Source organism: Mangifera indica, chromosome 1 (genome assembly GCF_011075055.1).
Source record: "Mangifera indica cultivar Alphonso chromosome 1, CATAS_Mindica_2.1, whole genome shotgun sequence".
NCBI classification, from domain to species: Eukaryota; Viridiplantae; Streptophyta; class Magnoliopsida; order Sapindales; family Anacardiaceae; genus Mangifera; species Mangifera indica.
The window spans coordinates 8172946-8231371 of NC_058137.1; the positions used below are offsets into that span (position 1 = coordinate 8172946).

At 33.2% G+C, this 58426-nt stretch overlaps 6 protein-coding genes across 8 annotated transcripts; 2 read left to right on the top strand and 4 right to left on the bottom strand.

Moving 5' to 3' along the window:
- The first annotated feature begins 13910 nt into the window (after positions 1-13910).
- Positions 13911-17747, top strand: LOC123194342 (protein PIN-LIKES 1-like). The gene is made up of 11 exons (XM_044607524.1): positions 13911-14082; positions 14427-14599; positions 14725-14804; positions 14921-15045; positions 15942-16063; positions 16153-16341; positions 16537-16629; positions 16722-16822; positions 16954-17006; positions 17084-17269; positions 17368-17747. Exons 2-11 carry the CDS (start codon positions 14465-14467, stop codon positions 17460-17462), a joined length of 1179 nt encoding a protein of 392 aa, XP_044463459.1. The 5' UTR covers positions 13911-14082; positions 14427-14464; the 3' UTR covers positions 17463-17747.
- Positions 17748-22543: 4796 nt separating this feature from the next.
- Positions 22544-25687, top strand: LOC123229361 (protein PIN-LIKES 1-like). The gene is made up of 10 exons (XM_044655132.1): positions 22544-22873; positions 23091-23281; positions 23407-23486; positions 23576-23700; positions 23775-23896; positions 23988-24230; positions 24424-24516; positions 24858-24958; positions 25050-25102; positions 25176-25687. Exons 2-10 carry the CDS (start codon positions 23147-23149, stop codon positions 25385-25387), a joined length of 1164 nt encoding a protein of 387 aa, XP_044511067.1. The 5' UTR covers positions 22544-22873; positions 23091-23146; the 3' UTR covers positions 25388-25687.
- Positions 25688-25821: 134 nt separating this feature from the next.
- LOC123229370 (diacylglycerol O-acyltransferase 2D) lies at positions 25822-29673 on the bottom strand. Of its 2 annotated transcripts, XR_006504865.1 has the most exons (10): positions 29299-29673; positions 29146-29220; positions 28978-29063; positions 28467-28573; positions 28212-28367; positions 27683-27769; positions 27261-27358; positions 26583-26618; positions 26363-26450; positions 25822-26069 (listed from the first exon to the last, which is right to left on the bottom strand). XR_006504865.1 is itself a non-coding variant. In XM_044655144.1 (9 exons), exons 1-9 carry the CDS (start codon positions 29487-29489, stop codon positions 25968-25970), a joined length of 990 nt encoding a protein of 329 aa, XP_044511079.1. In that variant the 5' UTR covers positions 29490-29673; the 3' UTR covers positions 25822-25967. The 2 variants fall into 2 exon arrangements, 1 of the variants encoding a protein (XP_044511079.1); XM_044655144.1 differs by lacking the exon at positions 26583-26618.
- Positions 29674-30855: 1182 nt separating this feature from the next.
- LOC123215708 lies at positions 30856-32302 on the bottom strand. The gene is made up of 3 exons (XM_044636302.1): positions 31793-32302; positions 31527-31685; positions 30856-31252 (listed from the first exon to the last, which is right to left on the bottom strand). The coding sequence occupies exons 1-3, from the start codon at positions 31844-31846 to the stop codon at positions 31109-31111; spliced, it is 357 nt and encodes a 118-aa protein (XP_044492237.1). The 5' UTR covers positions 31847-32302; the 3' UTR covers positions 30856-31108.
- A 223-nt stretch (positions 32303-32525) lies between these two features.
- On the bottom strand, positions 32526-35637 carry LOC123211422 (2-oxoglutarate-dependent dioxygenase DAO-like). Its single transcript, XM_044630147.1, has 4 exons — positions 35348-35637; positions 34834-35233; positions 33157-33472; positions 32526-33059 (listed from the first exon to the last, which is right to left on the bottom strand). The coding sequence occupies exons 2-4, from the start codon at positions 35172-35174 to the stop codon at positions 32811-32813; spliced, it is 906 nt and encodes a 301-aa protein (XP_044486082.1). The 5' UTR covers positions 35175-35233; positions 35348-35637; the 3' UTR covers positions 32526-32810.
- Positions 35638-44754: 9117 nt separating this feature from the next.
- LOC123228113 (kinesin-like protein KIN-14E) lies at positions 44755-55503 on the bottom strand. Of its 2 annotated transcripts, none has more exons than XM_044653346.1 (24): positions 55254-55503; positions 54906-55099; positions 54576-54648; positions 54341-54472; positions 54019-54257; positions 53563-53890; positions 53012-53111; positions 52746-52927; positions 52499-52614; positions 52200-52302; positions 50045-50197; positions 49689-49835; positions 49387-49587; positions 48825-48989; positions 48636-48740; positions 48334-48483; positions 48057-48251; positions 47835-47961; positions 47098-47300; positions 46818-47000; positions 46454-46549; positions 46182-46379; positions 45708-45979; positions 44755-45207 (listed from the first exon to the last, which is right to left on the bottom strand). In XM_044653346.1, the coding sequence occupies exons 2-24, from the start codon at positions 55061-55063 to the stop codon at positions 45015-45017; spliced, it is 3819 nt and encodes a 1272-aa protein (XP_044509281.1). In that variant the 5' UTR covers positions 55064-55099; positions 55254-55503; the 3' UTR covers positions 44755-45014. The 2 variants fall into 2 exon arrangements, with proteins under 2 accessions (XP_044509281.1, XP_044509290.1); XM_044653355.1 differs by having other exon boundaries at positions 48334-48474; positions 55254-55502.
- Positions 55504-58426: the final 2923 nt, after the last annotated feature.

Here is a 58426-nt window from a genome sequence, read left to right on the forward strand (position 1 = left end):
GTGGCTCAACGACAGCAAAGAAGTGTCCAAAAGTGCATTGTCATCCAGATCAATGCTTTTGGATGACGAAGCATCATCCAAAACATTGATCTAGACAACGCAACGCTTCTGGGTGATGCATCGTCGTCCGAAGCATCAACTCTTCATTGTCTAGAGGCATTGATCTGGACAACGATACGTCATCTAGAGGCATCGATCTGGACGAAGATGCGTCATCCAGAGGCATTGATTTGGATGACACATTGTCATCCAGATGCATAAATCTAGATGACGATGCATCGTCTAGAAGCATCGTCAACTCTTCTGGATGCTTCTTTGCAATTGTTGAGCCATTGAAATCCGATGGATCGGTGGCTCACTTGAAAAATTGAAACCCTAGGGGAAAATTACAGTTTTTCAAAGTTTTATCATAAGGGGGAATTGTTAGTTTTTTAAACTAAGAGGGAAAATGATATAAATTTTTAGATTTTTAGAATTTAATTATAAAATAATAATTTTACCCTTATCTCTAACAGAAGTTAGTTCATAGGTAGGTATTTGAGTTTTTGAACTATCGTGAGGGTGTTTTTAAGATTCAACTAAAACTTGGGTGGGAAATAGTCCTTTTGTCCTTAAAAATAAGTGGTTTTATAATCAATACGATAATATACTTCAAAAGTTAAATTATAAGGTTTCGGAGTTAAATATAAGAAAAGGAGGAAATATTGTTATTTGGTATTTTAACCGTCTTTGGCCGATTGGAAGGAAAGTCACCTCTATTTACTTAGAGAGGAGTATGTATCTTCTGTTGTCAATATTTTATTTTAATGTTAATAAAATTTACATTAAGAGTCTAACACAAACACATAGATCTATCACACAACATACTATGTGCATTAGACCAATGAAGTTCTAAGTCATTTATTATTCCTTTCTACCCATTCACGAAAGTGACAAATTCTATCTCCAACAAAATCATGTAATTTACTTACATAAACCTCAGACTATCCTTACATTCAACCTCATAAATGTTTAAAGTTAGCAGAAATCTTCCACAATTAGCATATAGTGAAATTACTTATAGTAGAACACTCTCATACTCACCTCTTAAATGACAATTATCAATGCTTATAAATCTGTAACACCCCAGTAAAAATCTCTGTTTCATGCAGCAAAACTTACGAAGAACTTATGAAAATTTTGGCTCTTTGGAACATATTCTGTAATCACCCTCAAAATAGTCATTGAATCATTATTTGTAATTTGAATAAAGTTTACTTGCCCTGTTCAACTTTGTTTTACCTAATTTTAAGAAATGCAATCTGTCCAGTTTAGTTTGTAAGGGCTTCACAGAAGAATCCTTTTGTGGCCTAATAAAATCTCCCATTTTTTCAGCTACCCATATGTGTGTGTTCATATTTCCTCAATTGATATGCCAATTTATCTACCATCACTTTTTCCTAAATGTGGAATGGACAACCCTCTCTTTTGCATATCACCTTAATTCTCATTATCTCATTATACAATTTTCTAATTGTAAATCCCCTTTGGATTATGTAATCCTTCAGTACTTTCAAAAAATAATTTATACTGCCAAACACTTGACTAATCTCAATATAAATTTTTTTATCTATCTAATACCTAAATTGTTTGCCCTTCATAAACCCACTCATTCTACTGACTACATTATCCTCCCCACTAGAGCCTGACTCTAAAATATCTTGACTATCAGACTTATAGTTAGACAAATAGCCATCACCTTCAACCTTGTTCTCAACCTCTACATTACTTTGATTCCCAATATTACTCTCGTCTTTGATATCACCCACATTAGCAACATTGTTGTCATTCCCTCTATTTTCACCAATACCCAAATCTGCATCAACCCCTAAATCACCCTTATTCCTTCTAGGCTCCCTCTCACTATTGATTAGAGTAGGTGCTCTAAAATCAATCATCAAGTCAATGTATTTGTAATTGCATCATGTTTATATAAATACAAAAGACAATTCCTTCATATTGACTCATGCTAACAGTAGCATACTGAATAATCTATGAGTAAACAGTAAAACATCAAATAATCTATAAGTTAACAATTACACATTGAATAATCTATGAGTACACAATGACATATTTCATAATGTAAACAACAACAACAAAGATAAAATACAATACATTAGGCATAGTACATGTAAACAGTTACACATTCTCATTAAACATATGAAACAGTAACACTTTGAGAGAACATATGAGACAAGAGGACTGAAAGAAAATCATAAACACAAAACGCTGATTAAATCAAACACCAAACTTATAAGTCATTTATGGTAACAAGAAGTGTTATACATTGAATAGTCTTTGAATAATTTGAGAAATATGCGATGCATTACTTAAGAATGCATTGTACTATGAAAACAATAACAACGCCACAATTAAGAATTTCAACATTTGTTAACAAAAACTACAAAACATACCATATTATTAAACATTTATCAATATATCATGAGAAATAATCCAACATAATAGGAAAAATTGCAAATTAATAAATTAAGAATTGTTCAATGCATTACATGAGGCAATTTTTAATCTTAAAGAATAATAACACTGAACATATAATACAATTAGGGCTGGACTCGAGCCGAGCCAGCTCGAGCTTGAGCCCGAAACGAGCCGGGCTCTGCTCGGCTCGATCGAGCTCGAGCTGGCTCGGGTTGGCTCGGTAGATTTTTTTTAAAAATTTTTTATACAAAACGACGTCGTTTTGATCAATATATATTAAAAACGATGTCGTTTTGATAATGAAAAACGAGTCAAACTCAAGCCGAGCTGAATCGAGCTCGAGCCAAACTCAAGCTGTCCATATATAAACCGAGCCGAGCCCAAGCTGGCTGCGAGCCGAGCTCGGCTCGGCTCAAATCCAGCCCTAAATACAATCATGAAAATGTAGGGATTTTGTGATTTTTGGCAGCAAAATAACAAATTAAAAATTTAATTTAATTTAATAACACAAACATTTCACAGAACCCCCTTCTGGATCATCTCCGTAGTATGAGTAATTCACAAATATGAAAAACACACATAGGGTGTTTATTCAATATGCATGCATTGATGGCTCCTTCGTCTTTTTTTAATTACGGGAGATTACAAAGTCTTGCTTGTAAAACTAAGTATAGGTCTGCTCCTTTATATTCACACGAAATTGCAACTTGAGGGAGGCTAATATTGTGCTTAAGGTTTGTTAGAACCTAAGGATAGTATGCATCTCAAAAAGAATGATGAAAATTCTCTCTGGCAGCTAGGTTTGATTTTGTGTATTTTTGTTGTGTAAAAATAATGCGAGAAACATGTGTATTTATACACATGAAGCACGGTTGTGCTTCATGCAAACCAAATGCACACCCAGGTGATGATAATTACTCACACTCGTGCTTTGCACAATGCCAAGTGTACAATAAATATTCCAATCCATGATTTTAGTGCACATATCTGGGTGGAATATAATCCATAAATATTTCAATCTCATGATTTTAGCAATCAACTAAAATCATGGATGCATATATCGATGGGATAAAATCATAACTTGAACACCTTAGTTCAAATTTTGAATTATCTGACTAGGACATTAATTATCCAATTGGTTGAAATTAATCTCACTAATTCTCGCAAACACCTTTAGTCTTTAAAGTCCATAATATTAAGGTCCTGAAAATACAATAAAATATATTTCAGGTTCATAGACCTTTCTAAGACTCTAAATTCTCTATTTGAAATTCGAATTGAATCCAACTTAGACAATCCTTATGCCTCCAAAGTTGATCAACTCTTTTTGTGTGTGACTCATAAGCTCTCCACTAAGTCAATAGTGATTGGATTTATATAAGGCTCTTAATTTAGCATCCGTCCAAACACAGATTAAGATTGCCCTTTAGCAAGACATCATGGTCACCCAATTAATAGAAATTAACATATGACTTATTTTAACATGTCAGTGATACAGTTACTCATACAATTATATCATTTTATCATATAATATCTCTTGAGGTTGAGGTATAGATTAAGTGTCTCTCTCAAGACACCCTGAATTACATAAATTGACTTCTATTAATGACTAGATAATATTGAATCGAGCAACAACTCAATCTCGCTATGACCACATATTTAATTAGTCATTGACATCTATTATAAGGTCCTAACTAAGATATTAGCTCCTGTGTTTGGGAGTGACATCATTTTTTTGATCTACTATAACCTTCGTACAAATCTTAATATAGTCGATCACCATTTTTTTGGCAATCTTTCGACTAGACTACTTTGAATTGGTGTTAAACCATATCAATCTTTATACAAAACGGTCTGGCAATTTTAAGTTTAAGGATCGCAAATACCTTTGTTCACTAAGAGAATATTTTTTATAAACACTAGGACAACCACCTATATAAAATCCTCTTGACATGTTAGTCTAGTGAACATGTCAATAACGTGCACTCATATGTTATACCAAGTCATCAACTAATAACTTTGACAAGTAAAAATTGTCATCATCTTTCAATGAGGTCGTTTTACACTAATAATTTTATCATCATTACCCATGCCCTTGGTCATGGTAATATAAGAGATGGATATTTTAATAACAGCCACCTAATGTGCACATAGGTTTCTCACGATCAAGTGTCATATACTAATCCTCTCATCACGGTTTAACTATTCTTAAGACATTTGTTTGAGTATATAATAGACAAAGAAAGACATAAAAAATTATAAATATAACATTTATTAATGAACTTGTATCACGAGATTAGTTTTAGGGCACCAACACCAATAGAAAATACAATCAATAATAACAAAAGTTTAACCAAATAATAAAGGATAGCAAAAAGAAAAATTAATGACAATAACATTATAAGACCTTCAACCTATGAAAAAGGCCTTCTTAATACTCTCAATAGAGTTGAAACTACACTATGGAATTGAAAAAACCGATCATTAACACATTATCATCACTACAACTTTTAAACCCTAATTTAGACAAACCAAAACCCAATGACAGGACAACTTAATATTCAATAAAATACTACCATGCAACTACATTAAACATTATCAACAAATCCCCTTATCAATAATGCAAAACATCACACTTCACAAAACTCTAACATAAAACTCGACAAACCCTAATCAAGAAACCCAACAAGTTTTTTCCACCTATCTTAAATAACTTAAAAAACAAACACTTATCGTCATTTTTTCTTTGTGTGTATTTTTAGCCACTAAAGTTTGAATTTTTTAAAACCCTACACGAGAAAAAAACGAATATACATATACTTCCCGTATCTTAACCTTGTTAAGCAAAGGTTTTGATGTTTATTGACAATTAGCCATTAACTTTTACTAAGGTTTTATTTAGTTCATAACACTAGTAACCGTCCTTCAATGAAAAATGTTGTCCTTCTATGGAAGATAACTCCCTTAAAATAGAAATAAACAATTGTTCAACACAAAAACTACTACTTTTTGTCACTCTCTAATTCTTTTCTCTCCACTAAATCACAATCAAAGCAACAAGGCTTGTTGAGAGAAAAAATGTTTCAAACCTTTCAACTTCTTACTTGAATGGATGAACTTTTTTTCTTAATTTTTACTTTCAAAGTCAACCAATGTGACCACATGTTTGGCTCTCATTGGTTGATGCTTGATATATTTTTTATTTTATAAAATAGTATAATGACTATGATGCCCTAACTTGGCTAAACCTAACAGAAATTGTTTGCCGGAAGGTGTGATTTTTTTCATTCAATGACTTTGAGTGTGGGAAATTGTTGTTTGAGAAAACTTCGGGTGGGAAATAGTCATTCTCCCTCTTTTAAGACTATATATTGTCACAAGGTAAGGAAACCTCTCAAATTCTTTACTTCATCCTCAAACTTGCAATTAGACATCACTTTATTCACATATCAAACTTACACAAAAGTCAGATGGTAAAATTTCCAAGTATGTTTCGAGAGCGTAGGTAATAGAAAAAAATGAGAAAGAAAAAGTGTTAGTTGAATGGTCCATTGGGTTGAAAGATACGTCCATTAGGGAATCAGAAAAGTGGGTGTGGAATATGGATGATGAAGGTAAAGATAGTCCAACCGCAGATAACATAAATATGATGACTAAAGTTAAGGATCATTTTCTTTTTAATTTGATTGTCAATTAATGACAACTGTGTTAGGTGGTAAAATTATTCATTCAAAGTTTAGACGTTTTCAATTCTACCAACTATGAACCTTCCGAAGAATAAGATATTAAGATTGCCTCCCGGAGGATTTGATTAATATTAATTTAATTTATTACCCCCGCCTCCCCCACCGCCCCCTTGCTACGATTCATCAACATTATCAATACATATTACTTATATTCATAGATTCAATTAAAAAAAAAAAAATCTAATCTAACATTGAACTTTCATTTCTGTCATTCTTATCTCACAGACAGCACAAGCTAAGAACAAGAAGAAGCAGCCTCACCACAGGCATCCCTGAATGAGCTAAACAACACAAAAAGGCCTAAATATTCTAAATATATTACATGTGTGTGTGTTGGGGGTATTATTCTGGCGTTTCATCCAAGGAAATAGAAGTTCTCTTTATAAACTCCAAACAATCTGCAATGGCTTCTGAGTAGAAAGAATTGGTGCCTCCAAAAGATTTGAACCTGGAAGACTCGGGTATCTCCGCCTCTAATTTTCTCCGGCTGCTGCAATTTCCCTTGATGTTACTTCTGTTCATGCTTTTCTTCAACGATTTTAGAGCTTGCCCATATGAAAATTTCCACCTGCTTAAGAGCTTGAACAAGTAGACAAACCTTGCGCGTAGGCCGTGAACTGAAAATCTTCTGGCGTTGAGTTTAAAACCTCTCCTTGATCCATGAACCCTGAAGTAGTTCAACTGTCTCATCGTTTCTCTTTGTTATATGTATACGTGTGAATATAGATACTGGGGTGATGGAGGACTTTTTGATTCTGAATTCTGAAGTTTATAGTAATGGAAAGGTTAACCATTAATGGTGTGGAAAAAGAAGAAAGAAACAAGTTGGAAAAATGAATGGAGCATTTGGTCTTTATTTGAACTTCAGTTTGATGATCAAACGTGGCATTTGTTAATATATTAATTGAGATGTGATTGTGATTAAGGTAATAGAGGACAAAGTTAAGCAATAATTGTAATGGTAGGACCGTAAAGCAATTAGTGTTTTCAAATTAGGTGACTAAAGTGGCCTTGTAACAAAGACTGGATTGGTACCTAAGAATAATTTTGTGGTGATAAACGAGTAATTATAGTTAAACACTACACTTCATAATGCAAGTCAAACTACATTTGACTTTAAAATCTTTTCATATGTGTTTTGGTCTGGTGGGTGCTCCCTGTAATCCACTTTCATAAATAAGACAGAGATTTATGTCAATTTTAGTTGGTGTTGAGATTAAAATTGATACAAGATTTTGTTGTTTTATGAAAGAAAGTAGAGCAGGTAGGCAGGAACAGGCACTGCAGACAGGAGAACCTGAAAGAAATTTCAGAGGCACAAGGCGATGGAGACTGCGCGCAGACGTTTCTTTTTTACCACACTCTCTCCTCACAACCAAAACCTTTTTATTAACTTTGCTCGATACAATCGTTATTTATAAGTTTAATCTTGAAAAGGTAATCCAATTTAAATAGAATTCTTTATTAAAAAAATATGTTTTTCACCTTCAATCAATCTCATATTATAATAATCTTGTTTTTACTGGTTGCTTTGTTGGTGTTGGTGGCTACAGACGAGACTGGTTTCATATTTTTACAGGTATATATTTGATTTCTGTCAGGTTGATTAGCTACATTTTCATAAAATTGTTGGGTGACTATTCTCTTCCCACGTTGCAAAGTGAAATAAACTTAAAGTGGCGTTTTATGAGATATATTATAATATTAAGGGATTAGGGTTAGGTGCACAGGCAGTCCAACTTCTAATTTCAAGTCTTGCCTTGATTGTGGGTGACATTGAAAGTCTAGGAATACCTTTTAAATTAGACAAAGCTCATAACCTTAACTTCAAAAATTAATCAATATACAGTCAAAGGAAGTAGGTTGAAGATGCATGTATTGGTATACTAACTTCATAAAAATTGAGAAGCATATGCCAAGTTACTTTTACCCTACAACTGGTTAATCAGATTTGTAAATTTTGACTAAATTTTTTTAATTTAGTCAAAATTTTGAATTAAAATCAAATTGATTTATACATTAACTGATTTATAAATAAACCAAAACTATTAGATAACTTAACCAAAACTATGAGAAGAGGAGAGGAGATTCAGATTGTGCTATGTAGTTCAAGCAAGATTTGAAATACACATACAAAAAATGGAGGAGGACTGAAGAGTGAACAGAGGAGATTGAAAAAAAAGGAAGAACATACAGCTGGCTGAAGAAGAAGATTTGAGGATTCAAATTGTGTTGATCGAGTAGTCTAATCAAATCAAGGTTTCAAATGATGGTGCCAAAGTCCTGCTCAGGAGTCAAAAGGACGTAAGGAGGGAAGGAGGGACAGTGTGTCTCGGTAAGTGTAAATTTGCAATGTCAAAAAGAAGAAAGGAATGAAAGAGGAGTGAGTGAGTTATTTTTTTAAGTCTCGAAAGAAGATGAAATTGAAATGTCTTTTTTGGAGAGTCCCATCAGTAATTGGAAATTTGTACTTAATATTTTATTTGGCGGTTTAAATTAAATCACTTCGGTTTTTTTATACTAAAATTGATATTCAAATTGAAATTTTGATTTTTTTTAATTTTTAATTTTAAATTGATAACCAAATTAATTTTACAAATACCCTATTTTTTAAATAGATTTACAGTTTGGATGACGATTTTTTTTAACACCCCTATCCATGGGGTTCCGTACATACGAGTATTGGGTCGAGTTCCTCTTCTCTCCATGAGATAAAAGCCTGCCCAAACATGGTAAACAATTTAGGTGTATCCTTTTGCTTTTGGATTAAAAAGTGATAAAATTTAGGGTCTTGTAAAAGTAGAAATGCAACACAGGTTGGTTGGGATGTACATAATTCAGTTTAAACCATAAAATTAGATTAAATTACTTAAAAATTATTATTTGGTTTGATTTATAAAATGAGTTACTTTGAGTTGATAAATTTTTGAAAAACAGTTTTCAGTTTAAATTGTAGTTTGGATAATTTTCAAATCGAATCAAACTATAAACCGTATTTTTTAAATAAAAATATATAAACTATATTTGACCAAATTCTTCAATAAGTAATTATGTTTACAACTTTTTTTAATACTTATTTTGTCATTTTATTTACATGAATATTGTGTGTATGTGTGTGTATATATATATATATTATATTTATTTTACATATTTATATTATGTTTTTAAAAAAACTATAATTCAATTAATTTTATTAAATAATATATATATAAATAAATTATTTTAATAGATTCAAAGCAAATTAAATCATATTTTTTTAATTTAATTTGAAATTTAAAATGTTTTACTTTGATTTGAAAATTTTTCAAACTATTGATTTGAAAAGACTTAAAACTGTATCAAACCAACCATACACACCCCTAAACACAAGTTTGTTACTGTTTCCCCAATTTTAGATCTAATAATATTATATACACAAATAACAATATGTCATAATACGATTAAATATTATTTTATCATTAATTTTAAAATATTAAATCATATAATGATATATCGTTATTTAAGCATAAAGTTATACACAAAAATTGTGCACATAACAATACTCCTTTAGACTAGACATGCACAATCCTTCTAAATGTAAGCACTTGTTCTGGATTTAATTGGGACATCAAAACAAAAGTAATACCCAAATAATCAAATGGCCAAAAGACTTATTCCCACCCAAGGTGTAATGAAATCCTAAACTCTCACACTCCAACTTTTAAGAACCCAAGCATCCACCCACAAGTAAATTTCTGTTAAAAATCTCAGTTATGGTTAAGGGTAAAATCGTCGTCTTTCTCTCTCAAACAATTTCATCTTCGTCTCAATTGAAGACAATAAGAAAGAGAAGGGAGAGAGACTAAAAGGAAGAGATAAAACGAGAGGGAGAACAATCAATGATTGGTGATGGCAAACCATCGCTGGAGAGAAGAGGAACAAACCCTATCACTTTTCAAACTTTGAATTGGGTAAAAAAAATTGTGAAATTTTTAAACTTGTGGAGGAAAATATGATAAAACTTTAATTTTTTAAAATTTTTAATAAATGACAGTTTTATCCTTAACCGTAAATGAGAATTTTTAACATAAATTTACTTATAGATGAGTGTTTAAGTTTTTAAAAATTAGAGAATGAGAGTTTGGATTTTCTCTATGCCTTGGATGGGAACAAGTCTTTTGGCCTAATCATAAACAATTCCCTCTTTGTTTGTATTATGATTCGAGTTGGGCACCCAGACACCCTTGAGTCACTCCAGGATTTTCTACTTATTTCTTTTCTTAATAAAAAAAATTAATTAGGGGCATTTGGTTAAAGAGTTATAAAAATTACTTTAGTAATTTATTTTTTATTACTGATATTACTTTGGTTTATAAGTAATAAAATATTTCGATAATTTTTTATTATCAATAGTAATGTGACAAGTAATATAAAAGATAATTTGATTATTACCTCTATCCTAGGTATTAAAAGATTATTAGGGGGCGTTTGGTTCCAATTTTTTAAGATTACATTGGTAATCTATATTTTATTTATTTATTTGGTTTATCGGTAATAAAATATTACAATAATCTTCTATTACCAATGCTGACGTGGTAGGTAATATAAGTGGTAATTTGATTACCACATTCACCTTAGGTATTTAAAGATTATCAAGATAATCTTGATTTTATTATAATTATATTATTATTTATTAATTTTTTAAGAGAAAAATAAATTTATTTTTAATTAATATGATAATTAATATAAAAAATATTTAAAAATAATTATATTCAAAGGCATTTAAATAAAATAATTTATTAGTAATCTTTTATTACATTTAACCAAACACAATAATTATTTATATCTACCAAATTTTATCAAACATAGTAATCATTTATACTCAGTAATCTTTTAAGTAATTTATCTTCAAGTTAATCTTTATATTTTGATAATAAAATATTACCCAAATCAAACACCCCTTAAGGTAATCTTGATTTTATTATAATTATATTCTTATTTATTAATTTTTCTAAAAGAAAACTAATTTTATTTTTAATTAATATAATAAATAATATAAAAAATATTTTAGAATAATTAACCCTAAGAGAATTTCAATAAAACAACACATTAAAATTCTTTTATTACTTTAATTAAATATAATAATTATTTATTTTTATCTATGTAATAATTTATACTCAATAATATTTAAAATAATATATTTTTAAAATAATATTTCTATTTTAATAACAAAACATTCTTCAAAAGAAGAGCCCATTAATGTCATCAAAATCGCATAATGTGGCCTCCGCTGGATGAACCCACTGCCGCCACTGTCGAGTGCTCTAATCCAAACAGAAACATTTCTCCGTTATCAGAAACCTCAGGCTTGGCCTCATCATGGAAAGCTATCAATTGAAAAGATCAAGCACCTGATATCCAACTTCGATTGGTGTTCTCATTTTCCCTCAGTTTTACCTGTTGATGTGTGTTTGACCCTTTAGTGCTCACTGCTTCCAAGAATCTTCATAGAGAGCCCAACAGTGTGAGAATGGACGCCTTTCAACCCGACTCAACTGTTGTAGTTGTGGGCAACGTTCATGGGCAAAAAAGCCAGAACGAGTCTTCCTTTGATTGAATGGTTGTTCCATTGTGTCTTTCAAAAACTTCACAAATTTCGAGTTTGGTTTTAACTGATTTTCTTTTCCTATTTTTTGGAACTAAAATATTTAAAGGATGATTAACCCTAAAAACATGAGATTAATGATTGAGTGAATCATCATATAAATCTAAGGGGGCGTTTGGTTTGGGTAATGTTTAATTACTAAAATAGAAAGATTACCTTGAAGATAGATTACTTAGAAGATTACTGAGTATAAATGATTACTATGTTTGATAAAATTTAATATGTATAAATAATTATTGTGTTTGATTAAAAGTAATAAAAGATTACTGGTAAAATATTTTATTTAAATGCCCTTGAATATAATTATTTTTAAATATTTTTTATATTATTTGTTATATTAATTAAAAATAAATTTATTTTTATCTCAAAAAATTAATAAATAATAATTTTTCTATAATAAACTCAAGATTATCCCAGTAATCTTTAAATACCTAAGGTGAAAGTGGTAATCAGATTACCACCTATATTACCTGCCACGTCAGCATTGATAATAGAAGATTACTGTAATATTTTATTACTGACAAACCAAACAAAGAAATAAAAGATAGATTATCAAGGTAATCTTAAAAACCTTTAACCAAACACACCCTAAGGGTTGTTTTTCTTATCCAAATCTTAATGAATTGGATAATGATGTTTAGTCTTAACTTCTTTTTGTGATAGTACAGATTGGTACGGCATGACATTTAAATTAAAAAAATCAATGCTTCTAAATTGAAAAGGAAACGGTCCCCGTTGATGATGTTGCAGTCCATTTTCACGGGGTGAACAACAATAGTAACACTGGTTGAATGCTCAAAGGAAGGAAACTGTGTGTAGCAGTTGGGAGTTGAAGTGGACGATAAAGAAAAGAAATAGTTCTAAAGTAGGAAGGTAACTGGAAGGTGGAGTAGCACTTAAGCCCTCAAACATAAACCCCACACTTGTTGGAACAGGATAGGAGATTTGCTATGCAGCGCCTTTGTGCTTGTCTTTAAAGATAGGACCAAAATGCGCAGCCTCCATTATACCCTCAATGTATCAGAAAAGGTTGATGGTTTTAAAGAGGAAAAAGATATGAGTGGTAGTTGTGGGGACTGAAGCAAAACTACTTGTATAAGTTGTCTGTCATCTATGCCTCACTGTTCTAGCTTGCCTTTCTTTTGTCCAATATATTTAATTAACTCAAAGGCCGAAAGACTTATTCCCACCCAAGGTTTAGGGTATTCTTGAACTCCAACAGTAAAATTTCAAAAATTTAAATATTTACAATTCTATTAAATTGAATATTGTGATTAAGGGTAAAAATGTTATTTAACTAAAAAATTTAAAAAACTGAAATTTTATTACATTTTTTCCCTTTATTTTAAAAATTTAACAATTTTCTCTCACCCAAAGTTTGAAAAGTGACAATTTCTCCTCTACGGTTTTTTTCTCCTCTTTTTCGACAATCATCTCTTTTTCAATTGTCTATGTTTTTTCTACCTCCCAGTCTCTCTTGTACCCCTTCCTTGTTATCTTCGTATGAGAACAACATGATTTCATTTTTGTCTCTGACAAAGACAATAGAGGAGACATAAGAGAGATCGGGAGAGAGAAAGAATGCTGAATGTTGGAAAAGATGTTCGTCAAAGAGAAGGAGAAAAAATCTTTGGAAAAAATAGTCATATTTCAAACCTTCAGTGGGAAGAAATTGTTAAATTTTTAAAATAAAGGGAGCAAAGAAATATGATAAAATTTTTAATTTTTTAAATATTTTTATCTAAATAATATTTTTACCTTTAATCATAATAGTGAATTTTAACGTAATAGTGGATGTTTGGGGTTTTTTATACTTTATGGGTGAAAATTGGGAAAACACTAAACCTTGGGTGGGAATAAGTTTGTTGGCCTAACTAAATGAGTCCGCCACCAAGTTGTTTGGCGCTCATCAATGGCATAGTCACGCAGCTTCTGTTTCTTATTTATTGCCTCTGCCCTCTGGTCTGCTCTCCAATCCTTTATCTGACAAGAAGACAGAAACAATACGGTTTACTATGAGCACTTACTTTAGACTTCTAACCTATATAATATGAATTACATCCTCCGCGCTTTGTGTCTCCCGCATTCTTCTTAGTCTTGCTTTTTTCCCTCATCTTCCGTTTTGTTTCTTATTTACCGTTGCATTGCCTTTTCTTTCTCGCGACTCAGCAGATGAAGTGACGTGCTCTGTTGCATATTCCAGCAGATTATTAGGTGAGAGTTATAACTTAATTGTTTTGCATGGTTGCATTCTTCTTTTTATATGTTGCTTACTTTTAATATCTCATTTAGAAATCGTATCATTTCTTTGGGAAACAATCTGGCTTGCTCAATTATTGTAAATATCCCACTTTCTACTTGCAAGTAACAAAAAGTATTTAAGCATTCTCTATGCTTTCTACTCTACTCTGGATGCAGTTTCCTTGTGGGCTTAGACCAAGAAATTCTTTTCATGAGTAATGTTAGAATTTATGGCATGGTAACTGTTGCCAAACTTGCGAGAACATTTCTCCATAGTTGATAAGAACATTGTGTTTAATGTTTTCCCATATCTGCAGGAGCGGTGGAGATTTGAAACATTTGATTATTAGAAAGAATGGGGTTTTCGGATCTATTTTCCGTTGCTTCTATACCAGTTGCAAAGACACTACTTTTGACTGCACTTGGCTCTTTTCTTGCTCTGGATCAAATAAATGTTTTGGGGGAAATGGCACGGAAGCAATTGAATGAAGTAAGCCATTATGTTAGATTTCAGTTCTATAGTAAGCATTCCTCATTGCTTAGTGCTTATGGAAAGGATCTATCAATAATCAAATGGGCTAACAGTCATACGTCCCTTTTTTTTTCAATCTTCAGTTAGTGTTTTTTGTGCTTAATCCAGCACTAGTGGGAAGCAACCTGGCTAAAACAATAACCTCCGAAAGCTTTGTTTTGTTGTGAGTTCTTACTTCTCTTTGATTGTACTGTAATATATATATTGCCATTTTCAATGACTGAACAGAGCATTTCTTTTTCACCTGGTTACATGTTCGACGATTTGTTGCATATGTAGGTGGTTCATGCCGTTCAATATCCTTGGTACATATATTATTGGCTCAGTACTAGGGTGGATGCTGATAAAATGTACTAGAGCCCCTCAACATCTAAATGGCCTCATATTGGGTTGCTGCGCCGCAGGTATCATTCTCTTCAAACTGTGAACCTCTTATGTGTAAGATTTTTTACATGGTGCTCGGAGCAAGCTGATGCACAAAGTAATGGCCTTCTTACTGTATTCGAATATGTCAAGCAGAAAATTAAATAGTTTTCATGGCACTGAGAGTTGCGCAGAATCTGCGTTTAATTCAAAATTTCAAGATTATTTGTGGTTTACATGAAAGCATGTAAGATTTATTTTAGCACAAACTCAATAAAATAAATCAATCAACTATAATCTCAAGATCTATGCACAGGTTATAAAACACTGAATTAAACTTTAGGATTTTAGAAATATCTGGATTCTCATGCAAATTAAATTTATAAAACTATTGAATTACCTCTCGACGTGACTTGGTCTTCTACTTCAGAAACCTTCTTAAATAACAATTTCAAATGGATAAGTTATAAGCATACTGTATTAGGTTTTGGAGTAGAGACCTAACCAATATATAGTAGGATAATTAACAAACCATCAAAGTTTAATAAACCTCAAGACCTATATTTATGTTGTCCATCCAAATCATAATTTTTAAGTGTATTGAATTTATTTTTATGGATAAATTAAAACTCACTGTGAACTAATATTGGACTATTCAATTATTTGATTTTGTTAAACCAAAAACATAATTAATGTTAGCTTACATTAGGAAATTTCTAACAAAACAGGTGAGGTGGTAGTGCATACCTCTTGGTGAAAAAAAACATTTTATCCAATGACATCACAGGAATCTCATATGAATAGGTTATAAACATTAAAATAATACATCATAATCCATCCTTAGTTTAAGAGAAAAGATAAATGCAGATGATCTATTTAATGCATCCTTCGCTTTCAAGTGAAATGAAATTTCTTATGCTTCAAGTTGTTTTAACAGGGAATTTGGGAAATTTGCCTTTAATTATCATACCAGCTGTCTGTAGAGAGAAAGGCAGTCCATTTGGAGCTCCTGAAATCTGCTATAAGTATGGAATGGCTTATGTTTCACTTTCTATGGCGGTATGGCTACAGGTTAATTCAAGTTTTTTTCTTTTTGTAAATTAATTACGGGCACCTAGAACCAACATTTTCTTCTCCTGAAATACCAGATAGGAGCTGTTTATTTTTGGTCTTATGTTTACAACATTGTGCGCGTTTCTTCAAATAAGGTCAACAATGAGGACAACAGAGAGGAGTTCCCTAGCAAGATAAACTGTGCTGAAGGAACAACAAAATTACTTCAAGAGGATTACACAGAAGCTCCTCTTGTTTGCACAACGACAGAAGGAATTGAGAAGGTTTTTCTCATCTTGCTCTCTGCTATAAAAATCATTAAATGATTTTCTAAAAAGTCAGTCTTAAAGATTTTCTATGCTTGTAAAAAACTAGTAAATATAAGATACTTGAACATTGGAAGAAAATATTGCTTACATTTACTGAAGTTTATAGGAAAGATTCTTCATGATTTGATCATCTTAAGAGCCTTTTGACAGGTACAAATACTAGATAAGACCAAGCAAAGTTCAAGGTTTATCTCAAAAGAGCTCAATCTGAAGGCCATATTTTCACCTTCAACTATTGGAGCGGTACCAATAAAACCATTTCGTTATATTGTATTAAATGCATATTTTCCCTGGTAAGAGATCTCAGAATTCCTTTCTTGGAGTTTCTTGCATAGGTTGTTGGATTTCTCATTGGTGTAGTCCCCCAAATTCGAAATTTAATGATCGGTAGTGCTGCTCCTCTTCGTGTGATTGAAGACTCTGCTTCTTTGCTGGGGTCATTCTTTTTCCATTCTTGTTTTCATGCAACTTTATAGTCCATTGATCACATACTTTTTATTCCTTTATCCATTCATATTTCTAACAGCAAGCTTTCCCGCATTCCTTTCCATGTTTGTCTCTTCACAGTGATGCATCCATTCCAATTGTCACCCTTTTAGTGGGAGGAAATCTTCTTAGAGGTAACTGAAAGTTCATTTGGAATAACATTTTGCATATTTTTTATTATGGTTAGTGAAAAATGGAATTTTTGGTTTAGGCTTAAAAGGGTCAGGTATTGAGGGGTGTGTTATAGCTGGAATTATAGCAATTCGCTACATAGTCCTGCCACTGATGGGCATTGTGATTGTAAAAGGTGCAGTCCATGTTGGTATGGTTCACTCAGATCCATTATATCAATTTGTTCTTCTTCTACAATACGCAGTTCCACCAGCAATGAACATTGGTACGTTCAACAAAGTTTTCTTAAATAAATTACATGAGCAGTAACCACAGTGGGAGTAGGAGAGGCCTGACATATCTATGGTTCCATGTCCAATTCAGGAAGTGTTACCCAGTTGTTTGGAGCTGGAGAAAGTGAATGCTCTGTGGTTTTGTTGTGGACATACACTCTGGCATCAGTTTCACTTACGTTTTGATCAACCATCTTCATGTGCTTAGTGGGTTGATGTTGTGTCCAAAGTTCAGAAAGTCACGCAGCTGCTAAAGCATATTTCAATTCGAAAATCCTTAATGTACTAGTAATTAATAATCCGGTCTGCGATCAGTGAGTTTACAGCACTTGGATGGAGATATCAGGGAATGCAATCTCGGCAAGTTCATCTCCCTTTGTACTGCTGTAGCGTTGTGCTATTTTGGTTTATATTTCATTCTTTTTCTGGATCAGTTTGTCAATAAAGTAATAAATAATGCCATTTAGGGGCCGTTTGATTTCAGTTTTTGAAGATTATCTTGGTAATCTATCTTTTATTCTTTTGTTTGGTTTGTTAGTAATAAAAAATTACAGTAATCTTCTATTACCAATGTTGACGTGATAGGTAATACAAATGGTAATTTGATTATCATTTTCACCTTAAGTATTTAAATATTACTAAGGTAATCTTGATTTTATTATAATTATATTATTATTTATTAATTTTTTGAGACAAAAATAAATTTATTTTTAATTGATATGACAAATAATATAAAAAATATTTAAAAATAATTATATTCAAGGGCATTTAAGTAAAATAATTTATTAGTAACCTTTTATTACATTTAACCAAACATAATAATTATTTATACCTACTAAATTTTATCAAATATAGTAATCATTTATACCTAGTAATCTTCTAAGTAATCTATCTTCAAAGGAATTTTTCTATTTTGATAATAAAACATTACTCAAACCAAACACCCCTTTAAAATTATTAAGATCCAGGGGAAATCAACTGCAGTTTTCAATAGTAAACCATTCCCATTAAAATATCTAAAACTAAAATAAATTTATCCTTTTTTTTCTTTTTTTGAGGACAATTACTTTTTATCCAAACTAAACCAAAACGATAAGTTATCATCATTAAAGTTAGAAAATAATAAATTCTCATATTTTGTCTAATTTTTTCATCAATCTTAACTACAAAATGGTATTTAGGCAATTATTTTTATCTAATTTTAAATTTTAATTATAATTTTGTAAAGAAATAAAAATAATAATAATAAATCTTTTTTATTTGATTTCTTCTTCTTCTTATCTTATCATTACGTAACTTTTTCTTCTTCTTCTTCAATCTTCATCTCATCACACCTCCCAAAACTCCTCAACCCACTATTTCAAAATCATAGCTTATGCAATCACACAACTGAAGTAAAAGAAAAGGTAGTCACTACAAAATCATCATTGCAAGTCCTATACATAGCCACGAGCCGATTCTATTACTGTTATAGGGCTAACCACCAATTAGATCACCCAAAGACAACACTTAACCCTCTAAGAGAGAAAAAGTAGCACCCTATAGCAAAGTGAGGGACAAACCTAGAAGGAATGATCACATTTGTTTTTATCATCCTCTATCCTAGTTCTCAACTATTGAAGAAAGGTGGGTGATCTTTCAAAGGCAATATTTAATTGGTTATAGTCATCTAGTAAATAGCGTCACGAGATATTTTCTGGATTTGTTCACAAATGATGAATCTTATATATGTTGATCCACCATAGCTTTGATACACTAATCAATATAATCAATGACTATTATATAAATAGCCCTAACAAGAAAGCTAATGTCAAACTAGGTTGATTGATGCACAAGAAATTCTAATGATCTCAAGTCTAAGGATCATATGTAACATTTTCCATTAGAGAATTTATTCCACAAGCACAAGGGTTATCATTTATATGTAATCCTTTAGTGGGTCAAAATGCACCCATATGTTATGTCGGGTTATCACAAATAACCTTAACATGTGAGATCTATTAATATCTTTCGATAAGGTCATTCAATATGATGATAGTTTTATCGTATTATTTGTATTTTTTATCAAAATAACATTGAGGCTACGAATGTTTTTAGATTGACCACCACATCAGCACATAGGATCCTCATGATCAAACTTCACATTAATCTCCTCACCATGATTCAACTAATCAAAGGACATTTATCACATACATATACTTTACATAAAAGATAAAGATGAGGAATTGTTAGTTATTAATTAAAACTATGATACCATGTTTGAATGAAATTATAATATTAGCTTCAATGAATGCCTTTGAGAACCTACTCTAATAATGGGTTCATCATGACATAAGTTATTGTATGCACACTAAAGGTTGACACCACAACAATGTAAGTTATGATCTGCACATCATTAATTGACAATGTTAAAACATAAATTATAGTTTGTATATCATTAATTGATGTTGATGTGACAAGTTATGTTTTGCACATCAACGATTGACACTACTTAATTATGAGTTACATTCTATTATATGATGTCAACACTAAGGATGGCAATAGACTAGTAACTTAAGTTAAGGTTTGTACACAAGAGGGGATTCTTACTTCTTGGCCCAAAGGTATCTTATTTTTTTTGGTAAAGATGTGAAGTTGTTGTGTGAGCGACTAGAGACCTTGTTACGACTGGTGGTTTAGAGAGAACAAAGATCACTATTGTTGTTGTCAAAGCAACATTATACAATTGTTTGATTAAAGTATTCATGGAATTGGTAAAGCCACCAATGATGTCATGTAGTTGCACCATCATGTCAGGTGCAATCAATTATTCTTCAGGGCAAGTTGGTTTTCGGTAACAAGTTCACATTCTCTTATAAGAGAGATACAATGTCTAGTTTTAGTATTATGATCAATTAAGACTTCCTTTGATTTTCTTTTGCAAGGAATCATAAGAAAAAGGCTACAGTCAAGGTTAACAAAACAATAAGAAAGAGGTTCTTTTTTTTCTTAGACTTTACTTTTCTTTCGTGATAGGCTGTTAGAAGAATGATTCGTTCAATTAAAAGATTTTCTTGGGAAATGAAGGAGAGCTTGTCGAAAACCTCTTTTATGTCAAATCATCAATACATAAAATTGCACCAATGAAAAATACATAAGACTAAGAGTGTGATCTCATGCAAGAGGGTCATGATTATGATGAATAAAGTGAGGTTTTATGTCTCTAGGCAATTTTTTTTTTAAAGTTTATGTCTATTAGTATGTTATTAACTTCTCTGAGCAATTTTAGAAAAGTATCAATATTAGTTACAAAAGAGTACCTTTGCCTATACAATTTTGTATTTATAAGACAAAAGACAAAGGTAATTGAGTAATTACATGATTAGACCATCTAGATCCTAGTATATCAAATTTAAACTTCTAATAACTTCTGTTGATGACATTATCCTATAGTCTTAGACACAATGATGGAGTGGGATGTGATCCTATGAAAGTAGATGATTGGAATGGTAGGTTATAGAGATCATGGAAACTATTTGATTCCATCATTTAATTTACTTATGTGCCGCATTCTGAGTTGATATTCAATTAGGTAATGTGTCTAGCATCTTGCATGTAGATGATTGTTAGGAATCCTATGATGGTTGGGCAATAAAGATGGATGAACTCGTCTCATAATCCTAGCTAAGAATAGGACAAATTGCATTCAATAGATTAATATCAGGTTTGGATAAAAACATACTTGCATTTGATGGCTCATTCTATTTATAATATTCTCTAAGGAAACTTTTGTAAATTCTTAAAACGACGCTTACTCATCCAAACAGGGTATCAAAGATCAACAACATAATGTGAAGTGGCCAAAAAGGCTCTAACTAGGTGTTGGCACAATCCATTGCAAATTAAGAAAAGAAAAGAACCGAGGTTGTTGTATTGCAACTAGGGCTGGATTCGAGCCGAGCCGAGCTCGGGCTCGGCTCGGCTTTTTGAGGGCCGGCTCGAGTTCGGCTCGTTTTCAGTTCGGCTCGGTAACGGCTCGGCTCGGCTCGTTTTTTATATCAAAACGACACCGTTTTGTATATATATATAAATCAAAACGACGTCGTTTTGTATAAAAAAATTTTTTAAAAAATATACCGAGCCAACCCGAGCCAGCTCGGGCTCGGCTTGAGCTCGATCGAGCCGAGCTGAGCCCGGCTCGTTTCAGGCTCGAACCGAACCGAGCCGAGCTCGAGCTCGAGCTGGCTCGGCTCGAATCCAGCCCTAATTGCAACTAGTGACAACTAAGGAAGAAAAAGAACATTTAAATAGCAACAACATGGTATAATTGGGCTTGGTGATAGAACAATTATTTCATCTTACTTCGTCCTAAAGCAAACCCTAATAAAATGCATAGAATAGGTGTTCCTTAATACAAAATCAGAACGATTACTCTTTGAGTAAGCACTCTTCGTAACTTAATCCCAATCCTACTCTAATTAGGTGATCACCAATTGACCCTCTAAGTAAACACTCAACTCACTTAAGTCCAATAGAGACCAAATTTTTGTGCTATTGGAATTGATTCACATAAAACCCAAAGCCTTTGTGGGTACCTTAATAATCAACCCTTATTATGTGTGATCTATATATTCTCTATTATATTGATAATAAACAAAATCATAACTAATCTATAATTAGTCAATCTTTTATTCACATACCAAGAACAACCTCATTAAAACATCAGAACCATCCAAATGACTATAAATTAATGAAAGGGTGATTTTACTTGTCACAATCCAATCAAATCATCTTATCAGCGGATATCTTAATAAAGCTGAGTTGCAAAAATATTATTTACCTTATAAGAACTGTTGATATTGATGTTTGTTACTCAAGCAACGACCAAATTAATATTGATTGGACAACTTGATACATATTGTCAACTTGCCACCAAAGGATTCCACTATTAATTTGATGGCAACTTGATACATATTCCCAACTTGATTAGCTTTCAGGCACCAACTCCAACAATGATTTGCCTAATTGTTGAGTGCTTCCTGATAACTAGTCAGTCTTTTGGTGCTTGCTCAATCAGTGATTTGATTCCATCATGACCAGGCGCTACTTTGATGTAACCCATGTACATTTTCTCTAAGGAATAGAGTGACCTCAAAACATTGCCCATTAATCGTGAGCCATTTAATGGCATCAGTTCATGACATTTTGACATTATTGAGGCAAGCCAACTATGATAATTAGTCAAAATAAAATATATTTAATAAGAGCAACGTGTAACCAATAAAACAGTATCTCTGACAAGTGGTATAAATGTAGTAAGTTGTTATGAAGGATAGTCTACGTGCCACGGTGCTACAATGCCACCACTCCATTTCATTCTCATTGAAGAACAACACTAGAATGAAATTCGTTCATTTTACTTCAAGTTTGTGATCAAGGACTCTGCGTAAAGGGTACCCCATATTCGATTTTCTTTATCATCAGAGCTGCAATCCTCCATGTGTTGTTTAAATATTCTTGGATTTGAGAATAAACTCAAATTTGATTGAGTTGTGAATCTATATATATCTGTGCTACTTCCAGAGAGTTTCACATAGCCTGATTTCCTTAGTATACGTGTAATCTTTCTTTTCTTATGCTGTTTTGGTTTTATGTTATTTAATTTCTAAAGTATTGTATTGAGAGTACTTGCAATTGCTGAATATCTTTTCTTCATCCTGCATTATCATTTTAATTTCTTGCTTCTTGAACTGCAAGTAATTAGAACCAGTTTTTACATTTCATCTTTCTCTGTCGCATCAAATTTAATTTTAAATAAAGGATTATCTTGTGCAGGGATAGGTATTTTAGTTTATAGGAGTAGAACTGATATAAGGCTTAAGAGTTTCACAATGAAACTTCTGGATCTCTTTATTGTTGCATTTATACCAGTACTAAAGGTACTACTGCTCACTGCTCTTGGATTATTTCTTGCACTGGATCGTGTAGATATATTGGGAAAAGAGGCACGAAAGCATTTAAACAATGTAAGTGTTAGTGCTGCATTAAATTCATGTTCATTCTGCATTGTTTACACTCTGTTTGCACTGTTGTGGCAATGAAAGATGTTTTAATTATGCCTTAAGAGAACGTCTCCTTCAATTTTGTACAGGTAGCTTTTTTTGTCTTCAATCCAGCACTTGTTGCTAGCAGCCTTGCAAAATACATAACACTTAAAAGCATAAGCCTGCTGTGAGTTTGTGGCTACTAAGCAATTCTCCTTTTCCTCCACCCATAATTTTCTTGTTTTGGAAGTAACATTTTTAATATTATATATGTAGGTGGTTTATGCCTTTTAATGTTCTTCTCACGTTCATCATAGGCTCAGCACTTGGATGGATACTTTTAAAAATTACTAAAGCTCCTTCTGATTTATGGGGGCTTGTTTTAGGATGTTGTGCTGCAGGTATTTGAGCTGATTATTTCGAAAACGCTTTTCATTCTGTAATCTGCATGTATTTTGGCATTTGATGTGTACAGGTAACTTGGGGAATTTGCCTCTCATTATAATTCCAGCAGTTTGTAAAGAACGAGGTAGTCCGTTTGGCGATGCTCATACTTGTTATAACCAGGGAATGGCATATTCTGCACTTTCTATGGCAGTATGAACCTAGCCAGCTTGTCTAATTATGTTAATTATTGCTTTTCTGGGCCTGTTTCAATGCTTTGCCTTATCATTTTATGATGTTTCAGATTGGAGCCATCTACATGTGGTCATACGTTTATAACATTATGCGGATATGTTCAAATAAGAGATCTGAAGGAGCCAAACCAGATGATTTCACAGAAAGTGCAAAGCCTGCAGTAGAAACAGCTGAAAATCTTTCAAATTCTCACTTGGGATCACTTCTTCCTCTAAAATCAAGCTCACCGAGGGAAGACCATTTGGATCATCTTGAACTTGATCAGGCTAATATATCTGAAGGGAAGCCAAAGGTAATTAGTCTCAGTGGTTTCATAATCCAAATAGTGGCTCTGGCAGTTTGTGTTATCCATTTGAAAAAAACCAATGTTGAAAATATTAACTTCTTATTCTTTTATAAAATATATCGAGCTATATATAGGATTCTCTGACTCTGAGAGCAATCATCATCTTACCTTTGCCAGTTTTTTTTTTTTTTGGTGGCAGGTGCCACTTCTAGAGAAGATTAAGCAGTTTTTCCAAACTTTTGCAATGAAGACCAACCTGCGGAAGCTCTTTGCACCTTCAACCATTGGAGCTGTATGCTAATGGCTATGATAACATTAGATATATAAACTTTGTAAACAAAATCTTCTTTCTAAATTCACATAACATAAAATGAATGAAAAATGTGAATATAAAAAGGTTAGCTTAACAGATACATAAATAATAGATAAAGTTAGATAAGAAAACCAAAGAAGGATTGTTCCATTAAGTTTTATAGGTACTTCATGTACACAATCCTACTATTTATGCTAGAGAGGCTTCATTTAGTAGAATCTAGGAAAGTTTTTTTTGAGTAAAGTTGTGATTGCAAATAAATATCAAATGTATTCTGAATGGAGTCAATGGCTGACAGTGATTGTTGTCTTGTTGCATAGGTGGTTGGATTTCTGGTTGGTAGCATCCCTCAGGTTCGGAAGGTGTTGATTGGCGATAGTGCTTCTCTTCGTGTTGTAGAAGACTCTGCGTCTCTACTCGGGTAAATGTGATTCCTATTTGATGTTGATTCTTTTGGGGCATCAAGATAGACAATGTTATCAGCTCTTATCTCCCTATAATTTGGTGAATAGGGATGCAGCCATTCCAACTGTCACCATAATTATGGGGGCAAACCTTCTTAAAGGTAAGTAGTGATCTTAATTTGATCAAACTCTTTATCAGTCTTATTAAAATTGATATTGTAGGATGTTATTCAGGTTTGAAAGGGTCAAAAATACACCTTACTCTGATGATTGGGATATTAGTGATTCGATATATAGCTTTGCCAATAGTGGGTGTAGTCATCGTTAAATTGGCCATTCACTTGGGATTGGTGAAGTCAAACCCCTTATATCAGTTTGTTCTTCTGCTTCAATTTGCACTGCCACCAGCAGTAAAGTCTGTCATTTCCCATGAAGCTTCGTATTAGCAGACAAAGTGAACGTTTTTGTTATCAATTGATAAGTTCCATGCAAGAGGACTTCCATTAAATGATTTGCTCCACCAGCCGGTAGACATGCAACATTGTGTAGTAGTACTTACAATACGAAGTAACATTCCGAATTCACCCAGATTAAGATATCTTGTATTTTAGATTTAGTTTATATTATAATAATCTTCTGTAAGTAACATTCTAAAAATTAGATGCATTTATAGGCCTTTGTAAAAGGTGTTTACGATCGGTTTCCAAATAATTTTGAATTAAATATAAATAATATTTACTTGTATACTTAAAAATGTTACATGCAGTTATTTTTCACTTAGCACAATAGCAAAGTGATGTGTCTAAATACTGTAACCTCATGTTAAAGCATCTCTTAAGACTCACAATGATGTGATATATCAAATCATCCGCTTTTCATGGGCATTTAAAGATCTATGTTCTTCCTTAGCTCATTAAATACAATGTCATGAGTCAAGTACAGTGTTCTGTATAAAAAAGGAAGATGGCACACATATAAACCTAATTAATCAAAGGTGAGCCAGCATTTTGATATGTTACAACCTGATCAAAGAATTTTTAACTTAAGATCGGGATAGCCAACCCCTGCTTTATGTCTTTCAAACAGATCTTGAAGTGCTTCAACAAATTGTTTGTGTACTTCATTCACCTGCAACCGTGATGATGGACACGTCAACGACATACAGAGATCCTATCAAATATTGTATTAAATTAAAATGGACTCCTGATAATTCCATAAAAGATGCAAATTTATCATAAACATGATAATTAGTTATGGCACAGAGCAGTCTTTTATCACTAAGTGCAGATAACAGCATGCTATTGTTTTGGGGACTATTTTAGAGTATCCAAATATGAATTTTCTTTCTGCTTCGTGTTAATGGTTATTTATGTCAGTGAAGAAAACTGCATAAAGCCAGCAACAAGTAATAGCATCCATACCTCTTCCATTGTAGGTTGTGGATTTTTCTTAACTTCTATTGGTTTGCCCACCACTACATGCATTGGATGTTGATAGGGTAGAGGAGATCTGCAAAAGTCACGAATTCCAATCAACTTAAGGAACTGACACCTGGCTAGACTCCAACATATTACTAGACATTCTCTAGCAAGAGAATGCAGAAGTTGTAGAACCAAATAGTCAAGTCATTAAGTCACTAACCTATTTTCTAATTGGCTAGCCTCAACTTACAGAATTCTACAAATATTAGACAGAATAATAGTTATGGTTCGCTTCAATGGCATTTCTTCAATAATAGAAAACCAATTCAAGTAAAAGAAGAAAACTCTTTCAAAACTTGGTAAACAATGGGAATGTTATTGTTCCTCAAGCTTCACTAAACAATATCAACCGTGAAAAACTATCATCCATTGAAACACATATACACTGACAGCTTTCTTGTTCCTCTGTTTTCTTGTACATGGTAAAAAGAATTCAATTGCCCAGATTTCATGCAAAGAAATTATGACTGACATAAGATTTTGAGAGAAAGAGAAACCTTTGAGATGAGTAAAACAACTTTCAGACTGGGGAACATACATAATAGGAAGGAGTGTCAACCGTACAATACAGACAACACCATGTTAGAATGGCTTTCAGCTGCTATATTTTATAATCTAAGCATCAATATTTCAAAGTTAATAAATCCACCCAATAATATCAATAAGATCATATTATAACTTGGACTATATCAAAAAGTTTCATCAAGAGAAAATGGAAACTAATAATGGATTTTTTCTCTACAGATCCCATTTGCCAACGAACAATGAAATGATAAATTGCAAAATGAAGGGATTGTGACAATTATAATTTATACACATATGTGGTATTGATACATACCCAAAAAGTCCCCAGAAGTAAATGGGGGTGAATTTAATGGCTCTAGCAAACTGGAGGAACAACTTCCCACCTGGCTTCCACCACTTATACACATATGACTGAAGCAAACATGTAGAGAAAAGTTAAACAATTAAACAGCATGGGCACTAGGATGAGGATTCATGAAGAGTATTAATTAATAAGATGAATAATACAACAAATACATGAGAACATTTAGATAGTAATAGCAAGAAATAGATTAAAAAGGTAAGTAAAATCGGCTAGTGATCACATTTGTTGCACCACCACTGGCACTAGGATGAGGATTCATGAAGAAAAGCATAAGAACAATAATTAAGGTATCAAAAAAACAATGCAAATGGAGATGAACTTTGCAGTAATACCACTTAGTGAAAAGGAGGGGAAAGAAAAAGAAGGAATACCTGACCAAAACAAAACACTGGAACCAGGGGCCGACCCATCTCTATGGCAATGCGAACAAATCCTCTTCTTGCCTTAAGAAAGACAATCTACAAACAAGTAAAGCACTAATAAACATAAATAAAGGCTATAAAGAAGAGAAGTGCTCTTCCCTGAGTTTGTTTTTGATGGGGCAGTTTGAGAGAAATTGAGAGAAAGATGTAATAGTAAGAAAAATGGCTGTTCTTTCTTCTGAAAGAACGTATGCATGTCGAATAAGTCTAGTCAAGGTAGCATCCTCAGAAGGATTGTTCATCTTCTATTTTTGATACGACAAATGAAGGGTGGCTTCCAATAGCAGAGGCAAATAATAATAGTGCTTGAAATTAATAACCTAAACCAAACTTGAACAATTACAACACCTGAATTTTCCAGGTAGAATGCCAATGCCCAGTGATAAGGGACATCATAAATTATCCCAAGTCCTGACACAAAAATGGATGATAACACATAAATTGTAAGAGTAAAGAAGAAGAACTAAAAGAGTGAAACCTCTGAATTATGCTCCATGAGAAATGTCTCCTGTACTCCACCAGGCACTATGATGCAACTATAACCAGCAGCCAATAGAGAAGTGAAATTTTTCTTTGTTGCTGGTGTAAGGCCCAACCATGTCCATATATGCCTCATAAACGGTGTGTAGAAAACCTAGTGATTCATAGTCACTTCAGGAGTCAATGATGGTAGGTAGAGGAATGTTCCTATAAACACATACATCTACAAGAGTATAGAGAAAAAAAATCTTACAGCGCTGCTAGCAAGGACCTTTATTTTTGGGAGAGGCATGAACCCTGTATTGTCAGCAAGTGAAACAACCCCAATTGGCAAAACTGAATGAGGCTCATAACCAAAAACTGCCAGAAGCACAAAGTGAGACAAACAAATATTAAAAGAAGAAATAAATTAACAGAAATTATTAGCCTGATTACAAAGTTAGAGCTCTACAAAGAAAAGTTCCATGAATGAATTGCTATTTTAAAGCAGCCCAAAAGAAGCACCTTAGCTAAGTGAGTTTAGTCTAGGTCATGATTAACCTTTAGTCTGCAGTTGGGTCGAACAATTTTTCCCTGATTTTAATTTATATCCTGTTTTTGAAGGAGAATTAAAAGGGTTTAATCTTTTGCTGACAGTAACACATTAAGTTAATGAAGACTACCAAATCTTTGGTGTACCAGGCAAGCCAACTGGTATGGAGATGATGTTACTCTGATATTGTATAAAGAAAAAATAGCACTAGCTTGCTTGGTAAAGAGAATACCGTAAGCACGATCGGGATGGAAGGCATTGAAATCTTCAACATGTAGAGTGACAGGAAAATAATTGCATGCATGCTTACAGATGTACCTGGTAATTGAAATTGAAATTGAAGAAAATAGCCGATAAATAGAAAATTAAATTGAAATTGATGGGAAGGGTTTTTTAGTACCTGGACAAGCGTTTGCCAAATTTGCTATGCTGATCAATAGGAACAAACATAAAGACTAATAGCAATCCCAACACACTGAAGATGAAGAAAAATTTTAGCTTACTTGAATATCAATTAAAATCAGTATTATGAAAGTCGGAGGCGAGGACATACATAACCAATATGGAGAGAGGGAAGAAAAGGAAGGAGACAACGACCAAAAGGACATTGAAGTGGATAGCTCCCAGCCATAAAGCCACAGCTAAAATGGAATGAACTGTATTAGTTTGAAAATTTTTGTCTCCTTGAAATTCCCGATATTGTTGCTGTTGCTCATCACTTCCCTTTCCGTTCCCTTGCGCCATCGCCCGAGTCTCAAACTTCAAAACTCAAATTCGCTTTATAACACTGCAACTAACAGTATTGAGATCGCAAAACTCCGCTTCAATAAATCCAAATCCACTTTTCAATTTCTTTGCGGCTTTATCGTCGTCATCGTCGTCCTTGTCCTCTCTCGAGTTCGGAAACCCCAATTTTAATTTTATAATAATAATTATAATAAAGGCGAAATTAATAATTAAAAAATCATCACCGACACGCTGGACCACCATGTCGTTCCACTTACGTCCACCACCACGGCCCTACCCTCCACCCACCACGTGCACCACATTAACCATGCCGCCAGTTTAGCTTTCTGGAAAATAAATAATACACAGTGGATTGTTGCATTTAGGAATGAATGACACGTATAATTTTTTAACTATTTAGCTTTTCTAAACCCACGTGCACAAAATCCTTCTTGTAGACGTTTAGGTTAAAACGGTAAATAAGAAATAATTATTCCATTTTTTAAATAATAAAATTATGTATACTTATTTTTTATACACAATTTATATACATAGATAAGGTATTATCATATGATTAGATATTTCCTTATCATATGATGACACATGTTTTAAAATTATCTAATTATATGATGATATATCACTGTATACATGAATTATATATCAAAAATGGATACACATAATATTACTTTTTTTTGGAAAGAGTTGATTGAATTAAAAAAAATTTAAGTATTCGAGTATTGGAGGCTTTCAAGCGTAAGAGGTTACGAGTTTGAAATCTACCAATGTTATCTTAATTTATTTAATTAAAAATAATAATATATTATTTTATTTAAATATATTTATAAGATTATTATATATAAATTAATATTATATTCAATTATTTTATATTAAAATATTTGTATTATGCATGTTTTAAAATATTTTCAAATTTTAATAGAAGTATTACATGTTAAGTTATTTTTGTAATAGAATATTAGTAAAATATGTTCGATCAAACTAATATATGTTATATTAAAATTTTGTTTTTATAGTCAAACCTAGACAAAACATAAAGCAATCTAGATGGTCCAAGTTAGCCATAAAACACGTGTCCCCAATCCGACCATGCACGTGAAGTGCTTACAATGAGAAATCTTTGTGACATGAGACTACATAAACGGGGCACCACGCAAACCATAGGAAATATTAATTGTGCTAGTTGAAGAATTGCTATCATAACATATCATAAAAAATTGTAACCTTCCACATGTCATTCATTCGTATAATAAAATAAGAATCATACTCTAAATTATCATTAGAGATATAAGAGAAGAGGACAAATCCGTAAAAGAGACACAAAAGTTTTACTAGAGAATCCTAAATGACTAGATATTTTTATATCATTTCTCTTAATAATCATTTTTAGTACTCTATTAAAATATTTTTATAAAGTAATAACATAATTCTGAATCGACATTAACTGCCATCAACCCCAACATCCCATCCGAAACCATCCAACGCCAACCCACTTTCTCCCTGTTCTCCCATTTTGGTGTCTTTGCGATTTTAATTCCAAGGGCCTTTGGTGCAATATCACCTTCAAAATTTTAATGAGAATGCTAATTACACAACCTAATCCAGTTTATCCCATTTCCAACTTACCTGGACTTGAAGAGTGTCAAATACATCATCGTCGTCCCTGTGACTACGCTAAAGCTTGATTTAGGTTCATCTTTTTCCGGCAACTGGACTGTGGAAGAACTTGATTTTGATGTGTTTCCGACTTCCATCTTTAGGCTCAACTGAATGCAAATTATAATTCAATCATTTGAACGTCATAACAATCCACAATAAAATACTTATCAAATGTTTGATATAACGAGTAACAAAATTATATGTACTTACTTACACGAAGGGATACCAGTTGATGTATGTTATCAATTGATTTAGTGATTTTGAATTAAGGATAAAGTAATATCCAATCGTACGGTGATATACATTAAATATATATTCATTTATATATTCAAAATGGGTACTTACGGTATTGTTCTACCATGAGTTTCAATAATACATAACCTGTAGTACTTGAGACTCAAGCATGGTTAGTCGCTCCATCAGCGTGCCCTTATGATTCACTTCCTCAAGCGCAGATGACAAAGTCTTGCACTCCTCTTCCTTGTTCAGCTTTGTGGTCACACGACTCGAAGAATAGTGCCTCTCTTCCAACAGCTGCACCTGTATATGCAATGTACCCAAAAAAAAATAGATGACCATAATAAAATCTGATTTGTTTATAACAGATTAATACATGTATATTGACTGAAGAAATTAACATGTGTTACCAAGCGATCAAGGCGATCCAATCTTGAGAGAACAGGCTTTTCTTGATGGTCCATGATATTGAATCTCTTTCAAAAATGGCAAAATTTACCTCATTTATTAGTGGAACAAATCTGCAAGCCTGATTCGAAAGCCAGATCAGAGAGTAAACAGATGAGGATGTGATCAACATGCCCATAATCAAAATACACTGCCTTCTCCACCTGCCAGAAGCTGTTGAAAGTGGACCTTAATTGATAACAGACTCGCCATAACTTATTGTCACCATTCATTCATTTTTTCTTTCGTCATATTTGAGCCTTATCTAACTGTTTACACGTCTTCTATCTCCCCTACTGGCTGGGTTCATTACTACCACCTACTGTTGCCCGTTGTGTTTTACATAAATAAACAAGATATAGCTCATTGACTTCACATTTGTGACAAATGACCATTCCTGTTCGCCACCACAATCCTTCTTGTTATTGAAAAAAGAAAAGAAAAACCTTGTAAATTATGTTAAATTCTATTTAATTTTCAGCACATAATTATATAACCAACTGCGTGTAATTTTTGATGGTGCAATCTTTCGTATCAATAATTTCACACTAGAAAAAGAAACCTTGTAAAGCTCTTCTTTTTTGTTTTTAGAAAAAGAAAATACTTTTTTTTTCCTTGTAATCTAAGGCAACACAGTTTTGCATGGCCCATGGATGGACTAGGAGGGCGGTGGGTGATTGCGTGACGAAAGAAACCAATCCCAAGACAACTAGATCTTATCATTGAAAATCAACTTGCCTCGACAAAGCACAAGTAAACTACATGTTCTTCAATAAAATAAAAGAAAATACAAATGAAAAGCTCTAGCTCATGTTAAGTTATTTTAATTTTTTTGATTGGCACTTGAATCCTTTAGTTATCAAATAAAATAATAATGCAGAAACATAGTCTAATTATTAACACCAACACAGCTCGTTTATCTCAAGAGTTCTCTTTAAGACAATGATTTTCAAAAGCTTGCAATATATTTTGGCTGTTAATTCAGGATTGGGAACGTAAAGGAGCAAGAGCTTCACCAAGATGAAGATTTTTAGAGACCCGGAGCTTCCTATAATCTTCATAAATAATTGGTAAATAAAGCCGTGGGTGCTCAGAGTCCACAAGCTCTGCTGGGGCTTCCAATTTTCCCTCCATTGGTCCCAACAGGAATGTAGCAATTGATACACGAATTGTTGCTTCTTTGCATACTACTCTGTGCTTCACGTTATAGAACCTCCCATTACTCCATGCCTAAATCATGTCAATATACACATATATAAATATATATGCATCAGAAAAATCATTAACGAAAAATAAATATATCAAAAAAAGATCATGTTGTTTTCACCGTAGCAATGTCTCCAAGGTTGACAAGAAGGGTGCCTGGCGAGGGTTCAACTGCTATGAATGCACCAGATTTGTCTATCACTTCAAGGCCACCCACATTTTCATCATCTTGAAGTATGGTGAGGAAACTTGAATCTGTATGTATTTGTACACCAGAGGAGCCTAAAGTTTGGGGAGAGAAGTGATACTTATTTATTCTAAATTGGCAAGGCCAACCCTGAAACGTTTTACCAATCAACCCCATACTTTCAGCCAACTTTTCTGCTATATCCACAGCCAGTTCATGTATTGCTTGGGCATACATCTTTATTATCTCTCTGGTTATTAGTGCGAAGTAAAATAATATCAAGATGCAACTCAACCAACAAACTGTTTTCCATAAAAGCTTGGAACTAATTTGTGTCAGCAAAAGCAATTTGCTTTTCTCAATTAAATACCGATTGACAGGAAGTAGGAACACCGATTTGCCTCAGATAAATTAGAGGAAGATACAGAACAGCTAATATTGAACATGAATAAGGTGCAGTTGGTTTTTGACTTGAAATAAGAGGAAATATTCCACTTGTTGATGTATGAAATTGCACCAATGTAATAATGTAACTACTAAGGGATGTTACACATGAATGTGATGAGACTGACGGAGAGTATTTGTTTGTGCAGAAAACACAAAACAATCAAATTGGCAATGCAAAAGCAAGTTTTTTAAAGGGTTCGGTTGTCTCTGGGCAGTACATTTATCCAGTGTAATGATACTGCTTTGTTTCTCTAATATGTTCTCTGGGAACAATTACAAAAAATGTTTTCCTGAGAGAAAATCAGAAAAATTCTAGTATTCTTTCACAAAATGTTGGTCTTGCTTAGAGAATCATTGCAATTGATGAAAAACATTACAAGAAAAACCCCAGAGAACATCCTTGGTTTAGCCTCTCTCCTAGTTTTTATACACCAATGGAGAGAGAATTGTCGTCATTCATGGATATGCGGAGTTTGGAAATTTTTTTAAGTTTTTAAATCTGTTCAATTAAAGATATTCGCATAGAAAATCGTTTGATGGAACACCACCACTTAACATTTTAGCAAATGCATGTCGTCTTTTACGTACAGTGACTTTGCTTTTAATCTTCTGCTAGAACCATACAACTATCTTGCATTAAATGCAACATAGCTTGCTTAGATTGACAAGGGGAAGCTTATATTCAATGGCTTAGTCCAACAATTTTGAATGTTTTATTTGATGTCAGTTGCGTGATCATGATCTAATAGTTTAAATTATCTCTTATTCGAAGAGAATATATCTTCCCGCTATATGTGGTAGGAATATGCATATTCTCCAAATGTAACCATATATAGTTATGCAGTGTAAATTATCTACACGCCTCTGGCACATGGCACATTGGGTGCTTAGGATGTTGCAAACACGTATACATGTGTCATGTTCATGAGGTCACTGGGCGATATCCAAGATGCAATTATTGAAGGGTAAGGTCTAACCCCAGCACACCACTAAATTGTGTGAGCAAAGCAATTTGTCTTCTTCAGTTATTCGATCAATCAATTCTCAACATTCTGTAGTGAATTAGGATTCAAAACAAGGGCAAACAATTATGTTGCAGAATTAATTAATGTTATTTGCATCATCATGGCTATGCGATGGAGAGACATAACTGCAGTTAGTTACCTTTGGTGAGGAGAAGCATCTAACTGAGAACAGAAGGTATCGACAGCTTCAGATGAGGCCACATCATAAAGACCCACCGCCTCGTAGAGAGGATTGACTTGGGTGAGTGGCACATAGCCGCTGCCAGCTATCACATCCGTGTTGCGCTGTTTAATTTCTACAGGAAGCTCCAAAAGACATTTAACCACTTTCTTCATCTCCGATGACAGCGTCAACGGAATCTTATGGTTAACGATCCTGAAACATCCCCATTCCTCGCTTGCTTCTCTCAGTTTCTTATATTCCGCTGGAAAATCTTCTAGATCGATCGTTGGTATGCTTCTAGTTTCAGTCTCCGCCATTAATATTTTTTCTTCTGAAGAAAAGCCACCTTAATTTATCTCAACTATAAAGAACAACCCTGGAAAATAATTCAACATCAGGAAAAGAAAAAGGACAAAAAAATGGTGAAATCAACTCATAACATCTGTACACGAAGAAAACAATCAAATTGAAAAGGAAGCAGAGATATTACCTTCTGAAACTCGGCCAACGAAAAACAACTTCTCGTTGACTGATCTAATCTTCACCTTCAGACCCCAAGATACTAAAGGGATATCAAGAAGGCTACCAGCAACTTAAACGACAAACATAAGCTTGCTTGGTGAAGGAGGTTTTGGCGTTGTCTTATAGGCGTCCAGCCAACCTCAAGGACAAAGATAATTTTTCAGCTCTAGAGCTTAGATTTTCTGCTCCAAGTCAAATATTGCAACTGAAGACATTCTCGATGGATTCCGTAAACTCTCTGAAGTCTTGCATTATAGGCGTAATGATTATGCTTTCATTTATCTTAAGTTAAAAATACTTGGTAGATGGCTTTTGGTAGCTAGCTAGGTTTCACAGCCTTGCTCAAAAAATTTTACTCGGCTTACCAGATGGATGAATACTAGGATTGTTGGAAATAATTAAACATGTTAGGATCAAATTCTGTAAAATTTGTAAATAAAAATTTGTATACCCAGAATTATTTTTGATGAGGTTTCTTCAAATACGACACGAGGTGTTGACGTCAGTCTATTTTCATGACACTATTTACTCACGTATTGTTTTTCATCTTGGGAGACTGGATTTGTGCTTTTGTATTGGGTGGAGAATTCTTCTCTTTAGAAAAATGGCATACTTTCTTTTTGGGAGGCAATTAGGACTTTATATAAGAGTTCAACTGTCAATAATAATCACCAATAATTGCCTTTGGCAGTTAATCAAATCGGATCGGGTGACCCGTCATGGGTGGACCTAGATCTAATATCTCTCACTCACATATGATGGAAAACCCAAACCAAACGCTTACCCATAGAAATCTCATATAACAGTACGTTTCATACTTGCAAATGTGTCATGCGACCTCGCGAGCAACCTGCACTTGGAGGCTAAATACTATGTATCTGTTAGGAGTAGCATAGCTGCTTCAATCCGAATAAAACAAAAATAAAGCATTAAGCTCGCAACACCCCAAACTTACTTGATAACACTAGCTCTCTTTAATCCCTCGTTTATCATTGTGTTATTTTTCTATGTATCTATGATCAACCCAATCTTCATATGAGTGACATGATCGACCAACTAATGGACACATGTAATATATAAGTTTTTCTCTTCAATTCGAAATTCTCAATTTAAACTTAGCTGCTTTTCTGGTGATATTCTATAAACCGAATCATGCGTGGTCATAGGTTCCAAACTAAGATAGCAACACTAAGAATAAATATCGAACAACAGTAAAGAGTCAAAGGGTACCAACATTTTTATTTCAATAAATCTTTTCTTGAGAAATTTGTCTCCCATTGGGATGCTCTCTCAGCATCACATTTCTCAAGAATAATGTCTCATCTTTGCTCACTCTTTCAGTGCCAAAGGTGATTACTCATGTGAGTGAGCCAATCTCTAACTTTTGTGACATTACAATCTTGTTGAACTAAAAACAATATGTATGCAATGAAAATCCAAGAATTTCGAGACGTAAATTCAAAACATAAAATGAACTTAAATTCATGGCTTTTGATATTGTGTCATCAGTACAATATATAAGCTCAACACTTATCAATCGTAGTCTATGCAATCTAAGAAATTTAACATGTACAAGATATACTTTTATTAGAAGAATCTCGGTCAAAGGATCAGTAACTATACAATGCGTAGAATTATATTGTACATTTATTTTCCCCTTGAAAATTGAGTCTCTTATTACGTTATGTCTAGTGTCGATACGTTTGGTTATCTTATAAAAAAATTCAGGATCTTTCATTTCAACAGAGAACCATTACTCCAACAACATTGTTTGTTTACTCAGATTCACGAAGAATCTTCTTAACCAAACTGTTTCTTATACATTTACTGAATAGACTATATACTAGGCTTCCGATATGGATACGGCTACGTATTTCTGTTTCTTATCACTCCAAGATATGAGCCTTTTTGGAGTAAAAAAAAACTTAGCCGTAATTTAATTTGTGTTGGTTTAAAAACATTTCCCCAACTAGCATCTCAATAGCCAATCAAACGCAAGTTCGATCCTTAATCACATAATCAATCATCCACAGAGCCTTAAAAATATCAAAATTCTACATATAGTCTTTCAGTGCTTTTTTCAACATTTACTTATATCGACTAACTAGACAATCAAAAATAAATATCTGGGTATGTATGCACCATAGCATACATAATATATCTTATGACATTTGAATAGGTAACCTTTGACATTTTTATGCTTCTATCTTAAATTTTGGAACATATCTCTTTAGGCTCAATAATTCGTCATTTAACACAGGAATATTAACGAGTTCACAGTATACCATTTTAGTTTGTTCTAGAGTCTTTTGAATATTATACTCTTATGACAGAGTCAACAGTTTCTTTGAACAATTCTTCTATATTTAAATTCACAATATATAATATGTTTTCCCACGTCTTGCAAGTCAAAAGTATAGACAACCATCCTTTGATGAGTATCACTTACTTCAAATCATTTATAGCTATCTATACATCATCATACATATTGATAGAATTATAAATTGGGCATCAGACTTTGTCACATAGACATGATAGTCTTGATTAATTATTTCAAAGCTCAAGTACCAGTATCTAGATGACAATTTTAAGTCATTCAATGTCTTTGAAGCTTGCACATTGTGTGCTTCAGACCTATAACAATAAGATCTATATCTCATTTCATGCAGAATTTTTTGTCATGTTTTCCACTAAAGAAAATTGTTTTGACATTCATCTGGTGTAATTCTAAATGCAAATATGTTACAGCTAGAATCAAATATATTAAAGTAAATCTCATAAATAACGAAAATATCTTTCTACACAATCTATATCTTCTTATTGGATCTAATTTTTTGTTATAAAGCGAAATTATATCTACTTATTAAGTCATTCGTCTTACGACTAATTTAGAAAACTCATTCATTCCCAATAAATTTTCAATCTGGTGATAAGTCAACCAAAACTTAGAATTGGTTTGTTTTCTTTGTATTTCATCTGTTCTTCTAATGCATTTCAAAATTTTCCTATCAAAAGATAGGACATTTATTTCAAGTTTTTCATCATCTTGGGGAGTGGTTATGAAAACCTTATTTTCACTTTAAAAAACCTCACTTGAATACTTTTAGACGTCCACTCTAATGCAATTGAGAATTAATGCTCCTACTATCCGAAATAGATTAAAACTTAATCTCAATGCTCACACTAGGGTGAGATGAACAAAACAAATAATTGAAGATCATTACTCCCACTATCCGAAATAGATTGGAGTTTAATTGCATTTGCTTCTATTATTTAGAACAAGTATAGGTCTTATATCTTAAAACTCAATTAATGGTCGTTAAGATATACTCATCCTCATTCTTTTCTCATCTCATTCATATGAAACTTTTTATCAATATCCTCCCTATTAAAAAAAAAATTCTCTATGAATGTAATATCTCTAATACAAGTTCAGTTAATCTTCCAACGAAATTCTCCCTAATGAACACATACCCTTTGGAGTGTTCAACGTATACATTCATTTCTTCTCAGTCCCAATTATTCAAACTTATGGAAAAAGTTATGGATAGATATTGTTAACCACTAAGGTTGCAATCAATTAACTCAGATTTTTTACCTGACCATAACTCATAGGGAGTGGAAGCAACTGGATTAGTAGGTAATCGATCAAGTTTTTAAGCAGCAATAAATATCATATCATCACAAAGTAACTTGATGTTTTACTTGCACTTTCATTGACTTAACCTTTTCCAGTAGAGTTCAATTACTCTTCTTTACTACACTGGTTGTTGCAAAATTTTGAAATTACTATTTACCATATTATTTCTTTCATTACTCAGTTCTTTGAACTTTTAGAGTAAATGTTCAAGACCTTGATGAGTTCATAAAACTCTTATCCTTTTTTTTTTTTTGTCTAATTGATTCTTAACCTCAATTATACATAGTGTCTAAAATACTCTACTGTTTCTAACTTATGGGAGATCAAGTAGATAAGCCCAAATTGAGCACTGTTATCATCATTAGTAATGAAATATGAGATACACTCTCAAACTTTACATTCATAAGAAAATATATACTTAAGTATATAGATTGTAAAGGAAGTCAAACTAATATAGTTTTGTCAAATGATTTTCTGGAAGTTTTTTCAACTAGACAATGTTTACATATGGATAATTCTATTTATGTGAACGTTCCTAATAAACTTTCATAGGCCAATTTATTTAACCCATCTTAGGCAACATGTCATAATGTAACATGTCATATATTTGCATTCATTTCTATACACATAGGAAAAGCAAATAATGAAAACATAACATTATCAAAAATGTAAGGTAACAAACATTATATAACCATTCAATTAACAAACCAAATTTGTAAAAATTAATTCTATCATATTTCAATAAAACACCCAGAGAAATTTAAATTATATCTAGTTTAAGAAGAACAAATACTTTAACCAAGATTTGTTGAATATTTGGACTATATTGGATTTCGTATAGGTATAGGATTCGATCATCTGTAAAACTTATTTATTTGTGTCTATTCCTCTTACTACAACTCTTGTGTTATTGTCTATATATATATATATCAAATTCATTTTATTCAGAATTCGATAGAAATCTACTAAAAATATTCTATCATGAACTACTTGATCGGTGGCTTCTAAGTCTATAATCTATATAAGATAATACTCAGTTAATATCACAGTACTAAAAAATCAAAGTTTCATCACTTTATCTTAAACAAGACTATCATTTTCAGCTCTTTTCATTCACAGACGATATAATTCTTATTACTTCTATTGCAACTACTCATCTTGTTTTCGTCTCTTCTTCTATTACTTTTGCCACTCTTTCATTTCGATTCCTTGTTTTTATTTTTTGAGCATTAAACGATCTCTTTCCAGTATTAGGACTTGAGCCACTCACTTTTAATAGTTGATTCTGTAAAGTATGCATGAATACTAAATTCAGCTGCCTCAAGGGTGCTTATCCTCCAATTTTATGTGGCTAGAATAATTAACAAAAGTCATTTTTTTCTCACAGTGGGTCATATGTACCTTTATACGCTCCCACCATCGAGAAGAAATCGTTTTTCTAAATGAACCTACTGTTCATGTATCAAGGTACGCGTAGCTGACTTTAGTTTCATGATCGTATTTGACATTCAATCAAATTCAATAATCAATTGTCTTTATTTGGGGACTGTAGTTCCTCCAAACCTTTTAACTAAAATCATACTTATGGCATTACAGTTGAACATTACTAGTACTCATATACCAGATCGTTATTCATGAAACTGATCAAGATATCACACGAAATGAGTATTGCTTCTTACATGCGTGATGTGCGTCCACTAGGGATGGCAATGGGGAGGGGCGGGGAGGGGATATCAATCCCCGTCCCCGTCCCCGTAGGGGATTTCAATCCCCGTCCCGGCCCCGTCCCCGTTACAGGGATAAAAAAGAATCCCTGTCCCCTCCCCGCGAAGGAAAATCCCCTCCCCGTCCCCGCGGGGAAAAATCCCCTCCCCATCCCCGCCCCGTCCCCATGGGAAAAAACCCCCTCCCCATCCCCGTCCCGTCCCTGTGGGGAAAAATCTCCTCCTCATACCCGTAAATATAAATTTTAATTCCTTTATGTATTTCAATAAATAAAATAAATCATATTCTCCGAAAATATCACTTGCTACAAGAGCTACAAAATATTCATTGTTATTTTAGTTCAAATACAAAATTTTCATAAAATCTAACTATATGCAATAATCAATCTCTTCATTAGTAGCTCTTCATGTATGTGATTTAGGGTAATTTTATAATAACATTAAATTTAACACTTTTCATTCACTTTAATTGATTTTATCAAATTTATAATTTGTTTTTTTTTTTTTGTGTAAACCTGGTGGATTGATTAACTGAAGTTGAAATAGAATTAATTTGGTGTATTTGCATTTTATGATAATGAGATTTTGGGGTTTTTTTAATATATTAGATTAATAATTTAGAAATTAGTAAAAGCTAATAATTGATAATTCAAAAATTAGTAAAATTAAAGTTATAGTTTTAATAAATCATAATGTAAAAATTTCTAGAACTTAATAGTTTAGAAATTATTATATTAATATATTAGATTTAGGGGGTGGGGCGGGGTGGGGCGGGGAGGGGATGGGGCGGGGCGGCGGGGACGGGCGGGGCGGGGACAAATGTATCCCCGTCCCTGCCCCGTCCCCTATTACAGAGATTTTTTCATCCCCATCCCCGCCCATTTCCCCGTTTTTATCGGAGAATTCCCTCCCCGTTAGGGTCGGGGAGGGTCGGGGCCCCTAAAGTCGGGTCCAAATTGCCATCTCTAGCGTCCACAACACGTTTGTGTAAGGCACTGATTGGGTTTCTATCATTTAGTCAGCTACAACTCTATCTTAACCTAATCCACAGCCTCCAAAGCTTTTTGCTTATCTAGGATATTATGCATTTCAAATGTCACATAGTTTAATTCTCTCTATTCAGTATCATTCTCATTCAAATCAGTCATCATTTTCTAAGATGTTATAGTTAACTAGATCACAGAAACTATGTATCAAACACAATGCTATCAATGCAATCAAAATACACATCAATTATCGCAATTACACATTAAAATTTTAAAATATCTCACATAAGACATAGAATCGAAAGTGCACTATGTTTCCAATCATCTTTCATGACACAAATGCTTGACATTTTAAATGTTAATCTAATTGTATCAATATTAATTCTGGATGAGAATTTCATTAAATTTTATCAATCTCAAAATTTACACATTTAACTAATATATATGATGCAACAAATACATCATCTATCTTGAGTAGGATCATTTCATCAACCCATATTGATCTTTGAGTCACTTTACCCAAGATAAAGTCTCTATTACATTTGCGTTAAGTCAAATACATTGCATTACGTTAGTTTTGGGAATAAATGGATATTCTCTTGTACATTACTAAGTGTCGCTTTATAGCAAGTTATAATGAATCCATTCAGTCCCAAAAAATTTTAAATTCTTATCCTGAATAAGATCATTGATTACGGGGTTCATATTCATGCATTGATATTCTCTCTTTCCAATTAAGAGAATTTAACAGAGTATTAATAGTTTCGACATGCAATGAGATGGTCTCTAGTCAACAAACTTGCATGAAGTAGAAACATGTATTTCAAAACACCAATATATGTTTTTGGGAGTCGGAATAAAATATTACATGTCATTATACATCGTAAGACCCATGGAACACATCTCATATATAGATCTGAGTACTACACAACTTCCAAGGATTCGAAAACAGAATTCATGCACCAAGACGCGTTGGAAATGGGTGTTCATGTGCTACCACACGCCAAAATAATCTCATACAATCCTTCACGTGCCAAATCAACGTCACATGTGCCTCCACACGTCGTATATATATCTGCACGCGCCTTCACGTGCCAGGAATGAGTCAAACGTGTTGTCACACACTTAAATAAGGCTGTCACATGCGCACATATGCCGCCACGTGCCGAAAACTGGTTGTCACGCACCTACATGCACCGGTCAATAGTGGTGGTCAAACTTTGACCATTGATCGATCAACTGACCCAAAGGACGTTGACCGGTTTGGGATGAGTCAATGGGTTGACCCATTAATCAACGGGTCTTGACCAACCCGTTGACCAGTGGGTCGGGTAATCGGGTTTTTCCAAATTGATTTCAACCCAGTTCTACGCATAAACCCTAATTTTGTTGTCCTTCTAATTGGCCTTCTTCCGGCGATTTTCCGGTGACTCCACCATAGGGCTTTTGTAGCCCAGGCGATGTTAAGGCGTATCATTCCAAGTTCCGACGCCTTTGGCACCGAAATCGATCGAAACGGTGACAAAGAAAAAGATGCCTATAGTCTCGATTTTGGGTCAATTTTTATCGATTCCGACATTAATTCGAGTCGTTTTTCAATTTAAAACATGTAATATCATTCCAAGCATTCATCCAACATGTTTCCCAACACCAATTTCATGCAATTTTAGTCGAATTAAATTTGTTCCCAAAAACAAAATTTTAAACAAAATTAAATATATGGATTCTAATTTACATAATATACGTAATACGATTCACATAAAACATAACAAATATATATCTTAGGCTCTGATACCAACGTTAGAAATAATTAAACATATCAAGATCAAATTCTGTGAAATCTGTAAATAAAAATTTGCGTACCCGGAATAATTTTCAATGAAGTTTCTTCTAATACGACACGAGGTATTGACGTTAGTCTATTTCCACGACACCATTTGCTCACGTATTGCTTTTTATCTTGGGAGACTGGGTCTGTGCTTTTGTATTGGGTGGAGAATTCTTCTCTTTAGAAAAATTGTATACTTTCTTTTTGGGAGGCAGTTAAGACTTTATATAAGAGTCTAACAGCCAATAATAACCACCAATAACTGCCCTTTGGCAGTTAATTAAATCGGGTCAGATTAACACTTCATAGGTGAACCCAGATCCAATAAAGATGGTGTCACTAGAACGGTATACTACTTGAGGTGTAGTATCTGCGCTACATTACCTCCACAATGGGTACGATCAGAAAGTGGTACTGGTACATCGGGACCTCAAAGCCAGTAACACAATGCTGGACTTAAAGTTGAATGATCGACTTGTGGACTTTGTGTTGGCACGTGCTCTGGACAACGAAAAGATCTCCTGTGCGGAGCTGGAGGGAGTGCCAGGTACCATGGGGCCGTGGTAGTGGAGGTGGTCCAACTCTTGGTAGGTTGGGTGTGGTTGTTGCGTGGAGATGGAAGAATAAAAGAAGTTGTTGTTGGTCAGGAAGCGGAAAGGCTGCTGTTGCTCGGCCTGGCCCGTTTACATCAGATTGCCAGTGGAAGGCCTGAATACACAGACCATCTTTCACATAATATCAGTATCTGTGCCTGTGCCGCATGTTCCACCCTCCAAGCCTGCATTTATGTGGCCTTCAGCGCCAGGATCAACCAGCTTCAGCATTACTTCAGGCAAACCCAATATCACATCCGGCTCTGGCCCTGGCTCTGGCGGGACCACGCACTATAAACGAGGGGAAGGAGATTACAGTGACAGCAGCTCCTCTCCGCTTCGTGTTGCTCTGGGACAACTGCAAGTTTTATAATATTTCTTCCCAATTAATTATTACTCTTCCTCGGGTATGATTTTCCTTTGCCGTTCGATTTTTTTTTAACTTATTGTTTTCATCTTCTCGCAATTTCTTTTTCAACTACATACGTATCCATTTCCATATCTAATTAATTCTTTTCAACAATGCAATGCAAATGTAGAAAATAGATGAAAACTGAAAAAACAAGAAATAAAAAACATTCATACTCCACGGCTACAACTTTTAGTCTAAAACTGAGAAATTTTGTGCAAAATTAAATGACAAGTCACATTCAAATACATATGTATGTAACAAAAGTGAATCAGATATATGTACAACCCAATGCCGAATTGCAACTTTACAACTAAACGCTTCAGCCAATTAATCAAAATAGTGACTCTAGCTATCACACATTTGCAGTGTTGTCGATGAAACCAAAACCATATCCACCAGCTTACAAGGATCAGCATTACCTATACCTGAAATTTCAGCTACACTCATAATCACTACATGGAAAGGCGGCCATCTGTCTTGTCTTTGATTGGCCGTTCTTCTTGAACCTCATCCAAATCTTCTTCATCCCCCCTTCTACCTGCTTGCTCTTTCCAATATGAAACCAACTTTTTCAATCGAGCTACTTCTTTTGATGAAATATTTTTGCTTGGATCATTCACAATTGACCGCACTCTTGAAGCATACCTATTCACATGTTGAATAACAATATCAATTAAAGCAAAACACTTTCAACAAAAGACCCTTACTACTTTATATTACATGCCACAAGATAACTTACCAGAGAAGATAATTCAAAAACCAAAATTAATGTATTAAATACAAAATGTCAAATACAAATTCCATGTACACCACTATCCACGGCTAACAACATAAAATCCATGCCTTTCAAAATCATGAAGGGCTACATAGATTAGATAAAGAAGTAGGAGAACTATATTTCTTTCATTGAGATTGGCCTAGGGGACAATGAATTTTGTCACATAAAATTAGTACGTTATTTTCCCAGGTATCAAAACAAGAAAATTTTGTCATTATTTGCATATATCTGCCTTTAGGACATGTTTATCATTTTCCTAGTAAAATTTAGATACACACAAAAAAATAATATAATAACATGGGCAAATATCACAATCACATGATATTAGAAAAGGAGCAGCATAAGAGAATAAGAGCAGGAAACATACATTAAGGAATTGCAAGTCTCATCCAAATTTGATTCAGCTGGAGAGACATTCACAAACATAAGAGTTTTTGCATTTCCACCAAGTGAATCACTCATCAGCATTGTTAACTTGTGATTCCTATAAGGAATGTGTTGACTGCCTGAAGATAAAGCACTAATAACATCGCCAAGAGCTGAAAGAGATTTGTTGATGCTTTGAGCTTCCTTAAGTTGACTACCTGATGAGCCGGACTTCTTTACTCTTTCAGAACCAGCAAGGTCCACAAAACTTAGCTGCGAACAAATGTTAAAGTGGTTACAAGTTACTAACTAAACAAATCATCTAATGAAACAACCTCCACAGGTACTTTGCATCATCAGATGTTGAAATAATCATGACAAAATCAAATAAATTCCCTTTAGCATTATTTTCCTGCATTTAGAGTGTCTTTCTCATAATATGATCAAATAAATTTGCCACCATATTAGATGTTACCTTTCCTCTTGCAACAGATTGGGTTTGAAGGTTGGTACTCTCAATGACAATTGAAAGTATCAGGTGAGATCTTGAACTTTCTTCATTCATCTGAGTTCCAGATGTATGCCGCTGGTCAGATCCTCTTTGAATAATGCTTTTAAATTCTTCAAATGTAGAAACTGATACAACTGTCACATTTTCTACGGCCACCATACCCTAAACAAAACAAAATAAGGAATCAACTCCAATTCTTGACAAGATCAAATAAATAAAGCCATAGAATTAATTACCTTTGAATCTTTCTTAATATCCAATTTTAAACGCTTCGCATTCCTTGGTAATAAAAGGTCTATAAGGGTATCCTGATATAACTCCACCATGTATGCCTAAAACATTTCATATCCTTGTCAAGCACTCAACTAAAATTCATATACACAATAATCATAAATGCAACTAAAATTCATATATATAAATGGTATCCTATCAAGTAAATGGAAAATGTAACATCAATGTTTTCATTAAATAACCATTAAACAGCGTACATACTGACTCAGCTATGTAGAATTATTTAAGATGCACATACTATTTTCATATTTTTTCTATAAATCATTCAGATCTATTTTAATATTCAAAGTACCAATTTATACCAATCACCTTCAAGGAAAATGAAAATTTGTTGCTATCTCTCTTTAAGATTCTAAAAAGTTCTGTGATAGCCCGTGGAGTAATTCCAGGATTGACATCAGATCCATATATTGTAAATGTTTTTCCAGATCCAGTTTGTCCATAGGCAAATATACAAACATTGTAGCCATCAACAGCAGATTGCACCAAGTACTGCATTATAAACAGACAATAATGAGTTGACTAAAATGTTACAACATTTAGTTGCCATATGATAATATATAAATAATCAAAAGTAAATCAAACTTGCCCGTGTATCCTCAAAGACATCATCTTGGGTAGCATAGCCATCAAAGACGCGATCATACATATGCTGCTTTGCCTTATCATCTTTCCACGGATGTTCTACTGTGAACTCATCTAAACTTGACAGTACATTTCTTTCCTTTTCAACAAGCTCTTTCTCATTTAGAGGTCTTAAACGACAGAAAACCCTTATCTTGCCTTTCAAATCTGAAATGTAGTCAGGTGTTAAAAATGAGATGGTATTGGGGAATGATGAATATGAAGTCTTCAAACAATAGTCCTTTACTGTTTAAAAAACCATTAGATATTTTCAGCTAGTTTGGTCACTTATTGCAAAATTACTTTTTTAAAAACTGTTGTAAAATCAAATCCAGAATAGAGGTTTGTCTTTTCAAGATCCAAGGAGGAGGCTAGAACTGTAATTTAAAGAAACTTTTACTATGAACAAAAACATTGAAAATGCTCCCCATAATATAGCATTGAAGAAATAGAGAAGAGTTTCATGTGTTTTTCAGATTATGTGATGCAACAGGACAAAAGATATTTGAGTCATATTTTTCGTGTAACACTTGTATTTGGAGAACATGTTGTGTTATTCAAAAACAGTACAGGGGGGAAGGGGGAGAGGGGTGCTGGGGGCTGTTATAATTCTTAGAAAAGAAAAGGCATTTTAAAAAATGGTATTAAACTAATCTTAATTCCATTAACAAAACAAAAATATTACAGATAAGTGATGCCAACCTTCAATAGTATTAAAGTATCGTTTCCTTAAAGTTTGTTCTTCTTTATAAAGTGCTTCTAATTCAGCCAGTTGAGCTCCTTGCATTTTCAAGATGGCAGCAGTTTGCTCATTCTTTCTATCTATGTCCTAAAAACATGTAAGAAGACATTAGATATGAATGTTTTTAATTGAACAATTGGTGAAACAATCATACATCAACCAAACAGTGGAGTAAATATTACCTCTTTCATTTCTCTCAATTCCTCTAATTCCTTTAGGTTGTTCTGTAATACAGCCAAATCTGTGTTACTAGTTGCAAGAGTTGATTGAACAGTAGCCAAATCTTGTGTAGACTCTTCCAACTTTCTTTCAAGTTCTAATACTCGGAGCCTTAAGGCCTTGCATTCTTGCTCAAAGTTTTTCTCAAGAATTTCCATCTGTATATACATGGATATCATGACCAGCACTCTCAGTAATAAAAGAAATTTCCAAACCATATTCAAAGATTGACAACAATACCTCCTCAGCTTTGCTCTTTTCAAGTTTGAAAACCCTCTGCTCTAATATGATTTTCTTGCTCAATAACTTCTTCACAGCTTCTTGTTCTGCATGCAACCGCTCATTGCAAATTTTTAGTTCATCCCGAAGCTTACACAACGCCTGCATTGTCTTATCCACAGTTCAAAATCATTACCATCATAACACAAGATATTAAAGCCCAATCTATAATGCGAGATTAAATCATGAAGGTCTGAAGTAAAGCCATTTAAGAATGGACATCTATATAAACACAAATAATATCCATTTTCACAAATTTCTACCTGGCTGTTTGTTCCAACTAAATCCTTTTTAGTATTGCTCTCTAGGGCTTGATTTCCCAGCTTGGCCAACCTCACTTCGACACTCTTTTTCTCCATCAATGCAGTCTGAAATATATGACTAAAATCAGAAAAAAGCTGACCTAAAAAATTTGATGAAATTGATAATATGAAAACATTAAATACACTAACTTGAAGATCAGTATCCTTTTCATGGCACAACAATTTAAGTCTATCACGGTCACTTTCAACTTCTGCCAATTTCTGCTTCTCAGTTTTCAAAGAATCTTTCAAGCTCTCAAGTTGTTCTTGCATTTTGATTTCTTGCTTTTCCTTTTCATGCAATTCTTCTGACAACTAGATAGATCCACACACTCAGCTCGTTATCACAGGTGCAATTCCCGCACAAAAACTGGAACTTTGTAAAAACTTTTCCAAACATTAAAAGAGAGTATTTGAGATATGCACTAACTCAACTAAGACTCAAAAAATGATTCAGATGATATTGAATTTTAGATCAATGTTTGGGGTGCCTAAAAAAAACCAAGGAGTAATACAGGATTAGACTTCCCAATAAGTAAATAAAAGCCGTTTCACATACAATTTTGATAATATATGGTACTTTTATGCTAGAATGCAATGACAAAAGCTTTTACCCACCACATGTGAAATTCATCACCAGAGTTATGTGATATATATGGCCCTAAACTATAAGAAATAATTGAATACATCAAGTTTCTGCTTTAAGGCTTACATGATCAGCATTTTTTTGAGATTCTTCAACACTTCTTGATAAATCCCGCACACGTTTTTCAAACACTTCCATGCTAGGAGGCTTAACATTGTTAGAGTGATCTCCATTCATTGAGCCACTAGTAGAAGAACGTGCTTTGGAGTATCGACGCAACATCACATCATTTATATGTGTCTGAAGAGCAACACAAATTTCTTCTCCCTGCATAAAAATGTAGACATGAATGTTAAGGTTTAGTAAAACGTGTAGGTTAAGAGGCTTGGAAAACATGATAGATAAAAAGTGTAAACCATTGCTTGAACCTGCTTCGTTTCAAACTGGAATATGTGAAGGACACCTGCAACTCTCATTTTAAAAAATACAGCAGTATTGCTACTACCAAATTGCATTATGTCTCTTAACTCTGCAGAATGTAGATACTCCTTTGGAACTGGACGGAAAAAATGAACCTACAAATAAATGATCAAAGAAATTAACATCCAAAAGCTTGATACAAGAGTATCATGACAATTTTACAATGTTTACATATTATATGCATGTTGCTGTAGTTTTATTCATCTTCCATGGTTAGTATGACTGAAACAGTCTGGGAAAGATTTTTTGGTGACAACACCTGAGATAGTAATCTTGCGATAGTATACCACAATTTATGACTCACCCCTCGCTTGTTAATTCCCAAGACAATTCGTCCTGGCAAAAGTCCAATTGGATCATCGATCTTTCGGACACTGAAGAAAACTGAATTCCCATAAGGAAGTGCCCTCAATATCCGCAGAAATTGCTGTCTTGCATCATCAACTGTTAAATGCTCCTGCATGGAAACAAAGCAATGTATCAAGCCAAGGGGAAAAAACTCACAAAACTTGTCAAATTTTGGGCCAGTAATGAAAAGTGACCAATGAGCCATACACAAAATAATAATCATCTAGCTTATGACAAATAAGGGGAAAATTTTGTGTATGACCAATCAGGTTACATCCATTGAGTGATCACTTTTCCTCTTCTATCTCTTCTGACAACAGAGAAAGAGTAATTCATCTTCATTTTTGAACAGTTTTGTGAAATTTAAGCTTGTTAAGAACTTTAAATGCAAAATCAATTTAATGTTTACAGATCAGAAAAGCAAAATAGCTTATCGATTTAGGATAGTATATACAAAAAGCTTGCATATTCATCAGTCATCAACCCAAACTCCATTCAAAATCAAATACACAAAAGTTTGTCTAGCAGCACAAAGTCCAAGTGCAACTCATCCAATAACTTTATCAGCATAAAATAATTCTGAGCATCAGCACAGGACAAAGGAATAGAGTTTAATTGTTGGGTACTGTAACGGAACATCATGGACTAAATTTATTTTGAATTATGCGCAAAAACAGCAAAATTACAGGTACTTTAATTGAAACTGTGATATGAACCTTAGGAGAAGCACACCTCAAAAGCTAACTATTAAATGGGAGAGTTTAAGGCTATATAAACTCCACACTAGTTGTTCATACTTTCTAATGTGGGATCCAAGTTTCATACCTTACACTTAAGATCCTAACATACCAACACGCTTCGCAGCCCCTATGCCCATGCAGGTTGGCTATGCATTAGCTCTCTGCTAGCCCTGGGCAAACACTATAATACCGGCATCACCATGCACGCCACACGATTGCAATTGATAGACGTAGGAATGACTCTGATACTAAATGATATAAATCTTAGGAGAACCACACTTTACAAACTAGCTATTTAGATGGGAGAACTCAGGGCTATATAAAACCCACACTAGTTGTCCATACTTTATAATATGGAATCCAAGTCTATACCTTGCACTTGGGATTTTAACAAACTGACTCTAGAATTAGGAATGTCGGCTAAAGGATAACCAAAACAAAAGTACCCAAACAAATGTTATATTCCCAGAATCAGCTTCAAAACAAGAAACAAAATTGTGTTTTTCTTTAAAACTGGGTACAAAAACAATGTTTATTTTTACAAACAAAACTAACCCAAAAATATAAGATAAGAAATAACAGCAAATTATGAACTAAATTTTCCTTTGTTTTTTTTTTTTTTTTTGGAGGGGGAGTGTTGTTTAAAAAATAGTAATAAGTTATACCACATTAAATCAATGAAATATATCTAATGACTCAGCAGCTACAGCCTATTATGGTCAAAGAATTGCAAAGAAGTCAATCTTCAATGGGCACTTCTGAAATCATGTTCTCTCATTGTGGAGCATAATGGTGCTTTTGGCAAAAGAAAGAGGCCAAACAATTCCACAAGGATGTGGTGCTTGCTCCCTTTTGGTGATTTGTCATAAATGGACTGTTAAGAATTTTTAAAACACACAGAATAATGTGGAACAACATGCCCTTTTTTTGGTATCCTTATGGAGCCTCAGTTTCAAAAGATTCCAACATACTTCATTCTTTTTTTCGACTTAACTAGGATGAGATTTTAACCTAACCTCTTCTAACTTAGCAATGCTATGGCTTTGCTAACAATTTATAGATTTTTATAGCTTTTGAAGTTCTTCTGTACTTAAACTTAAGGGAGGTCTACTCAATAGTGGATTTCTCACCCATTCTTGTATCTCTCAATCTTACTCTGATTAATATATATACCTGAAGTTTCCTACCAAAATAATACATAACATCAACATTCTCAAATTTTATAAGCAATTTATTAACAATGATTTCAAATGTTCCACAGAAAATATCATCATGAATCAAAGAAAAGCATAGTTATAAAATGGACACTAGCTTTCTTGAAATTTTATTGATCTTTTGATGGTCAACAAATCACCAGAATGTGTTTCTCACCATTGATCGATAACGAGAAAGAATATCGAACTCCCATTCCCACTTTGCTCGGGTAATTGCAACTTGTCTAGGAAGGAACCGTTCAAGAAGAGAAGTCCAATCACTGAAAACAACTTAAAAAAGTTAAAACACTGTAGAATGTAAAACAATCAGGTATTCAAATTGAATCACCAGAAAATGTCCATATTTTTTAGTTAAGCTACCATTATAACAAAAGGAAAGAGAAAAAAAACTGCCCAGCTTGCTTGCAGGATGGCAGCTGAACATAATAAAGTAAACAGAATCAGAAATACACTAACGTGCATGATTCAGGGCTACCAACAAACCCAATCTCAACCAAGATCTGCAATGCGGAAAGCTGTGCAGCATCATCCCTTCCAACTGGGTAATTGCCCAATACATAGTCATGTTGCAACTGCAAAAACGTGACCATTATCACCAAATACCAGATGGTAAAGTTAACCTAGGTTTCAGAAAAAGCATATGTGTATCATGTTGGAAGTAAAATTAAATTGCCCAACACTACTTCAATGCAAGATTACATACTTGAACATACGACAAATGCACAAACATTGGGTCTGTTACAGTTTCGTCTGACTCTCGAAATAGCTTCTTTTTAAACGTTAATTTGCAATGCAAAATTTCCCCTTTACTTCGATCCTTGGCTGCTTTGAATTCCGCCAGCAGATCACTAATATATTTGTTATCATCTAACCCAATATACTCCTCTACATGACAGCAAAGGGAATATTAGATGATAATATCATAAATATCTTACCCAGGAAGAACCAAGAAGTTTGTATAATATATACCACTCCCGAGATCAGGTGACTTGGAACCAGTGACAACTTTACGGCATTCAAATAGACTGAAGCTAGAGTAAGCTGATAATTTAATTATCCCTGCAAGTTCCTAAATCAGGCATGAATTTAATCAGTATCAACAATGTGGCACAACAAAAAGGACAAAAAGTGGACCTAAAAATAAAACAGAAGGTAACTAGAATAGACGTGAATTATTGACAGTCAAGATGCCTTTACTTTCTTAAACAACCCCATAACAGCTCTGAAAAACGTGAACTGGCATGTTGGATGAACTAATAAACAGACATTGGTGGAAGACCAAGCCTGTAAAACACATCTGTTAAATTATTTCAGAAGACAGATAACATCCTAGCCAATCGGGCTTTCTGTTTGAGGTCAAAATAATTTTTAACCATATTATGCAAGGTATATATATCAATTTACCAAACATAATGAAATAGAAAGATAGACATTTGCAAACCAGGATTTTATGAAAATTTATTGACATGATTTATGAAGTGAAAAACCATCAAATTAAAAGAGGGAGAGATGGAGAGTACCTCTACAGCATCAGATACTGTTGTTGCCATGTCATATGTTATTTCTTCAAATGTTTCATCCAAAAAGAAAACTATAGTTGTTAGCTTTCGACCAGTTAGAAGAGCTTCAATTTCCTCACGACCTGGTATAGTATGCCTGGGACCAGCTTTAACTGAACGCTTCAAAGCATTTAATGTATTCAGAGCCAGGATTTGGACCTCATAATCAGTATTAACACCTTGTGCTACATTGTGAACATACTCGGATAAATATCCACCCATGTCCTTGCTAGGAGGCATGGAAGATGCACATAAATACATCAGCTCCCATGCTTTGATTAAGTATTGCCTGTTATGTCACAAGCAATAAATTTACCAAGCATCAAGTAAAGAAATACATAAGTTATAGCACCAACTGCAACTACTATAGACCCCTGAAAAATCAATCATTATTGTTGAAATCATATCTCAGTCTACCTATCTGGGTTGTTCCTGGTTTGTTTTGAAATCTGGGCAAAAAGTTCATCTCGGAGCTCAGCGCGTTTCAAAGTTTGCTTATATAGTTTCCCAACAAACTCAATTCGTTCATCCAAGCTCGGTGGAGTTCCTCGATCAGATGGATCAACTCCGATGTACTTCAAAATTATTTGAAACAATTTAGTTGCTTTGCTGACCAGGTCATTGTTGATCTTAAGTAATGATGTCGGTATAGGATCCTATGAAAGTATTAGCCTTTTGTGAGTTTGTATGCATGACAAAATCCATTTTCATCAAAAGAAAAGAAAAACAATATAATCACCTTTTGGAAACACAGCATATCCTCAAAAGTGAATTTTTCTCGAACTTGAGTGCCTGCAGATTTTTTAGAGAAAAACCCACGTTTACCAGAAGATTGAATTTGTTTTTGCATCATCCTCAAAAATCCATCCACCTGATAGCATGAAGAAGATAAAACTTTCAAGACAATAAGTTAACTAGGAAGTTTCTAACTTTGACTCATTACAATGTAACAGCTAGAACATTAATTACCCCACCTGGAATCGATCAATCAAAGGTATAGCACTTGCAAGTTCTGCTGGAATAACCATTGAGGGTGTCGAAGGTGTACTGCAAGGAATAAAAAGTTGAGCCTAATAGTGAGCACTCAGACAAAACAAAAATTCCTTCACATGGCAATTTATCAGGTATACATGAGTATCGGATAAGAGATTGATCAGAGCTAACAACTTTTGACTAAAATTTAAAATACAGACGGGATAGAAAGGTTGGCCATGTTAGCTGAGGCTTTAATTCTATGTTAATTGTAGGCCAAAACTGGTAAAATAAGCAGTTTGAAACAGAAACGGGATAATGAAAAGACTCACGGTGGTGCAAAATTAGAGCCGTCACTATCATATTCATCTCCATTTGAAATAGAAACGGGATAATGCAAAGAAGTTTCTTCATTTCCATTGCTAGAGCTAAAGGAAGATCTAGTTGCTCTCACACTTTGGGCCATTGACGATTGCACATCAATAGTCATTTCACTATAATCAGCTCCTCAGAAGAAACCTCATCCCTTTACGACATGATAACAGCAAGAGCTTCAGCGCAAAAACATTAATTAACAAGAAAGTGTAAAACCTAAATCCAAATAAGTAAAAATACGAAAATCTTGAACAATGAAGGAGAAGAGATCCACACATTCCACTTTCAAACAATGACAGGAATACCTCGAGAGTCAAATAGCTGCAATACCCAGAAATCTACCAGAAAGACTGAGGAATTCAGAGATCGGAAGAGCTAGTGGATGTTCCTGATATCTGGCTATTTGCTAAGGTAAAAGACAGTAGTATGAGTCACCAGAGTGGCAAAGGGAAAATGTTAACTTTTTGAAAAGTTCTGGCTTCTTCCAGCTCTTTCAAGCACAGATCTCTTATCACTTGCTCATAGAAGAAGATAGCATAATCTGTCAAATATGAATCCATTCCTCCCGCTTGTAGCCCATTTGTAATCTGCTATAATCACAACTATAATAATACTATGCAACCGTATTATTTCAGTTTGACCCGTTAAGAAAAATAATCCCCAAAAATTACGAAAGTAGCCTTCCTATAAATAATAATAATAATAATAATACATATTTCTTCTACACCAGGCCACACAATTTGGGATACAATCGAACCGAATTAAATAGTGGAGTTCAAATTTAAACTTGTCGAACTAATAAGATTTCAATTTAAGCTGAAACTTAAAGCATTGTCTCGAACTCAAACTTAAACTTGAAACAAAATCAACTAGCCAAAGTTCAACTAAAAAATTACCTTTAACTGTTCATTTTTAAATATATTACATTTAAATTTATATTATATATATTTATCAATTATATTATATGTTAAAATTAATAAATAAAATTTAAAGATACAAATATAATATTTAAACTTATAAAGATTTATTAATATTTTACTCAACTTTTGAGCTCATTGAGTCACAAACACCAAGTTTGCTTGCAGTTTTACAAATTATTGTTTCACACCAAAACTTTGATAAAATAAAATTTCTCATCTTTTAAGTTTGAAAATTTTATTTTATTTTTTATTAAATCTATTTATAAAATATGCTAACATTTTTAAAAACATCGATGGATGTTAATGATTATAAAAACTAAAAAGAATGAACACTTTTTTTGATAGCTCTAATTTTTCAAGTTTGATGAAGCAGATTTTTTATTCTTTAATTTAAAAAAAAAAATTTCCACCTTTTTATTAATTTTGTTTATAAAATATGTTAAGGTTTTTTTTTAATCAGAGAAAAAAATATCTTTTGTCTTTACTAAAACCAAATAATATTTACCCTTAAAAATTATAATGTTTTTCCATCTTTCATTAATAATTATAAAAACTAAAAGGGAAAAATACTATTTCTCACGTGTTCTCGTCTTAATAACAAGTTCCTATAGTTAAAGTCACCAATGTAATATTACTCTCCGTTATTGTCACCCATTGTGCCGTTGCTAAGCAACCTTTCAACATTTTGCAACTGTATAACTAGGTCCTCCCATTGCTATGATATTTTCAAATTTTGTGCATAACTTTTTAGTATCATTAATCATGTTTATTGCCAACGCGATCTAAATTTACTAGATGTCACTTAGATCTATTGTCTTCTCACATAAATATATTGTTAACAAGTTTCATTTTAGATGGATCTTTTTGCTTTGACCAACTTTAAGATTTTTTTTGTTGCCTACACAGGTGTCAAGCATGTTTAGATATGTGAAAAAAATAAAGTAAAGAAACAGGGGGGTTAAAAAGGAAAAGTATAAAATAAGCAAAGTGAAAACATATTCCATTTATACTATTAAGAGTGTAAATGATATTAATTATATTATATATTATACAAAGGGACAAGAATACCCTTTAATTGTTAAAATTAACATCCAATTTTGATTAAAAATATATATTTTTTAAATATGAAGAGTGAAAATTTATGAATTCATCAAAACTGAGGTGGAAAACAGTTATTTGCGTTTCCAAAATATGCAAAGATCCTTTCTTATAAACTTAGGAAAAGGGTAACTAAATAAATTAATTTTTGTATTTTGGAGGATGGTATGCACACATACAATGTGAATTGAATTACTCATTATCTCTTGATTTTGACAATTTTATATAAAATTTGTTCTTGTCACCGTTTTTGTCCCCATTCTATAAATTCGAAAAATGACTAATTTGGTAGTTATATGAACATGTAACTCTATAATAATTAATCATTTTTATAACCATCACTTAAAATAAGGTTAAATTTAATTAATTAAATTTTTTTTTTGTTCATATTTATTGAATGGATAAATTTGAGATAAAGTTATTGGACATATATCTACTATAACAAATAAGTCAAAATTTCATAAACGTGACAAAAATTCGAACTAAAGATTTTACTTTGAAAGTTCTAATATTTCACTAATTTTATTAACTTTTATAAAGCGATTATAAAAAAATCACTTAATGCAAAAAATTGAAAAACCTAAGATGACATAAAAAAGAACAGTGATATGTATATGAATTTTTTTTATAATTTTATATATAAATAACGATGTGTCATTATATGATTAAATAATTAAAAATTAAAAATAAAATAACTCTCAATTATATAATAATATATTATTTATATATATATAATTTTATCAGTATAAAAATGTTACGCAATTATGAAAACAGCTACGATAATTACGGAGTATCATATTTCATGTCCATAAATTTTGCTTGGAATGACAAGTTGATATAATAATGAAGGGGAAAATTGACCAGGCAAGTTAAGTTACTTGGTAACTACAAAAATGTCAGTTTGTCTAATGCAGGCCTTGCCGCCTTGTGCGTTTGTGCACTCCAGATGGACTGGAGAGGAGAGGAAGACTTGGCCTAATTAAATCTGTTCACGAGAAATATGAATCATTCCTTATTAGATATATAATATTTAAATAAAAAGCCAAGAGCTACCTACCAAAAAAACTTTGAGTTTGGGCAATTAAGACAAACATGAGAAAGTTGGGCAGCGATATATAAAGTTATTGGCCTCATTAAATAACCATCAATTTAGTCCATGCACCAAACACATTTCCAGCGAGGCGATCACTCTGAAAACGATGTGATAACAAATAATCGTAGTCCAATTTCATGGCTCCACTGCACCCATAAAGAACAACTCACTCAACTCATCAAGCACGGTACAACACAGCTGCGCAAGCGTCACCAAGCCCATGAAACCCTGTAAATTGTAGTCCAAGAAACCTTAGATGGGCTTGAAATCATGATTTTAGAAGAAAACATATAATTGATTTTATGAATTTGAGATATGATTTTGGGAAACAATTTTCTTGTGTTATAAGCATTAGGGTGACAAGCTT

What these genes read in the sequence shown, in the direction of transcription:
- LOC123194342 (XM_044607524.1), top strand. Translation starts at nt 14,465, where the DNA reads ATGGGGTTTTCGGATCTATTTTCCGTTGCTTCTATACCAGTTGCAAAG. An exon ending in ATTGGGTTGCTGCGCCGCAG is followed by an intron (nt 15,046 to 15,941) that starts GTATCATTCTCT and finishes TTGTTTTAACAG; the next exon opens with GGAATTTGGGAAATTTGCCT. An exon ending in CGACAGAAGGAATTGAGAAG is followed by an intron (nt 16,342 to 16,536) that starts GTTTTTCTCATC and finishes GCCTTTTGACAG; the next exon opens with GTACAAATACTAGATAAGAC.
- LOC123229361 (XM_044655132.1), top strand. Translation starts at nt 23,147, where the DNA reads ATGAAACTTCTGGATCTCTTTATTGTTGCATTTATACCAGTACTAAAG. An exon ending in ATTCTGCACTTTCTATGGCA is followed by an intron (nt 23,897 to 23,987) that starts GTATGAACCTAG and finishes ATGATGTTTCAG; the next exon opens with ATTGGAGCCATCTACATGTG. An exon ending in GGGGGCAAACCTTCTTAAAG is followed by an intron (nt 25,103 to 25,175) that starts GTAAGTAGTGAT and finishes GATGTTATTCAG; the next exon opens with GTTTGAAAGGGTCAAAAATA.
- LOC123229370 (XM_044655144.1), bottom strand. Translation starts at nt 29,489, where the DNA reads ATGGCGCAAGGGAACGGAAAGGGAAGTGATGAGCAACAGCAACAATAT. An exon ending in CAGTGTTTTGTTTTGGTCAG is followed by an intron (nt 27,359 to 27,682) that starts GTATTCCTTCTT and finishes TGTTTGCTTCAG; the next exon opens with TCATATGTGTATAAGTGGTG. An exon ending in CACAACCTACAATGGAAGAG is followed by an intron (nt 26,070 to 26,362) that starts GTATGGATGCTA and finishes TCACGGTTGCAG; the next exon opens with GTGAATGAAGTACACAAACA.
- LOC123215708 (XM_044636302.1), bottom strand. Translation starts at nt 31,846, where the DNA reads ATGGACCATCAAGAAAAGCCTGTTCTCTCAAGATTGGATCGCCTTGAT. An exon ending in TGGATCGCCTTGATCGCTTG is followed by an intron (nt 31,686 to 31,792) that starts GTAACACATGTT and finishes TTGCATATACAG; the next exon opens with GTGCAGCTGTTGGAAGAGAG. An exon ending in TTGAGTCTCAAGTACTACAG is followed by an intron (nt 31,253 to 31,526) that starts GTTATGTATTAT and finishes ATTTGCATTCAG; the next exon opens with TTGAGCCTAAAGATGGAAGT.
- LOC123211422 (XM_044630147.1), bottom strand. Translation starts at nt 35,174, where the DNA reads ATGGCGGAGACTGAAACTAGAAGCATACCAACGATCGATCTAGAAGAT. An exon ending in GATGCTTCTCCTCACCAAAG is followed by an intron (nt 33,473 to 34,833) that starts GTAACTAACTGC and finishes ACTAATAACCAG; the next exon opens with AGAGATAATAAAGATGTATG. An exon ending in ACCTTGGAGACATTGCTACG is followed by an intron (nt 33,060 to 33,156) that starts GTGAAAACAACA and finishes GACATGATTTAG; the next exon opens with GCATGGAGTAATGGGAGGTT.
- LOC123228113 (XM_044653346.1), bottom strand. Translation starts at nt 55,063, where the DNA reads ATGACTATTGATGTGCAATCGTCAATGGCCCAAAGTGTGAGAGCAACT. An exon ending in AAAAGGATACTGATCTTCAA is followed by an intron (nt 48,741 to 48,824) that starts GTTAGTGTATTT and finishes CATATATTTCAG; the next exon opens with ACTGCATTGATGGAGAAAAA. An exon ending in ATACTTTAATACTATTGAAG is followed by an intron (nt 47,301 to 47,834) that starts GTTGGCATCACT and finishes ACTACATTTCAG; the next exon opens with ATTTGAAAGGCAAGATAAGG.